The sequence below is a fragment of the Nothobranchius furzeri genome, chromosome 2, assembly GCF_043380555.1.
Source record: "Nothobranchius furzeri strain GRZ-AD chromosome 2, NfurGRZ-RIMD1, whole genome shotgun sequence".
NCBI lineage: Eukaryota > Metazoa > Chordata > Actinopteri > Cyprinodontiformes > Nothobranchiidae > Nothobranchius > Nothobranchius furzeri.
The window spans coordinates 70480913-70553001 of record NC_091742.1 but is presented as its reverse complement, the minus strand read 5'-3'; the positions used below and the strand labels follow the sequence as shown (position 1 = coordinate 70553001).

Genomic DNA, 72089 nt, shown 5'->3' with positions numbered 1-72089 from the left:
ACTTCTGTCTTCCTCGTGTATTAATGAGATGCCTATACGATACCACGCCACTTTGTGATGGCATCTTGGATTTAGGGTTAGGGTTGCCATCTTAGTTGTTCCGCTCCATCACATATTCTCGCCCACCAAACCAGTGGAGCACTGTGTTTGGCACAAAACAAAACTGATCAGGCCAGGTGCTGAGGCTCCAATAGAGCGAGGCTAGACCGACATGCAGAGCAAAATCATTTTGCTTTGGAAACTGTCCGTCTAGATTTCTAGGCTAACCAGATTTGGCTCATGGGCCATAGAAATGTGATACGCCTGTTGAATATCCGAGCACTAGGGCACTCGCTCAATCAGTAATTGACTGTAAACAACCCAAATATTTTTGTCAAAGTACTGACATTGTGCAGTTCAGTACCTGCCTCTTTTATCAAAAATGATGTCACCAAAGATACAACAAACAAAAAAAGGAAAAAATAATGACAACACAGAATGTTGTTTTGGAGAAAAACGGTATGAAATGTGTTGATATCAATTTGGACACAAAAACTGACATTCCTGTGCAAAACAACACTCAAAACATGTTATTTGTGTCTTTTGATCACAGAGATCTGCACCACCTCTAAGCTATGGTGAAAACTGTCAACCTGAGGTTCATGCATCTGTACGCATAACCATGTCCACTCACAGCCTGGCTTGGCACATGCAAAAATTAATGCACAGCAATGTTCCTGCATCCAAAGCATATTACCATCATGGTTGCTTTCACACTTGAGAAGATTTACAAATCTTACTAGCCACATTCTAATTGGTTCTCAGTGTTATTAATTTCCTCTGTGACACCAGACTGATAGAAACAGCACCAAGACAAGGTCACTTCCACTTAACCATGCATCAAAGTAAACAGTGATAATGAAAAGCAGAGGAGGAACATATTTTGTCTTCTTGCAGCCTTGAGCTTCTCGCCATTAGCTTTTATCATTAAGTAACAATCCTTGTGAAGGACAAACAGTAAAAGCATTGAGAGGCTTTGATTTACCCATTCAGAGAGAAAAAAGGCACACAGGAAACCATAATAAACCCCAGCTCTGAGCATATTTCTTTTTCATCAAGGCATTTGTTTCTTTGAAGTTACACAGTGAAGGTAGAAGAAGAAAAAACAACATCTTTGAACTGGTTTCTGGCTTGTAGTAGGTGCTTCAGCAGGTGTTGGACTGAAATGATCACAGACAGTTTTTAACGTCTTCTTTGTACTTACAGATGCCTCAACATACGCGCACTTCCTGTTCAATGCTTTTGACAATGATCACAACGGTTCTGTAAGTTTTGAGGTAAGGCAAGTATGATCCTTGTAATTTATTAGCCACAATGCATCAAATCATTCATGAAATATGGATTTACCCACTGCTAAAGGCCGATGGATGCATAGTACTAAATAATTTGGTGTTTGTTTTTTTTTTGTAAAATTCCACAAACCGGCCAATGTTTTTGCTTGTTCTAAAGCCTGGATTTGAGGCTGAATGCTCTTAGCATGCTGCTCTGGAGAATCAACCTGATCCAGTCATTTTTATCAAGTTTAACCAAGTTGGTTTGCAACGCTGGCAACATTTTATTAATATTTATAACAGACATACATTTGCTTAGTAGGACAGAGAAGCTGTCAGTTCTCCAATATAAAGCCCCCCCCCCCCCCCCCCCCTGGGTTTATGTGTCCATTCTGTTCAAAAACATGTGGATTCCCAGAGGGCCTTCACAGAAAATGAGCTTTCAAATCATTTGAATAATGAGGTATTTTTGATTTAGAGCTCCTGCACTTTTGCTGTTTCATCACTCGCCTTTAAATAGCTGATGTAGTTTGTACACTGGCAGAAATGCAGATGCATGAAGGATGCTTTAGTTGATCTCTACTTTTTTTCTTTGTGTGTGTGTGTGTGTGTGTGTGTGTGTGTGTGTGTGTGTGTGTGTGTGTGTGTGTGTGTGTGTGTTGTTTACTCTGCTGTAGTGTTTTGGGCTTTTTTCCAGTGTACTGCTTTGCACAAGTGTAAATTAATTGTGTTTGCATTACAGGATTTTGTTATGGGGCTTTCGATCCTCCTGAGAGGCACCGTGCAGGAAAAACTCATCTGGGCTTTCAACCTTTACGATATCAATAAAGATGGATACATCACTAAAGAGGTGCGGTATGCCTTATTATTCACTGCAGTAGTGGAATGCCACAATACTCAAATGTCAAAAGCTTTCATAGCTTGAAAACAAAAAAGTTTTCATTCCACTAAATACAGTATTAAGTCTTTTGCTAATATGACGCAGTAACAACAAAGCTGTTGAACCAGAGTGACTCACAGTTTATAAAACAGTCTCTCTTCAAGGACTTTGTAGCATTTATGCCTTGTGTAAACACTTTAAGCCAACATTCTCACTAAAAGAAGACACAATAACAGTGAAAACTCATAACATTTTCAGATCTTATACTTTGAACTTAATGGACTTGTATGCTTCACTTAAAGGACTAATTACTTCAGCAGCTAAGGTCATTAGTTAGGAAAATTCAGTTAAAAAATGAAAGCATTTGGTAAGGGTTGACTTTCATCTGGCCCAGTATTTTAGCCATATTTACCCAATAATTAAATGAAGATGCACATAACTGTACGGATACTGTTTCAATGGTGAATACGTTAGTTTAACCCATTATAGGGCATTCGTTTAAGTATCTTAACTTTTTAAAATTTCAACCCCAGGGTGTTATTGTAGTCCATAACCAACGTATATTTCTGATTTTACAATTTTCAAAAATATTTATTTTCATGCAGAAAATCAGAGAAAACAAAATGATCAAATATGGACGTTGGCCCTGTTCTGGTAAAATAAATCCCAAAACAAAATAACATGAACAAGTTAAATAAACAATATTTTTGAATAATGTTTAAAAACTTATGACACTTTAGAACAATCTAGCTAATTATAGAACATTATATCACTGTTCAAAATACTTAATAAATCACAGTTATTAAAAAATATAATATATTTTTATAAAAACGAGTTTCATCCATCCATTTTCATCCGCTTATCCAGAGTCGGGTCGCGGGGGCAGTAGCCTACTAAGTCGAGAGGCCCAGACTTCCCTGTCCCCAGCCACTTGGGCCAGCTCCTCCGGGGGAATCCCAAGGCGTTCCCTGGCCAGGTGAGAGACATAGTCCCTCCACCGTGCCCTGGGTCTACCTTTAGGTCTCCTCCCGGTTGGACGTGCCCAGAAAACCTCACCAGGGAGGCGTCCAGGAGGCATCCTGACCAGATGCCCGAGCCACCTCAACTGACTCCTCTCGATGTGGAGGAGCAGCGGGTCTACTCCGAGCCCCTCCCGAATGCCTGAGCTTCTCACCCTATCTCTAAGGGAGAGCCCAGCCACTATTCAGAGAAAACTCATTTCGGCCGCTTGTATTAGAACGTAGATCGACCGGTAAATCGAGAGCTTCGCCTTCTGACTCAGCTCTCTCTTCACCACAACAGATCGGTACAACGCCCGCATCACTGCAGATGCAGCACCAATTCGCCTATCGATCTCATGCTCCAGTTTTCCCTCACTCGTGAACAAGACCCCGAGATACCTCGACTCCTCCACTTGGGGCAGGACCTCATCCCTGACCCAGAGAAGGCATTCTACCCTTTTCCGAATCAAGACCATGGTCTCAGATTTAGAGGAGCTGATTCTCATCCCAGCTGCTTCACACTCGGCTGCGAACCGCTCCAGCGAAAGCTGAAGATCACGTTCTGATGAAGCCAACGGAACCGCATCATCTGCAAAAAGCAGATACCTGAACCTCAGGCCACCAAAAAGGATGCCCTCCACACCTTGGCTGCGTCTAGAAATCCTGTCCATAAAGGTTATGAACAGAATCGGTGACAAAGGGCAGCCTTGGTGCAGTCCAACTCTCACTGGGAATGAGCCCGACTTACTGCCGGCAATGCAGACCAAGCTCTGACACCGGTCATACAGGGACCTAACAGCCCGTATCAGAGGGCCTGTTACCTCATACTCCCGGAGTACCCCCCACAGGGCCCCCCGAGGGACGTGGTCAAACGCCTTCTCTTAACCCTAACCCTAACCCAAAACACATGTAGACTCGTTGGGCAAATTCCCACGCACCCTCCAGGATCCCCCTAAGGGTATAGAGCTGGTCCAGTATTCCACGGCAAGGACGAAAACCACATTGCTCCTCCTGAATCTGAGGTTCAACAATCCAACGGACCCTCCTCTCCGGAACCCCTGAAAAGACGTTACCAGGAAGGCTCAGGAGTGTGATCCCCTGTAGTTGGAACACACCCTGCGGTCCCCCTTTTTAAATAAAGGAACCACCACCCCGGTCTGCCAGTCCAGTGGGACTGCCTTCGATGTCCATGCAAGCTCTGCACACAAAAAAACTAGTTATTGTGGAATATTTTTGAAAAGTTATTGAACAATACAACTATTTCTGATCAAATATAGATTATTAGAATATTTTATATTTGAGGATGTGCCTCAATGTCATCTTCTTCCTGTTCATCATCCTCACTGATGGTGAAATTGGCTTGGTGCAATAAAAATTCATCTCCATTTCCCTGAGATATCTTAGTTTAAAACTGCAAAATATATTCAGTATTATAACTTACTATTACTCTTATCATGAATATTAAGATTATGTCTAAAAAAACAACATTCATAATTTCTTTTACCTGTTCGGGGTGTGTGTTCAAATATGGCAGATTTGATTTTCATGCTATGATTTCACCAACTTAACTGAGATTACCATTCACAACACATATATTGTTATTTAGCGCAACTAGTCAACCATGTGATGTGAGAGTTTCATAAACCTAGCATTGTTAGTTTTAGAGATCTGACTGCAAACATGAGAGGAGACCGAGGAGTTTTCTGGCTCTGCAGACAAACCAGTATTTGGCGCCTTATTGCTCCGCACTGATTGATGGATTGGCGCCATGGCGCAAACCATGACTAGCTTTATCTCTGATGATTGTTTTGGTGAATTCCCGTAATTCTAAGAGTTTGTGAAAAGGCACACCGGCATAATTTATGTTGTGAGTGTAAGTGTCTAAATATAGAAGTTGGCCCTGTAAAGGGTTAACAACTAAAATACTATTTTCAATTTGTCTAGTTTAGAAATCTTGATCAAGTTAATTTCATAATGAGCTGCAGTACTGAGAAAAAGCTTCAAACCCCCTGTCATTTCTTTTAGCTTCACCTCCATGGAGCCAGACTTACTTGTAATGACTTGAAGTGGTCATTATTGGTTGTTTTTCAGGCTTTCTGAAGATCTTCAGACTCAAATAGTAAGAAAGTGTTCCAATGGTGGGAAAGAAGTGTCAACCCCTCCAAAAAATAAACTACAGCAGAACAGCTTCTGAAAGTCTTTAGAAATAGAAGAAAATCCACCTGATAAGTGGTCTCTCCTAAATGAATCAGACAGCTGAAAGCTTGCTGAGAATTACCGCTTTGGCACTAAAATAATATTGTATGTTTAAAATTGTTATCTTGGGTATTTTTCACAGTAAGACTCTAAATTAGAAATTAGAGCTGTCTTTTCTGACCTGCTGTTGGAAATAAAGTTTCTAGTCAAGTGATAACTACTGACTTGACACCATTATAAAAGTTTCTTTATTGGTTTAACTAACATAAATGGTGCAGATTGTATTATTGTGACAGTATCAAAGCTGGTGTTCATTCTACTAACTTGTAGGCAGATAAATATTCTAATTTAGTGGTAGTACTTTTTTAATGACTTTCACCTCATTAAATACTAATCTTTTTTAGTACTACTGAATTGTGACAGACATAGAAAAACAGCAGAACAATCTGACAAACTGCGCTACATATCTGACATGACAAACTGTCCAAATTCTCAACCCTGTCCTGGTTGATGTGTGGGGCTTAATATTTGATGGTTTATGGACTCTGTGCAGACAACATCACTACCCTAAAATTTTGGGTCTTCATTACTTGGAGTGTGTATTGGCAATAATCTGGCAATTTGATATGTATCAAAATACAGGAGAGACGGTATCATATATATCACAATACAGGAGAGATGATACGATATATATCACAATACATGAGAGAGGGTAAGTTATGTATCACGGTGCAGGAGAGACGATACGATATGTATGACAATACAGGAGAGACGGTAAGAAATGTGTCACAAAACAGGAAAAATGATACGATATGTATCACAATACAGGAGAGATGATACGATATATATCACAATACATGAGAGAGGGTAAGTTATGTATCACGGTGCAGGAGAGACGATACGATATGTATGACAATACAGGAGAGACGGTAAGAAATGTGTCACAAAACAGGAAAAATGATACGATATGTATCACAATACAGGAGAGATGATACGATATATATCACAATACATGAGAGAGGGTAAGTTATGTATCACGGTGCAGGAGAGACGATACGATATGTATGACAATACAGGAGAGACGGTAAGAAATGTGTCACAAAACAGGAAAAATGATACGATATGTATCACAATACAGGAGAGACACTAAGATATGTATCACAATACAGGAGAGACGGTATCATATATATCACAATACAGGAGAGATGATACGATATATATCACAATACATGAGAGAGGGTAAGTTATGTATCACGGTGCAGGAGAGACGATACGATATGTATGACAATACAGGAGAGACGGTAAGAAATGTGTCACAAAACAGGAAAAATGATACGATATGTATCACAATACAGGAGAGATGATACGATATATATCACAATACATGAGAGAGGGTAAGTTATGTATCACGGTGCAGGAGAGACGATACGATATGTATGACAATACAGGAGAGACGGTAAGAAATGTGTCACAAAACAGGAAAAATTATACGATATGTATCACAATACAGGAGGGACGGTGTGTGTGTGTGTGTGTGTGTGTGTGTGTGTGTGTGTGTGTGTGTGTGTGTGTGTGTGTGTGTGTGTGTGTGTGTGTGTACATGGCGAGGAACTGGACTTAATTTAGGGAAAAAAAGCATTCAATGTCCAAAAAAGACTTGGAACAACTTTCAAGATTTGGAGCCAATCAAGATTTGTTTTAATGATTACAAGAAGTTCATATTAACTGGAATTAAACTATAGAGATAAGCGTATTAATTTAGGTACTTTAGATTACAACCCGATGTCCAGAAAAGTTTGGGCATTCTTTAAAGAGGCTCTTTAATATGTAAAAGAGAGTGTAAAAGAAATTGTGGAATATTTTTAAAACAATGCCCCTCACTGCCAAATTGCAAAGGCTTTGCAAATCCCATCATTTTCATTGCATGAGATCATCAAAATATTCAGAGAAACTGTAGACACACCGACATAATCAAATGGTCCCAGGAATATTTAAACACAGTTCTACATGCCACATGCAAATGCCAACTAAAGCTTTATCGTACCAAATGGAAGCCATTTTTGAGCATGGCTGTTGTGTCCTGTGGGTCAAGACTGATTTGATATGGACTGTTTCATAGAGTTATATTATCAGATGAATCCAAATTTTTTGGTAATCACAGGTAGTGTATCCAACTTTATTGTATGATGGTACACAAACTCATACAGTTTTGGAAAGCTTGTAATGTATTTTTCCCTCCAGATAGTGTCTATATCAGGGCAGGCCTTGTATATTTCTATAGGACCATCACACCTGCATGGCTTTGTAACGTCCAGCAACGGTCAGTTTAGGTACTGTGTGACCATTCAACATCTGGTCAAAAAGGAGACACGAGACTGCACGTGTTCCCTTTAAATCAGCCTGCCTTCCTCACACCAGCCGGAGCTCAGAGCCTGCAGCTCTGACAGAGATAACAAAATCATAACATTTACATCCTGTTCTTTCCAAGGTCCCTCACAGAGCACCCCTTTTATCTAAACTCCTCACTTCATAGAAGAAAGAAGATTTTTAATATTAAATATGAACTTCTGAAATTTACAAGCCAGATAATCATTAAATAAACGTTTGTTTATTGCTACTTATAATAATTATAAAATAATGAAATGTTTCATTAATCTGTGCTCAATGATTGTTTTAGCATGTTTACTTGACAAGGTCATAACATTTGCACTCACACAAGTACAAAGTAAGGTAAAGTTAAATCCATGACACATAATTAACCTTTTACCCAGATCAGAGCCTCTGGATCAAAGAAAGCGTGTGTCTCTGAGATTCTTGGTAACATCCAAACTTATCAACCTCTGGTTGGCTACACAATCAAAACATCATAACATTAAAATCAGATTACGCTGGTGATTCTTGAGTTCCAGAGAAGCTTCAGGCCGGCCACCTGAAGCAAAACCCTCTTCAACCCACTAAAGCTTTTGACACGTTGTCAAAGCTTTTTTTCACACCTGCGAAGCTGATACAACAAAATAGTTCCTGCAGAACAAGCTGAGTTGTTCAAATCCTTAAGAGTTATTTCTGAGATGCAAACTAGTTCCAACTGTCATTACCTGGAGATGACTCTGGACTGACCTGGTCGTACTGCAGGTTAATCTACGGACTTCGGTTCTTGGGGTCTCCGACCCCCCCACCCCCCACCCCCCCACCCCCAAAAAAAGGGGCGTCTCCACTTGGGTACACAGAACACAGTGAGACTGCGTCTGGATGTGGTTTTTGATAATAGTCAACCTCATAGCTTAACGCAAACCAAATTCTTTTACATGCAGAATTCAGCTCTCCGAGATACGGAAGTTCTGACCAACACTGCATTCACACATAGGTTCCAGACATCACCTTTAGTTCCATCCACTCACAGTAAATAATAGTTAACCAGTTTGTCAAGTTTTAATTGTTTGTAAAATAAATTCTTACTTTTATAAACCTGACTGTTTCTTGAATCAAAATGAAGTGTGTACAATCCCCTAATAAATAAAGAATCCTAGTGTCTTCTGAATAAAGCACAATAAAGACCAGGCAATGTGATATTCTATACAGGGAGTGCAGAATTATTAGGCAAATGAGTATATTGTCCACATCATCCTCTTCATGCATGTTGTCTTACTCTAAGCTGTATAGGCTTGAAAGCCTACTACCAATTAAGCATATTAGATGATGTGCATCTCTGTAATGAGAAGGGGTGTGGTCTAATGACATCAACACCCTATATCAGGTGTGCATAATTATTAGGAAACTTCCTTTCCTTTGGCAAAATGGGTCAAAAGAAGGACTTGACAGCCTCAGAAAGGTCAAAAATAGTGAGATATCTTGCAGAGGGATGCAGCAGTCTTAAAATTGCAAAGCTTCTGAAGCGTGATCATCGAACAATCAAGCGTTTCATTCAAAATAGTCAACAGGGTCGCATGAAGTGTGTGGACAAACCAGGCGCAAAATAACTGCCCATGAACTGAGAAAAGTCAAGCGTGCAGCTGCCAAGATGCCACTTGCCACCAGTTTGGACATATTTCAGAGCTGCAACATCACTGGAGTGCCCAAAAGCACAAGGTGTGCAATACTCAGAGACATGGCCAAGGTAAGAAAGGCTGAAAGACGACCACCACTGAACAAGACACACAAGCTGAAACGTCAAGACTGGGCCAAGAAATATCTGAAGACTGATTTTTCTAAGGTTTTATGGACTGATGAAATGAGAGTGAGTCTTGATGGGCCTGTGGCTGGATTGGTAAAGGGCAGAGAGCTCCAGTCCGACTCCGACGCCAGCAAGGTGGAGGTGGAGTACTGGTTTGGGCTGGTATCATCAAAGATGAGCTTGTGGGGCCTTTTCGGGTTGAGGATGGAGTCAAGCTCAACTCCCAGTCCTACTGCCAGTTTCTGGAAGACACCTTCTTCAAGCAGTGGTACAGGAAGAAGTCTGCATCCTTCAAGAAAAACATGATTTTCATGCAGGACAATGCTCCATCACACGCATCCAAGTACTCCACAGCGTGGCTGGCAAGAAAGGGTATAAAAGAAGGAAAACTAATGACATGGCCTCCTTGTTCACCTGATCTGAACCCCATTGAGAACCTGTGGTCCATCATCAAATGTGAGATTTACAAGGAGGGAAAACAGTACACCTCTCTGAACAGTGTCTGGGAGGCTGTGGTTGCTGCTGCACGCAATGTTGATGGTGAACAGATCAAAACACTGACAGAATCCATGGATGGCAGGCTTTTGAGTGTCCTTGCAAAGAAAGGTGGCTATATTGGTCGCTGATTTGTTTTTGTATTGTTTTTGAATGTCAGAAATGTATATTTGGGAATGTGGAGATGTTATATTGGTTTCACTGGTAAAAATAAATAATTGAAATGGGTATATATTTGTTTTTTATTAAGTTGCCTAATAATTATGCACAGTAATAGTCATCTGCACACACAGATATCCCCCTAAAACAAACTAAAAACTACTTCCAAAAACATTCAGCTTTGATACTAATCAGTTTTTGGGTTCATTGAGAACATGGTTGTTGTTCAATAATAAAATTATTCCTCAAAAATACAACTTGCCTAATAATTCTGCACTCCCTGTATTTAGATAGAGTATCACAGCTTATTGGTCACAAGTAGAGTTAATATATATACTGAGCTAAAGTACCCAGTTTACCTTACCCTACAGCTTTGTCGTCGTCTTCCTCTGCTTATCCGGGTCCGGGTCGCGGGGGCAACATCCCAACTAGGGAGCTCCAGACCGTCCTCTCCCCAGCCACCTCCACCAGCTCCTCCGACAGGACCCCAACGCATTCCCGGACCAGATTGGTGATGTAACCTCTCCAACGTGTCCTGGGTCGACCCGGGGGCCTCCTGCCGGCAGGACATGACCGAAACACCTCCACAGGGAGGCGTCCAGGAGGCAACCTAACCAGATGCCCAAACCACCTCAACTGACTCCTTTCGATCTGGAGGAGCAGCGGTTCTACTCCGAGTCCCTCCCGAATGTCCGAGCTCCTAGCCCTATCTCTAACCCCTTCTTTCCACCAGAGCCGTCAGCAGCACGTTACTGCAGCAGCACGTCATAGCTGCTGATAAGAACTGCTGTGGTCAACAGAACCTTTTCCACCGGAGCCGTCAGCAGAGCGAGTCGGCCGAGTCTCAGGAGCAGCATGTCGTGGCCCTTACGCGCCGGTTCTATTTTCTATGCGCGACGCCTCTGAAACGGGTCAAGTTCGACATTGAAAGTCCTGGAGTGGCCTAGCCAGTCTCCAGACCTCAACCCGATAGAAAATCTGTGGAGGGAGTTGAAAGTCCGTGTTGCTCGGCGACAGCCCCAAAACATCACTGCTCTCAAGAAGATCTGCATGGAGGAATGGGCCAAAATACCAGCTACTGTGTGTGCAAACCTGGTAAAGACCTATAGTAATCGTTTGACCTCTGTTATTGCCAACAAAGGTTATGTTACAAAGTATTGAGTTGAATTTTTGTTATTGACCAAATACTTATTTTCCACCCTGATTTACAAAGAAATTCTTTAAAAATCCTGCCATGTGAATTCATGGATTTTTTTCACATTCTGTCTCTCACAGTTAAAGTGTACCTATGATGTAAATTACTGACCTCTGTAACTTGCACAATCGGTGGCTGACTAAATACTTTTTTGCCCCGCTGTAGGTGAGGATTGGGACGTAGATGGACCGGTAAATCAGCTTTGTCAGAAATTAATCCAGGTGCTAAATTAGCCTGCCCGTAGTCCAAACCTTTCACCTATAAAGAACATTTGATGCATGATTTACCATAAAAATATGTCAAAGGCAACCATAAAGTCTTCAGCAGCTGGAAATGTCTAGGCAAGAATGGGACCAAACTCCAACACTAAGACTCACAATCTTGAGGATCAGATGTCGTTAAGCCATTGAGACCAGTAGCAAGCATCACATTTAAAATTGTACAACTTCTGAGTTAGAACAATCATCATATTTTCTATGTTCTGTTGTAAATAAAATATTGGTGCAAAGCATTTGGAAGTCTTCTAATCGTCTTTCACTTCAAATTTAAAAAACATCCTGACTTATGAATGACTCACTTACCAATTCATATTTTTTTCTCCCTATTAAAAAAATAAGTTTGGTCATTTTCCCTGAATTGTTCCTTTGTTCTGTGTGACAGGAAATGCTGGATATCATGAAGGCCATCTATGATATGATGGGTAAATGCACGTACCCCGTCTTGAAAGAGGAGACACCTCGTCAGCACGTAGAAGTGTTCTTCCAGGCAAGTGTCTGCTGGGTCTCTGTTGTCTGGGAGGCTTTACATATCTCTGTCACGGTTTGTTTGTTTGTTTGTTTGGTTTTCCATCTTTCCCTTTCTTTGTCCCCAACAGAAGATGGATAAAAATAAAGATGGGGTGGTAACCATAGACGAGTTCATTGACTGTTGCCAAAATGTAAGCTGGATTCCTCACAATTCTTCCTTGACTACCATTGGTCTGAATTGTGTTATTCATTACATTGTTTCTCTTTATCCTCAGGATGAAAACATCATGCGATCAATGCACCTCTTTGAAAATGTTCTCTAACTTCTGGCTGCCTGTGGAAGCTTTTGGAGGACAACGTTGTCTTTAGCATGGCCCAATTACTGACTTGGACTCATTCTTTGTACAGTGTGCTATGCAGACTTTCGACCATAGATTTAAATACTGTTCATTACTGCAGGCCACAATTAGGAATAGGCTGCATGGTGGGAACACTCTGGAAAGAACAGCTTTTTAATCAGACCAAAACAAAACTACAGCTGAAACAAACACAAATAAAGAAGGAAACCATTATGTTCAAGCCACAGATTGATCCTCACGGTTCGTACTTGAGAAAACTTAATGGGATAAAAAAAAAGTTGTATTTACTGCCAAGTAAAATCACTGTGACTCAAAAATAGTTCATATGAGATCTGATGTAACCTTTTCTTCTTTTTTTTCAGTTCCAGAATGTTCCCATCAACTGAGGGTCTGATTTAGCTTTTTGAAGGAAGGATTTAGAGAGAAAAAAAATGGGGGGGGGGGGGGGGGCATATGTTGTACCATTTTGAATTGTGTATATACAAAACGTAAAACACTAGATGAGAATTCTATTTAACAAACTTTTGAAACTTTATTCATGTTTAGTTGCTAACTAGACAACACAAGGATTGTATTGATGTCAAATCTGGACCATCAAAGCAGCGGTATAATCTGAAAACGGAGCCCGCCAAGGGTCCGGGAGGTGAAGTAAAAATACAGTTGTTAAAATATGTTCCCACAGTTTAGGGAGCAGTAAACATGAATTTGCCGGGAACGTCGTGGTTATGTGTAGAAGGTGTGTAGAGCTTGGGTTTCAGGATGGATTTGGGGGTGGTAGATCTGAAAATTGTCGCAAAAATGTTGCAAATACAGATTTTGAGGGATTTTAACTTTTAAGTTTTTTTATTTTTAAGTTTGTATATTTTCTCTTAGTTTTGTGTCTCAAACTGTTCGCAGACTGTCTTGATACTGACTTAAATACAACCTGAGATAGAAAAATAGATCAGATGTTTATCAGTCAGACATTTTTGTCAGGCTGCATGGTATTATAGGTGGTACTACCAATATGGTAGCACCGTTACCTTGCAGCAAGAAAGTTAAAGTCCCATTAGTTATCACAAACTGGTGAAATTACATCTCTGCATTTGACCCATCCCCATGGGGAGCAGAGAGCTGCAGTAGTGGCTGCACTCGGGATCTATTGGTTTAACCCTCCAATCCAACCAAGCTGCGTGTCAAGCAGTGGGTCCCATTTTTAAAGTCTTTGGTATGACCTGACTGAGATTTGAACCCTGATATACCAGTCTCAGCGTGGACACTCTACCACTAGGCCACTGGTCAAAATCCCAGCCATGGCCTTTTTGCAGAGTTAGCATGTTCTAACCATGCATGATTTTCTCCGGATAATCCAGTTTTCTCTCTCAGACCAAAAATGTTTGGTTAAGTGGCGACACTAAATTGTCCATAGGAGTGAGGATGTGCCTGGTTGCTTATCTTGTTCTGTTTATGCATACCTGTGATCCAAAATGTCCCCCACCTTTCACCCAATGACCGCTGTAGCTAGGCACCTGCTCTCTTCAACCCTATTGACAAATAAGTGACTCAAATAATCAGTGAATGAATAATTGTTTCATTTCAGCAGTTAAACTATGAATTTGCTCATTCGGATAATATTTTATGTTTTTTTCATCTGATAGGGTCAGCATATGCCGCGATATGTAAACATCAGTGTTTGAGGTAAGCGTTATTGAGAACAACCCCAGTGTCTCTAAATTGGATGGTACCTGTCCAAATAGCAGATAAAGTCTGTCCAACAGGAGAAGAGTATCCGCTACAGTCACAGGACTTTTCCAGGAAACCTCAAACACTGCTTGATGTTTGTTGTAGGTTGTCTTTAGTCGTGAGAGGGCTACATCCTGAAGTATGACCAAAAACCAAAAGTTCAAGATCAAAGATTCTTGTCACGATTCTTGTCTACAACATGCACACATCCCATTCTTTGAAGCTGGCTTTTACTTGAATGCTGCCTAAAAACTTTTTTGCTGGTTTGTTTCAAACCTGCTGATTCTAGACAGAAGAATTAGTCTAACTTGAACAACCGTAAACAGAATCATCACCAACCCTAATTCTAACCCTAACCCTACACAGAATCATCCCTGTTGGCTATTCTGTGTGCATAATATCTCAAAGGGAACAGATTTAAACACATCTCTTTTTATTTCCCCTCTGGCTCTTGATGGACTCCATAGTCTTAAGCACACAGGTAGCTCGATTTACCACAAGCATCACATTAGACGACTTTGTAAAACCAGAAGAGAGAAAAGCTGCTTTCAGTGTACTTTTATTTATGTATGTATGTACATTTCCTGTAAAGTAAACCATCTATCATCATGTTATTTTTATTTATTATGACTGTGGAGGAGTTTTTACTAAGAGCAGCGTTTGGGGTTTCAGTAGACTTTCATGCTTGTTGTATAAAGGATTGTCAGTTGTACAGTATTAAATGATGATTTGCTCTTGGATTTATTTATGTAATTCATCTTTATCGAAGCAGTGCTCTTGGGGTTTATTCGTCGATTTTAAAGAATTAAACCACACATTTAAGGTGGCAGACTGAGATGGTTCTTGCTGTTTTTCCTCCTCCACGTCCCGTAGGACAACATCCAGCTGCCTACACCATTTCAGCCTGATTGACCCCTGATTAAACCATTGATTGGCACCAAATGGAGGAGAAAAAAGCCATGCTGCGTAAAAGTATGATGCTTGGAAACGGTTGGATCAGGACATTGTGTAACTTGAGTGGTTTCATCTGACGTTTTCTGTGTTTTTCTTCTCACAGTGACACGGATATCAGAAACAGGGAGGTTGCATTAACCTAATCCAGGAAAGTGAGGTATTCCTGAGAATCGCAGATTCAGGTGCACCATTTAGTAGGATTCCACAGTAAAACGTGTTTATGTCTTATAGGGGAAGGTTTTATTTTAGTAAAGAGAATGAGACATCATTCTGTGTGTACTTGTGTTTTGCATAACTTTATTTAGAAATGTTTTTTTTTTGTTGCCATGTTTAAAGTAGATTTTTGAATTTGATAAAGTGACAGCAGAATTTATTATACTCCCTTTAAAATGTGCATAATATATGAGGAACTGAAAACGCATTAGTAAGATTTTAATTTTGTGAACGGATGCTTGTTGAGACAAAAGATTTGTCAACGTGTGCCCCCTTGTGGTGACAGTAGGATATGACACCAGGATCTAAATTAATCTCTTTAGGACTAAAACATCTAATGACAAATTTAAAAACGTTTTGTAGCATGTGAAGAACAACTAGAATCAAGATCAATTTTGAAGTTTTCATTAATACGTGCAGTTGCTGTTTAACATTTACACCCTGCGTATCATTCATTTAGAACTTTTAATGATTTATTTGAATACTCAGTGAAATTGATGTAGATTTAAACAAGTTGGGTGTTTCTTTTAGAGGCATTTCTAAAAAAAACTATGTAGACAAAAGGGGGAACAAGACCCAAACTGTCAACATCAGATGAAAATAAGTTGGCTTTGATATTCAAAAACAACTGATCCTCAATGCTGGAACCAGCTTCAACTCTCATTATCACCATGCACAGAGTAGACCAAGAAAAAAACAGACTTTTAAGTTCATCTGTCCACCTGACGTAGACAAATTTCGGCAGAAAGATTTGGAATGGTTCAGTTCATTGAACTGACTGTCAAGCAGGGTGGTGGCAGCATCATGCTGTGGAGGAAATAAGTTTGCCTGAATCCATCAGTTGGGTGGTACAACAAAACAATGGTCCCAAACTTATCAGAACTGGTTTCCAATTGGATAAAACAAGCGAACATACGTTTCTGGAACAGCCTCGACCTGAAATCAGTAAAACGATCATGTTTAAAGTAGATAAATTTATATGAAGCAAAACTCAACTTTTGCCTCCTTTTTTGTTGCCACGTGAGTCTGCTGCCTGTATAAACACTCCAAACATGAAACAAATCAGTCAGTGTTTGATTTTAGGAATTATAAGCCCAAAACAAGCAGTTTCAGAAAATCAGTTTGTGATGTCACAAACGGAGAAAGTAAAAAAGAACCACCTCCTATGTGGAAGAAAGAGCTGCTGTTGGAGAAGCAGTGAGTCTACTCTAAGGCTCTCGCGGTTGTCGGAGCTTCTCACCTTATAGCAGCCTGAGTGGGGGATGGGTGGACATGGCCAGAAATAGTCAAGAATCAAAACAGGTTATGCAAGAGGGGTTTTGCCCAAAGAACTTTATTAGCATGTTTTTAATCAATCATAACATCAGTGATAATGTGGGGAAAAAATGTAAATAAAGGCAACTTCCTGTGTTTTTTCCAGCAAGTTGAAGTTGAAAATGGCGCAGAAAAAAAAATCTGAGTGGCCTGACACGAGGTGGAAGAGGACGGAGCAGGTTACAGAGTAACGAGTTGTTTTTACTAAACCTACATAAACTTATTCTATTATTTTCAGCAGCACTGTGGGTCATGAGGAGGTATTTTTACACACCGTTGTCAATCAGACTCTGATAGGGTTGGCATACTCTGCTTTTTTGACACTTGGATTGTTAGTATATGTGAGGAATATTAATGGGAGCCTATGTGTAAATCTGAGCCTTAGCGTATAATTTTAATCATGTAGGAAAGAAACTCTACAGTAAATTCAAACGTGTGCATCGTGTTTTTTTTATCCTTGGGAGTTGTGTGTTAATAAAATAAAAGATAAACAGACAATTGTTTCAAATGGTTTAATTAACAAAGAGTTTTGGATTAGAGTTGGGAATGAAATGTACATAAATGGAATGTTTCGTCACAAAAGTGACGTCCATCATTTTCTGTTTGACTCAAATCACCTGAGATAAAGTTTACATACAAACCAACCAAAAGGCCGACATCTGGAACAATCGCACCAACATAAGGCAGGCTGTCCCTCCTGGACAAGACGCAGAAACACGAGGACACGGTCGTCTTCAGATGAGTAACACCAATTATATCTCTAATAAAAAACAAGTCATGTGATCCAGTAAGACGCTGTACAGAAGTGAAATCTGAATCTTGGTCTGATGAACAGAAGGTTATGCTTCTGTTTAAACTGTTAAACGTATTAATTCATGTGAAGAGGGCTGTAAATGTAAATTTGATACCTTAGCAGGTCCCTTTTTTTCTTACTAAATGTTCCCGTTTTAGCACCGACTCCGAGGACCAGAGAGACAGACTTCTTTTGTTTGGAGCCTGAGCCGTCAAGTGCTAGCACTCAAAAACAAAAAGCTTTGAGAGGACAAGCTCAGCCATACATGGTGAAGGAATTTGACTTTTGGTGTGTGTGTGTGTGTGTGTGTGTGTGTGTGTGTGTGTGTGTGTGTGTGTGTGTGTGTGTGTGTGTGTGTGTGTGTGTGTGTGAGAATTAAACACCATGAATCACTCTGTGTGATTACAGGACAGACATCCACTCACTCCAGCTGGGTGTGTGTTCTTGTTACATATTTGAATTTTCATTCCTATTTCACCCAATCAGATAACAAACGTCATTTATTAAGACTCATATTCACTTCTCAAGAGCATATCTGTGCACACAGCCAGATAGAATCAGCCTCCAATTCTTATCAGACGCTCTAAATCTACTCGCTAGATAACAGGAAATGCTGTAACTAGTTGATTGCACAGTGGGTGTTGTATTGCTCCAGCCGCAAGCACTGAGGTCATTCCAGTCGCTCCATTTTTATAGAATAAATCCTCCAGATTTACTAGAAAGTCACAAATGGTTAAAGCTGTTCCTAAAAGGCCCGGGTTTCCATTCAGATGGCTTTTGTTCAAGAGGCCATCTCACTCTTACTGTAAGTTCTCTGAGAGGACGTCTGGTTAAGTGAGCAGCTGCCTGATCTCTCTGTGAACATAGCACAGGAAGTCCACGTAGGAGGCCCCGCCGTGCAGACCTTTGTCCTCCACCAGGAACTGGCGAAACACCATCTCTGGTTTATCTCTCTGCCTCACAATCTGGAGCTGTGTGGGGCAGAAAAAACATTTATATCATTTGCAGGAGTTTCCTTTGACTGCTCAAAATAGTCTAATAATTGGAAACCGACATGTGTGTTTGACTAAATTAATTATCTTATTTTTATATAGAAAATGTATTGATGTATTAGTCATCACGCCGATTCTGTTTCATCCTGAAGTTGATTTAATGTGTTTGTAGCAGTTTCTGATCCGTGTGCTCACCTGATCTCCACTAGAGGGGAGCAGAGACCAAGAAAAGCTGCTGTTTCCGCCACTCACTTTTTGGTGCTTTTTAAACTTGAAAAATTCAAATAAATGTAATAAACCGAGCGTTTCAGCTCTTTTCTAAGGATCGTACCTTCATGGAGTTTGGTCTCTTCTCCAGAAGCTCACTGATGATGGAGTGGATCTTCTTAGACAACAGGTTGTCCAGCTCTGGCAGCACACACTACAAGACAAAACAGTTCATTTATGTGTAACCTCATAAAAGCACATGAAACCACAGCTGATCTGAGAACAGAAAGCTTTGACGCGATCTTTCAGGAAAATGGCAAAGCTGATGCGGTCTTCTTGATCTCCCACCGTGTTGTCCTGTAGATGAGCCAGAGACGGCACGTTGAAGAGGTTCTGGGTGAGGTCCGGTGGGCTGGCTTGTCCGAGCCACAGAAACATGGAATGCCCGTTTTCCAGCAGGAACATGCCGGAATCCAGCAGACGTTCCTCTGAGCAGCGAACTGGAGCCGGCACCGCCTCGCTGCCGGGGTCTATGTTGTGCTGGGGAGCAGAAAGTTCAAACATCAGCAAGCTGGTCCAGCCCGTGTCTCCTCAAGTCGTGTTTTAAGCTCCTACCAGAGGGAGGAGACGTGGATAGAGAAGCAGCTGCGTCTCCTCCACCCCCATGGTCATGAGGGACTGCCTCTGGTGGGCCCGCTCATCGGTGGGGAGCTCGGTGCTGCCCACTAGAGGGGACGTCTTCATCAGGCTGTTCATGTAGACGGGGAGCACTTTCATGGAATCGGGCAGGATGAGCTGCAAGAGGACAAACGTCACCATTACTATCTGAGAAGTGGGAAGTCTCCTGTTCCAAACCACTTCCTGTGCTCACCTGGCTGACAGCTGACGGGCTGGCACAATTCTTCCTGTAGCAGGCTAGCATGTGGGCGGTCTGGTTCACTAAGATCTCCCTCACGTTTTTCACAGGTTGGGTCAGTATGGCTCGGTAAGCTGAGGAGACAGCAGGAAGATCAGAGGACAACAAAGCTGCCTTAGCTTTAAACAGAAACGTCAACTCACCTGATTTGGCGAAGAAGTTGATGAGCGCGTCGGTCTCGCAGCTCTTATACAGCTCCGACAGCTGCGAGCTGCAGTTCAGACTCAGGTTGTGGACGCGGAGACGTCGCTGCCCACCGATGGTGGTGTACAGCAAGGCACACTGGGAAATACAGCATGAAATATACGCTTTAAAGGTGCATGAAGTAAGAATGCCCTCCGGTGGTCAAATGTGGGTACTGCAGTCCATCTTTCAAAAACAAGTCCACCTTGAGCAACTGCTGCTGTTTGAGTGAAGACGAGTCATCGACAGTAAGCTGATAATTATTCTGATTATTTTACAGCAAAAGACATACCTGTTAAATATAAGGTTCATGCCTTCTTAGATGTTCAACCCCACTCATAGCCCTGAGTCGAGGCATTCCTGTGCCCCAGAGAGCAGGCGGTCCTTTTCTGACCAACATCCCATACCATTAAATGTCTTCTAGTTTAAAAATTCACAAGCAGTAGTGGATTATGGGTAATATCCTTCACCAAAGTTTTTGCCAAAGTCTGCGCCTTTGCAGGTTTCAGTAAAGTGCAAAGTAACGGTAAAAAGGGGCGGGGCCATGTTATTCTCTAGAAAATCAAAACACCCCACGCACAACTGAGGGGCACAAGGGTGGAAGTGTGAGTATTGGGATGGGCCTACGTCTACCTCTACAGCTCAGAATGAAATCTGTTTCAATGGTAAATGGCCTGTATTTGATATAGCGCCTTCTAGAGTCCTGGAACCCCTCAAGGCGCTTTACAACACAATCAGTCATTCACCCATTCACACACACATTCACACACTGGTGGGGATGAGCTACGATGTAGCTACGAGGCTGCCGAGCACTGGCGCCACTGATCCCTCCGACCACCACCAGCAGGCAACGTGTGTCTTGCCCAAGGACACAACGACAGCGACAGACTGAGCGGGGCTCGAACCTGCAACCTTCCGATTATGGGGCGAGTACTTAACTCACGTGCCACCGTCGTGTCAATGTCACGTTCCTTCCAACACGATTGAGACAGACTGTTTTATGTTTATTTCATTGTAGAATTCGTCCATATTGCTCCTTTAATCAAAAACAATGAATTGTTCTTCTACAGGTGTACCCCTACCTGAATAAGGGCGCCCGTGTCTTCTCCAAGCGTGTCGTCGTGCTTAAATTCCACCGTCACAGCTTTGTCGCAATCCACAGCCGCCATCTCGATGTCCGTAGTGTTGTTCATGTGGACGGCTCCGAAGAAATCCGTGGCTCTGAAGCCTGAAGAACACAAATGGGCCCATAAGGCGCTGGTGGACAGCTGTGATGTAACGTAGCATACTGGTGAGGTTCGTACCTGTACTGGTTCGGACTCTCATTATGGCGTCGAAGCCGATGCTCTTCTGTAAGTCTTTCCTCAGATCCCTGAGGAAATGGTCCCCGTCTGTCTGGATCTGTCAGCAGACGGCAGAGCAGTCACGGCTAGCGACGGTGAGGAGGCGATTTACTGAGATCTACACCGTCTCTCAGGCTAATGGAGGTTATTATGGGATGTACAATACTGCTCGATAGCTTGGGATTGCTTGGAAATCTTTTTGTTTCCATGGAAACACAAATGAAACTAGTCAGAGTAGGAAATGAATGTGTCAAATCTTGTGATATTGTGTGTGATGTCACCTTGTGTTAAAGATCTGACCTTCATATTTGAACATGAAGCGACCTGTACCTGGAAGTTATTGTACTTGAAGACAGAGCCCCCGGTGTGTGACGGCACATGGGCCATGGTGGCCAGGTCCAGGTACTGGCTGGGGAACAGGAAGAGATCCACACAGCAGCCCTGGGCCACACAGTCTTTAGACAGCTGCTCGTACACACCTTTGTGAGGCAGAAACAGGGTCTGTGGAGGAGGGGTAGCAAACATGTTGTGTTCTGATTTCCAACGACACCCAAAGGCATCACGAACATTTAAATGAGCACAATCTCTAAGTGTTTCATCATTACTGTAAACAAACGCCACAGAGAAGAGTCTCACCTTCTCCTTGTCGGTGCCGACCAGCTTCTTATCATCTCTGTTCTTTAGTTTTCCCGGCGCCTCGGCCGTGGGCATCGACGAGTGGAAGATGAAGAGTTTTCCGCTGCATTCTGCCGCCTAAATGGAGGAAGCAGAGGCACAGACCGGTCCTGGGTTATTAAACGGAGATCAGAATCGACCTGGGTTTCCCTTCCCTAGTTTAGTATGGTCGACACTACACTTCCCGTCACCTCTCTTCCTGCTAAATCTGATGTTTAAAGTTGAAAACCTTTCATCCTAAATCCTTAAAAACTTCATTTTTAAGGGTTTTCCAACAAAACAAACGCAAAAAAAAAAAACAACAACCTCAAAGTGAAAGTAACATGATGACATAAACCAGCACAGGAGGCCCCAGTGTGTCTCTAGATGTTGACAGATGTCCCCGCATGTCTCTAACCTTAAACGCCTCCACGCCAGCCTGAACCACCGGGGCAAAGACCGTCTCGCTCTCGTTGGTGTCTGCAAACATGTCAGGGATCTGGTCCAGGAGGCTGGAGGAAGAAGTGAAGTGATTAGAACTCTTTTCCACTCTTCTTCTAAGAGGACTCCGATGTCATCCTACTTGCAGATGACGGCCTTCGACTCCTGGTAGTCCACGAGGAACCCGTCGAGCAGCGGGACAAACATCTCGGCCGTGTCCGACACCACCAACATCTGTGGCTGGGCCAACGCGCTCTTCACGTTGTAGAAGTGGAGCACCTTGTTGTAGGTGACAAAGCCCACTTTGACTGCAGAACTCTCAGCACCTTCCTGCCTGGTGAGGAAGAGGAGGACACAGAATGAGATCCGGGCTTCCTCAGGAGGAGACGTGGATCTAACCAGTCAGAATAGTTTAGATGAGTCGCTCAGAGGGAGTGTGTGAGAGATAAGACATCGAAGACTTTGAAAAACTTTCGATTTAGAGCCTCGAACTCCTGCAGAACGGAACACGAAACAAGATTATCTGAGAGCTGACGTCACTTCTAAGCAACACCCAGGTCAAATAATCAAACCCACACATCCTTTGATAATTAGAAAATCACTGGCTTGTTAGACTTTGTCTTCATATGTGTGACTGTAGAAATGGGGAAACGCGGCTACCTCCATCCTTAAATCCAACTAAATCCCGTGATGTTCACCAGAACTCTGGTGAAACGCATTCCTCACCGACACGCCTAGCTGCGGTTTGTCCACCTCTCTTCTTAAATCTGTCAGACAGAAATGTGACTGGGAACAGCTACTGGAATATATCACTCACAAATAACCGCCATCCCATCAGGACCTCTTCCAGAGGGGGGGGGGGGGGGGGGGGCGCAAGAGTCATACTCATCAATATTCACACATCTCACCACTTCTGACTGGCTAACAGCAACGTACTTCTTCCACCGACTCTGTTTGCTTTGCAGTGTGGATGTTTCATCTCCACAAATACCGTGTTTTCCAGAGTATAAGCGCACCAGCCATAAAATGTATAATGAAGAAAAAAACATATATAAGTCGCATTTTTGGGGGAAAATTTATTATTTTTCTTACAAAATCTGAGACCATGCATTTCACAAGTACTGGTAACAATAACAGAATAAACAATCAGGGCGCAGCAGCACGCTACGGTCTCCAGCAGAGGATGGCAGTGTTTCAAACCCTCCCAGTGGGACAGGGGAGCTCATTCCTGGTTCGGAGCCGGCCCGCAGCAGCACGGTTTACATAACTTGGTATACAAGTCGCTTTGGTATATAAGTCACAGGACCAGCCAGACTATGAAAAAAAGTTCGACTTATAGTGCGGAAAATGCGGTACCCCAAGCCTGGAGGAGTTCTGCTGTATGGTGGAGATGCTAATGCTAACGGTTAGCTTCTACTAGCTGAGACGTTCTCTGCTGTTTCCTAGATGCTTAACCAACAACAGCCTTTCCCATTATGAGTCAAGATGGGCGAATCCATGAATGTTGAGTGACAGTGTGACGTAAATCTGTCAGGATTTTCTAGTCCTAGAGTTTCACCGACTATTTTCTCTCAGAAGCTAATGCAGGAGATAGGTGTAGGCGACTATTTTCATGTTCAGCCTCAGAGTGACCGATTATAATCAAAAATAATAAATACAAATGTTTTGTCAGTGTTTCACACCTTTAAGACACGTTTGAGACTCATTCTGAAGGCGTAATCAAAACTAAGACAAAAAAAGACCACAATGTCAAATAGTTGCTAGTTTGTGGTTTATCCATTAAAGTCGTACCCATACCTACTCAGTTATATTTACTTTAAAAATAGAACAAATGCAGTTGGGTTTAGGAGAACTTTCCACTCTTCAATAGTTTGATTATATTCTGGAAATGTTTTGATTTTTCTGTATTTCTGTTATTTAAACTATCAGCTCGTGTTGTTGCTGCTGGCAGCAACAAAGCAGATGAGTTATTTTAGGAGTAACTGTGAACTAATTGTTTACGTAATGATTAGAAATTTGTTTGTCTGTACCTGGGCAGCTTCTCCAACAGGGTCTTGAGCTCATCACAAATCAGTCTGACCAGGCCGCTTTTGATGTTGTTATATGACACGTCGATCATAAAGATGAAGGCAGGAGAATTGGGAGGCTTGTTGTTCTGTGTGGGGAAAAGAAGACGGTAACATAGACAGGACGAAAAACAAAACTTTTAAAAAGGTGAAAATACAAGAACAAAGATTTAAATCTTTCTTTACAGTCAACTAAGGTGTACTGGCTGAACTCTTGTTCAGCTTAAAGGGGTCCTAGAACAACTGTTCAATGACCCTTTGCAGTTTTGTCAGTCCCTGGGTGGAGGTGGGGGGGAGGGTGGCCGTACTCTGTTAGACCAGACCGCAAGCTGTGGATCTCTCTGGCATTCTGGACAATCCCATTAAATCCTGAAATGTGTTCATGCCAACATTCTTCTTTGTTATTTGCTGTTGTACAACAAGGGTGTTAGTAGCTCGGGCTAGTGTTGGAAGTAGCTCAGGTTAGCATTAGAATTAGCTCAGGATACTGTTAGCAGTAGCTCAGGCAAGGGTTAATAGTAGCTCAGGCTAGTGTTAGCAGCACCTCGAGCTAGCATTAAGCTAGCAATAGAATTATCTCAGGCTAAGGTTAGCAGCAGCTCAGGCTAGGATTAGTAGTAGCTCATGCTAGCATTAGGATTAGCACAGGCTAGCGTTAGCAGCACCTCAAGCTAGCAATAGAATTATCTCAGGCTAAGGTTGGCAGCAGCTCAGGCTAGGATTAGTAGTAGCTCATGCTAGCATTAGGATTAGCTCAGACAAGGGGAAAGTAGTATTTCAGACTAAAATGGTAAATGGCCTTTATTTGATATAGCGCCTTCTAGAGTCCTGGAACCCCCCCAAGGCGCTTTACAACACAATCAGTCATTCACCCATTCACACACATTCACACACTGGTGGGAATGAGCTACGATGTAGCCACAGCTGCCCTGGGGCGCACTGACAGAGGCGAGGCTGCCAAGCACTGGCGCCACCGGTCCCTCCGACCACCACCAGCAGGCAACGTGGGTTAAGTGTCTTGCCCAAGGACACAACGACAGCAACAGACTGAGTGGGGCTCGAACCTGCAACCCTCCGATTACGGGGCAATCACTTAACTCCTGTGCCATCGTCGCTCACTAGTGTTAGAAGTAGCTCAAGCTAGCACTGGCAGTTGCTTGAGGTAGCATTAGCAGTACCTATGGCTACTTTTGACAGTAACTCAGTCTACGGTCAGTAGCTCAGTTTAATGTTAGCAGTAGCTCGGGCTAGAATTGTTCAGCAGGTAGCATTATCGCGACCAACGTTTATATACTTCTGACATTGAAGCGGGTTGAGACATGCTAATTTAAGGGGGTGTGTCTGTGTTATACCAGTGTTTCTCAAACAAAAATGTCTCCAAGGCTATAACAACATTACTAACTATAGGAAAGCAGGCCAGAGATGGCACATTTGCTACATTTGACACCCCAAGCTGCTTTCATACAACAATGAGATAAATGTGGCTTTAAATTCAAGGACACCATTAAATTATGCTTAAAATATCAAGATAAACTAATTGCAGAGGTTTTTCTAGGCATGGCCAAGCTGTAAAAGATAACATATCTGGCATATTCTTTCTGTACCTTGCAGTATTCAAGTGTGGCAACAAACTCATAAGATCCCAGGGACAGCTCGGGCCTCTCGTAGAAGTCCACCCTCCGACCCATGTGGTCAAGGTGTTGGAAGTAGAAGACTGGGACTTAAATAGGACAATAAAAATAAACATTTTCTCAAACGGGGCATGAAAACAAGACAAACGGGTTTTTATTATGAAGCATGCATTACCTTCATTGACACAGTTGCAGAAACCACACTGGTAACGCCGACCACCATCTATGAACTGCATGTAGGGACACATGTAGGCCTTGCACCGGTTGCAGCGGATCGGGCCGCTCTCTCCATGATTTACAACATACAGGGGAGTCTGGACAAAACCACAAACAGCAAATACAGCTGCTGAAAGCTCTCCCATCAGCAGCACAGGTCTGTTTCATAAAAGAGACGCTAAACAGAATGTAGCAGCCGCTTTATTACAGCTCAACACAGTTTGGGATGTGATTTACCATGTGTCAAACACACTGAATGTTTATACTCTGAACATTAACTGTTGGATGAGTAGTATCAATATGTTTATTCAACCACGTTGTTTATTTAAGGCTTTTAATAAACTAAAAATGCGCTTTGAAAGACTTCAACAACCATAAATCACACACAGAAGAGACAAAAAGGTCTTTTTGAACAGAATAATCAATTGAAATATGGTCAAACTCAGAGTATCTAAAAAGTGTGGGGGGTTCTCATTCTGATGCTCATAAAGTCTGTCCTTCTTCTGTTGTTCCAGCAGATGTAAGATTAGCAAATTAGTTTTAAGCCTGATGAGAAAAACCTAACATTTCCTAAAAAGGAGACTTTCGTGGCTGGGACAGAGCGAGTGGGAAGGGAAAATATCTTAGTCAAGAATCTGGTACCACATTGAATCCAAGAGGAGCTCATCCAGGAGATAAATGACTCATCTGGGGAAACGAGTGTGTTTTGTTTTAAGGGAGAACTAAACAGAAAGCTGGACTGAAACAATCACATAAAAACAATTATCAAAATGACTCCATCCCATTCCGCTCTGCAGCCTTTTATGCTGCCGGGTTTAATAAGTGATGGATACTTATGTGGTTTCTGGCAGAACAAGGGCAAAACACACTGGTGTTATATGACATGCATAAAAAATATGTCACCATTATGTTCAATTATAACCCCCCACCCTCTGTGGTGAGGTGTTTAGCAATATTTTGGACACAACGACTCTCTGAGTGAACATCCAGGTATCCATTGTAGCTCTTTTCTTCTCAGTTTAATTAGTGCCTACGTGTTTTAAACTGTTTGAATATTACAAAATATTTTCTTGACTTGCATCCTAAAAAGGCCCGGCATTTGGCATTTTTATAGCCTAGAAATCTAGACCAACTGTAGTAGTAGCAAAAGATTTTGCTTCACAGGCTGGTCTAGCCACACTCCTGACAGTTTTGTCTTGACAATCATAGCGCTCTGCAATTGTTGAGTGGGCAAAATAACAGATCTGCGACCATAGATAATTATGTCTAGAAAGATGGCGTTGGCACAGGAACGGCGGTCATTTGAAAAGGCTTTGGTATGAATTTTGAATGATTTAGACTTGGGCTTTTCTTTGAGACACGAGCAGACAGAGGTACTTGTTAAGTCCTTTATTTAGAAAAAGGACAGTTTACGGTGGACTGATGCATTGACTGATTTCTGTCACTGTGAATATGTCATTATGTTCATCCCTTGATTGGTACTAACTCTGTCCAACTGCGTACAGAGACACCATAAAAGACTGAGCTCTGCCTATGGGTCATGGCCAGACAATATATGTACATACATGGGACAGTTTGCCAGGCTAGCATTTTTATGGTAACTCTATAAAAGTCACTTATCTCATAATTTGTGTTTAATAATTCTAATCAATGCTTAATTGTACGCTTATGCTGATGGAAATAGGAGCTTGCAGTTCCCTTAAAATGTGAAATTTGGATATTTTAGGCTTTACATAATTATAGAACTTATTGATACAGCCTACATTTCAATCACCAGATTAAATATATATATATATATATATATATATATATATACATGCACACACACACACAAACCCAACAGGCCAGTTAGCAATGGTTGGAAAATCAAAACATAGTTCCATGCTTTCGTTCTTTTTTAAACACAGAAACAGTTTTGTTTACCTGTTAGTAGCTACAGTTTCGCCGCCGGCTGCCGGCTTCTTCAGGCTGACGCTGATGGTGGCGCTCCGTTTATCTGCGGGCAGCAGATAAACGGAGCGGAAGGAAGTGACGCGCCACCATCAGCGTCAGCCTGAAGAAGCCGGCAGCCGGCGGCGAAACTGTAGCTACTAACAGGTAAACAAAACTGTTTCTGTGTTTAAAAAAGAACGAAAGCATGGATTTAGAAAGACACAGCAAGAACACACCTAAGATGTTCAAAACATAGTTTCCCATTAAAAATATTCAAACAACATCATTTCAGTAGTTTAGTTCACATCTAATGAAGTGATTTAAAAAGAAACCCAGAACTTACTTCATTTTTGGGCAAATTGGCAAACGGTTTGATGATGGAGGCCAGAGGGACTTGGCATTGTTTGGCCAGATCAGCGGTGCAGGGCAGCGAGTAGGTGGTGCAGCGCATAAATCTTGGACTGGCATTCCCTAGAGTTCACAAAAACACCAGTCTCGTTGTAAATGTCTGCTTCATTTCAATAAGTACAACAGTGGCTTTTGCTAGAGATAAGTAAATAACAGGCATTGTTCACTAAACAAATGAGAGAAGGTTATTTTGTTTACCTTGGTCCTGAGCGGTGAAGTCAGTGGTAACGAGAGGTGGGACCTGTCCTCTGGTGTTGGTGTTAAAGAGCTGTCCTCCAAACCTTACTTTGTCATCTTCTATCACTTGGATCTAAAATAGATGTGTCAGGTTAACACTCATGGGCTGAAAACAATCTTGTAACAAATCTAGTCATAAGCTGCTGGTTACAGAAAACATTTAAATAGTGTAAATGAAAAGTTGGAAACAGTGTGTAATTAAACGTGAACTCACTATGCTCGGGATAGAATCAGGGTCCAGTTTCTTCTGAGGAGGTCCAGCCAGTCCTCCTGGTGCTCCAGGGAAGGCTCCTGGCATACCTGGCTGCAGCCCAGACATGGCGCCCCCAAACTGACCTGGACATCAAACACATATACAGACAAAATCCTAAAAGTTACATTAAACAACATGCAAACTTTTCTTAAGTTCTTACCTGCAGGACATGTTCTTTCAAAAAGCCTATGAACACAGCCTGTTTAGGAGTTGTTTCCATCTGGACCATTTAAGATGTGACACACTCTGAGCCTGATCGCTTTAGTTAGCATTCATGATACAAAAGTAGTAATGTTATAGCTGCTTTACCAAATCTGCAAAACCAGATACACGGTCACAGAACTCTCAGGCCCAGTCTCAATAGTCGCACATCCACCCTTACGCCCTTCAAATGTGCGATCCCGACCAGGGATGCGAGTGCGTAGGGTGTCCTGATTCTCAAGTGTGGAAGTTGACCACGCCCCTTTTTCACCCTTGATCCGCGCTTCACCCGAGTCCACAGTGATGCGGACTCAGGTGAAGGGTTTTACCCACAATCCATTGCTGCAGGGGAAATGGCTCAAGTTCCTTTTATGAAACTATGTATTTTCTAATGAAAGTAGCTCATTTTAGGATGGTTAGTTGATGCTCTGAATGGTTTAGACAAAGCAGCAATGAATTTAAATTTATTTCAAATAATTGTTTAGTTGTTTGTTTGAAAGTTGTTAATAAAGGTTTTTGAAAAAAGTACCACAGCGACCAGCATCCCGGCATGCGTTCGATCGATGACGCAATGCTCCCCGTTTCAATTCGGCAATTATTTGCACACGTGTGTACTACACACTCGAAGCCTTACTGCACACTTTCTCCAAGTGCACTTTGCTGAAGACCGCAGGGCGCTGGGTGAGTATTGAGATTGGGCCTCACTCCTCAAGTCACCCATTATCCATAGGCCACGCCCCCTTATATGGGAACCCACATTGCCAGAGGAAACGAGAGCGCCAGTCCTTGTTTTTTTAGGTCCAAATGTCTTTTGTTTTCCGTGACTTCGAATGGTGATTTTCTTTTTGGGACTCTGGTAGTTTGTCCTAAAGTTGAAGTGGTAGCAGCTGGCTGTTTCTCCTTCTCTTATATTATTGAGCCATGAACCTCACACACTGGTGGCGTTCTGTTGCTAAATGCGTGTAATGAGTGGAGGACCCAGGGAAGTGTGGAAGTGTGGTGATTCGTTGACCGACAACCAAATGGTCCAATCGTCGGTTTTAGACTGAGCCGTGTTATTAACTGAGGTTTAAATGTTAAAGAACCACTTCAGTAAAAACATTTTTTATATTCACAAAATATTTTATCTGTATTAGAATGTTGCTAAGAGGCATAAAAAAATTATCTAAGTTAGCTTGTTTTGCAAATGTAGCTTTCCATTTGGATTTACTTGATGATCATCTCTTGCTTTCTTCTGTAACATGATATATTCATGTTAACTGGCACCTGTGAGACATGTTAGCATTCCTAGCCACTGTTAAAATAAGGTGGCTAATTTTATGTCTATCTACTGTTGCCTCATGTTACTATAAACAGCATAGCTGTTAACTGTCACTATAAATATTGCTGCATTGTTTACATGTTCGGATGCTGTTAAGTGTTTCTGTTGATTGAACATTGTTAATACACACAGCTGTACTCTCAGCAACTTCCACTAGTGTTATCATGTTTATGTAGGGCAGATTTGTGACACCATCTAGTGCAAACTGACTAATCTCTGTTCAGTAAAGTTACTGGGCTTAAACGTTCAGCTGCTTTTCTAGGTGCTGATTTCACAGAGAAAATTCTAGAAGTTTTACTTTACAATAACTCACAAGAAAGTAAAAAGACCCTTTGTGACTAATGAACACCTTTTACCTGCTTGCTGTGGGTATGCTGGTGGACCAGTGGGTCCAGGACCAAGCTGCTGGAATCCTCCAGGACCTGGAGGTAGTGGTCCCGGAAAGGGTCTACTCATGCCCGCTATTGGGGGGCTTCCCAATTGCTGTCCCCCCACTGGTGGGCCTCCCATTTGCTGCCCTGCCATTGGTGGGCCTCCCATTGGCTGTCCTCCCATTGCCTGTCCCCCCATTGGTGGGCCTCCCATTTGCTGCCCTGCCATTGGTGGGCCTCCCATTGGCTGTCCTCCCATTGCCTGTCCTCCCATTGGTGGGCCTCCCATTGGCTGTCTTCCCATTGGTGGGTCTCCCATCGACATACTTGCTGCAGGTGATTGTGGTGGAGACATCTGGGGCGGCAATAATGTTGACTGCATTCCTGGAGTCACCTGTTGCGGACTCATTACAGAAGCAGGTGAATGAAAAGGGGTGGCTGCAGGGGCGGAGACCTTCATTGGACCTGGGGCAATGCAAGGAATAAAATGACGTTCTAAAAACTTGTCTCATCAAATAATTTTTCTGTTTCGTAGTATTTTGCAAACAGCAACAATGAAACTAACCATAGTTGCCCAAGTTCATAGAACTCATCTGATTGGTGAGCTGCTGGGCCTCAGGAGGGCTGGGGGAAGCCATATTGTTATGATTTGAGATTGGAGGCTGACTGTATGGAGCAGACACACCTGGTGGAGGGTACCTGGGAAACAAAAAACTGGTTAATTGCATTAGGTTGAATCAGTGTTGTACATCATTGATAAGCATTATTAACAAATGCTTTGCAACAATATTTTAGGATAAGTTTAGCAAAACTCTTCTTGGTTATTCGGTATTTCTAAGACGCATCTCTGTTTAGATAAATCACCTTTGTGTATGAGCTCCGTTCTGCTGGACATTTGCGTTGCACTGACTGGACAAAGGAGGCGGTGCCATCCCGGCAGCAGAGGAACCGGGGGATTTTACCAAACCTGCAACAACCAGCATGTGTGTTGGTGTGACACACATTTACAGCAAAGACTTAAAAAAAGAACAACACATAACTTTTCTTTCCAATAGAAACATTTACACCAACTTAGAGGAACAGCGGGTGGTTGCAGCTTCTGAAGAACTATTATTATTTATTGTTTATGTGACACATGGATACAATTAAGACCAATGAAAGATATAAAAATATAAATAAAAAGCTGTTGTACCTGCAGGCTGAGCATGAACTGCCTGAGGCGGCCCTCCGTAGTGCCCGTAGAACGGTTGGGTGGGAGAAGCTCCAAACCCACCTTGGTAGCCCCCCATCCCTGGTTGGGCCTGGGAGTATGGGGGTGCAGCTGCATAACCCTGTTGGCTCATTCTCGATGGGACGTGTGTCACTGACTACTCATAACAAGCTGGAGATTCCTGACAACCTGCGGAGTAGAAAGGGTCAAATTTAAAGCAGATGTGGAGTTATTGAGAGTGTGGATTTGTCTTTTGTATTTAGCTCTACACACAAACACGCATGAACAGAGCTGCACAAACATTTTAAAAATCCATCATTTAAAACCATTTTTTCCTCCAACCCTTCTTGTAATCATCTACGTCTTGATCAATAGCTTCTCACTTTTGAAGTTTTTCCTTGGGACTTTGGCTACGTTTTCAGTTTCATTGAGTAAATTTTTTTTTTATCTACAACTATAACAGAAAAAAATGTTGGTGTATAACAGGAGGATGGCAAAAACAATAAGATTTCAGCTAATATCTCGTTAGGGATCGCCTTGCTAATAACAGAGCTCCTCACATTTAGGAACGCTAACAAATAAATCAAGATTGTTTTGGTCAATAATGAATTCAAGGCTCATTTTAATAATAACTTTATTATTAACATATTTATAACCGTTTTGAGTGAAAGATTAACTGTAAACCCTGGCTAATAACCTTTATTCATTTGTTTTCATTTTATTTAGATTTCTTGACTTTTAATTATGTTTTAATATTAATGAGAGTGTCTTTTGGGATTTATTTTCCCCCCAATAAGTGCTATATATAAAAAATTAAAACTTTACGTACTATCCTTATGTTGCTGTTTCAGCAAAAAAAAATAAAATTAAAAGAACAGAAACAGGCTGCTGGTAACTAATCACTCAAGCATCTGTTTAGACAAGACATTAGTTCATAACTCAATCCCAGGTGCCTTTTTATGTCTGAATGATTAACAGGTCAGAGTTAAATTGCTTAAACAAACAGGAAGTGAGCTAATTAAAACCCCCAGAATAATTTAAATCCCCAGTAAGCCTAAAACTGTCCATCAAAAACACTTTACAACCTTTAAAAAAAGTCACTGCCAGCAAATTGTAAAAAAAAAAAAAAAAAAAAAAAGGAAATAAACAGACTTTTGCTCTGTACATGTGTCTGCACCAACATCAACTGATGTTTGACCTCATTCAGCTATCAACACAGTGTAACAGACCTTTGACATCTCGCATCAAGAGATAAAAACAGACCATCTCCGGTTAGATACTTTAAAGTTGCTTACATCAGATGTGCTTCAGCTGTTTTAAAACGATATAATAATAATAATAATAATAATAATAATAATAATAATAATAATTTTGCAACATAATTGCATATTACGTAAAATATAAAACTGTGTAACTGTCCTTTTTTTTTTTTTTTTACTAAATTATTTTGGAACAAAGTAAATATGAGTTTAATCATACAGCTGGATGATTAAGCACCAGCTGCATAATACAAATTTTATACAAGTTCTCGTTATTTTAAGGATAATTACGCATTTTAAACGTATGCCACACTCCCACGTAATTTAAAAAAATAACGTTTGAGGTAAACGAGCTCTTTCTGAGAACTGCCACGTCAAAGATCGTTAGGATGGAAAAAATGAGGGGAAAATGACAACAGCTACGTTTCATTCATTTATATCCAGCACCACCACTAGTTTGTCTCCGATTTAAAACCATCTGCTAACGTTATTGATTAAAATTACTTACATGATGAAAACAGCTTGCTAGCTGCGTGCGTGGACAATACTACAAACTTTTCCGCTACAATCCCGATGGCTACAAAGCAGAAACGTTTCCAAGCCATATACCCGAGTAAAAAAGTTAGCTGAGGAAGATATTACTGCCATTTGTTTGTTGGTGTTATTTACCTGAATAGTGGGCAGAGTCCTCTTTACCGTCTGTGACCCTCAGTGGAAACGAGAGTGCCACGTCAAACTCCACCGGAGCACCGGTCTCTGTTGGTGTGGCAACGAAAAATCCTCACCGTTCACCAAACTGTACACGGAAGTAATGTTTCCTTTTAGCCTTTCAAAACAAAACTTCTTAAGCATTTGAAAGGACATACATGACACAAACACAAGTCTATTATCTTCTATCAATGCTCATTAATAACAATGTATATTTCTATAACTTAAAAGAAATATTTTGGTATTTTACACACAAATATTTGATTTGAAACGGGACATTGCATTTTAGGGTGAAACGTTCAATGTTGTACTTCCGTTTTTGGTAAGCCGCTTGACAAGTGGAGCGGACCAATGTGTTACCGGTGCGCATGCGCGATATAGAGGAAATCCATACACGTCAGCATCATAAAGCAGTTTCATCCTTGAATATTACTCTTTATTCACTAAAAAACATAGACATCCTAATCAGGTAATGTCATAATACAGTCTCACATAATGTAAACTACGATTTAACCATAGAGTGTATTTATGCTGTTCATTTAAGCAACAAGAAGCGTAAACCGTAAGAAAATTATTAAATCTTCAAGGTAACGTTATTTAGTGTTCTTTTAACAGATGCGACGTTCTTATTTTGCCTTTCTTGAACATAAAATGATCCTGTGGCTTTTTACTTCAAGGGAATTTATTTTTTATTAGAACAGAATACAGAAACTGAAACACAGTAAGAGGGGAACAATTATCTTTGTCCAGTTCTCTTCCATTGATAAACAACTGAGCGTATGTTTTTCATTAAGCTGCTTTGATTGTTATGCAGCTGCTTATTGGTGTCTTAACAAAACCACCAGCGTATAAAAAACATCGTAAAAAACCCACCGGTTGCGCTTATTGCACCGCCTACGGGCGGTTCCATGCGTAGTGACGCAATGAAACGTGGATTAAACTCACGCTGGGAGCCCAGATGATGTGAGGATCACCCAGTGGTGCTGTGGAGGAGGTGGACGCTGTGCAGGGCTGCTGGACTGGCTCACAGCTCTGTGGATGTTTGGCTGAGGAGCTGCAGGCACCATGGGCACCGGAGACTACATCTGCGTCACCCTGCACGGCGGTGCGCCCTGGGGCTTCACCTTAAAGGAGGGAGAAGGGGACACTTATAGACCTCTCCTTGTTTCCCAGGTACATGTTTATCTTTTCATAACTTTATTGCTGTAGATTGTGTGAGTTTGTTAATTAAATTTAACTTTTTGGGACAGATTTTCCACACCGCAACGCATGGATTGTGTCATTGTGTTGAACTTTGAATTCCATTTGAGTTGAGAAATCCAGCTGAAACCAAGGAACTTTTCGAAGATTGAGCTCTTTGTGTGTCTGGCTGCATGCATGTGTGCCTTGGCTGTGTTTTGGTGAGAGATTCCTCAGCACCCTTATATGGTCAAGGCAACAGACAGAAAGTGAGGGCAGTGCGATCTTTCATCGCTTTCACGACTTCAGCAAGAAAACAAAGCATGATTCAGATCTAACCTGTGGAGGCCGTCTGTGTGCAGATGCAGAGGCGTCGAAGTAAAGTCAAAATTTAAACTCCGATAAGGAAGGAATGCGGGATCTTAAGGAGGATGATTCATAACATTTGTTTTTTTTACTTCCATGCCCAATATACTTTGCTCAGTTTTCTCAGGTCTTGATCTGCAGAAAAAGCTGCCCTTTGCAAGAAAAGGTCATGCTGGTTATTGTAGGAGTTTCTTAAAGGTTCATTTAAGTGTATAGGGGATGCGCCTCAGATCATATCATTATCAATGTGTTGTGTATCACCAAGGTCTTTGTTTAAACCATCCAATATGCAAAGCATTATCCAGTCTAGTCAATGCAGGCCACACAGAGATGTGTCATGCTTGCAGATTGGAGAGCCGTGAGTGAGGGAAACATGACTGTACCACAAATTATTATAATGAAATGAATTTTGATAAATATTTTTAATTGCATTCCCTTATGATCAGATTATGCAATGTGAGCAACTCCCAGTAAATACCAAGACAAGAATTTACTCTTTGATCTGTAAGACTGACTCAGTTGTGGACCTTTTTTGGATTTGCTAGGGCTGATTAACTTCAGTGACCATCTAGTATCGGTTGTAATTATTTTGCTCTGAGAGTTTCAGGAAAATCTCAGCAGTGTGGCATTTTTTTCCAGCTAAGTATAAGTACTTACATTTGAGTACTTGCTCATAATGGAGACCAATATGAGCACTAATAAATGCACTTTTACATTTGAAATACCTTCATAGCTAACATTTGTAGCCACCATTGAGTGTAACCATATCAGGTGATTTTATTTATCAAATTTAAGCTAATCTTATTCATCCAATCAATTATTATTATTAGTGATGCACCTACATGAAAGTTTTGGGCCGATACGATATCCAATATTAATATCACAGTTGTGGCCGATAACTGATATTTGCTGATACTGATATACTGACATAGTGATTTTAAAATCAGCAGATTTTGTATAGAATGAAAATGATTAAAGTTGAATTTACATTATTATATACACACAGCACACACATTTATGCTTCTGAGATGATTACAACCACTGTCACATGACTAAATAACAACCCCCCCCCCCCCCCCCCCCCCGAAACAGATGAAAGAAATGGAAACAAGAAGAAAAAATATAGGTTTTTAATATCGGCCCAGTTTTATTTATGGATCGATACTGATATGTTAAAATATTGACTGACATCGGCCGATACCGATATTGATGTCGATATATCATACATCCCTAATGATCAGTTATTAGCAATGTCCCGTGATCTGTCTCCATCTCTGATTGGCAATTGTCACCCATCGGGGCATTAAAAACAGAAAAAATATGCTCTTTGAAGGAAAACTGAAATAGTAAACCTTGTGTATAACACACTTACACCAGATTTTAGTTTTTCTTCAATAATCTTTATAAGCGTGATGCAGTTGTCCTTTTGTTACTGGACTTGACTGCTGCCTATGATAGGTAATGACATTCTGTTGGATCATTTACATAATCGGGTGGGTACTACAGAGGTGGCTCTCCAATGGCTAAGATCCCATCTTGAAGACAGGAGGTTCTGTGTGTGGATGGTTTAAGCTTCTTCAGCTTGGGAAAGACTCGGACTGGGGGACCCTCAAGGTCCCTTTCTGTTTACACGCTACCTCTTGTCCCTGGGGGTCCTCCTTGAACGTCATGTTGAAAGTTCCATTTCTATGCAGATGACTGCCTGATCTATTTGTCCCTCTCTCAGGGGGGAAGGGGGCTGTGTCTGCATTATTGAACTGTTTAGTTGAAGTTAAGTCATGGACGGCCTCTAATTTCCTCTTCCCAAATGAGTCCAAAACTGAGGTCATAATACTCAGCCCTGCATGGTGAAAGAGCTGGAGCTAGTGGCGAGATTGTCTTACTTCCTTTGCCCAGCACGAGAAGAATGTGGTCACTAATTTAGGGGGTGAAAATTGATGAGGCCCTTAAATTTGATGCACAAATAAACATGGTTGTACAGGCATGCTTTTTAAATTTGAGACATTTATCCAAGATAAAGCCTCCCTTGTCAAAAGCCCATTTGGAAACAGTGGTACTATGCTTTTATCATGTTGACTACATAATACATTGTATGCTGGACTGAGTCAGGCTGCAACTGCACGGCTCCAACTTGTTCAAAACTTTGCTGCCAGATTTCTGACCTAGAAGGAGGGACCACATTGTCCCAGTGCTAGCTTCTCTGCACTGGCTCCCGGTGTATTATCAGCAAGATTTATGATCCTCCTAAGTGCAAGGGCATTGCACAGTGCTCCCCCCATGTGTGGCTGCATAGTTACACAGGTGTGTCCCCTCTTGGGCTCTTCACTCTGCTGGGCAGGAGCTGCCGGAAGTCCCACGCTCTGAACTGAGATCAAGTGGGGACCAGGCCTTCTCGGTAATGGCTCCAACCCGTTGGAACAAGCTCGCTCGGGCAGTAAGCTCCAACTCTACAGGTTTTTAAAGTCTCGTTTGAAAACCCATTTTTACTTGTTAGCTTCCCCTCAACACATTTGACACTGGCTTTTGTATTTTTACCATTTGTTTTGCATTGCATTACTTTTGTTTTGCATTGCATTACTTTAGTTAAAGTCGTAGAGGGTGCTATACAAATAAATTTGATTGCTTAATTTGAAGTTAAAACATTACAAATCTACACACCTTTTACACACAATTTTTAAATACAAGATTTGACATGAAGCATGACTCCATAGCTGAATTAGATTTGATTGTGGTGACCAGCTGTCATTGGATTGTAGCGTATTGGAACTTCCTGTTAAATTGCTTGGTACATTCATTGTTCTAATATGCACTCGTGCTCATACAGTAAATGTAACAACATTTTCATTGGAACGTTTTTGTGTGCTGTGGCATTGTTAATTGGTGTTTTAGCTGGAAACCCTTGACTATCTGGCAACACTACTACTATTGCTCATGAGATGTTTTGCTAGCAGATAACCAAGGTCAACTCCAACAGTAAATGCAAAAAGATTTAAATAAAGATCTCACCCACTTCATTAGCATGAGTTATGGATTAGCTAAGCATTAGCCACTACCGCGCCACATTTCTTTGCTCAATAGCTATATAATGTTAGCCTAGAAATATAGACAGAGAGTAGCTGAAGATAAATTATTTAGCTCTGCATGTCAGTCTAACCATGCTCCATAGGGGCCTCAGCAGGTCTACCATTGTTCTGAGATATTTGGTGTTATGCCAATCACAGTTTGGTGGGCGGGATGTTACTGCGACTGAGTTAAACAAAAAATATGGCGGCAAATCATTTGAAATGGCTTTGGCATCAACTTTGGAATATTTAGAATGAGCTTTCTTTGAGTCATGAGCAGATGGAGGTACTTAAGTCCTTCATATAGAAAAAGGATGTATTTGCGTCTTCTTTAACATTGTATGGCCGACTGCCCCAGTGACTTGCATCTGTAGTAGTGAGTACGCCATGTTGTGCGTTGTCCAATAGCACGCAGAGACGGTTTGAAAGACAACCGTATAACCCGCTCCTCACTGAGTTCTGTCTATGGGTAGTGGCCAGACTAGATATTCACATGTGGCATGCCAGGTTAGTAGACTTGACCAAAAGTCGTTTTTCTGTTGCTGCAGGCATTTAGCTGCTATCGTCTTTGATCCGACTGAACCCAAAACCTAAAACCTTTTTTTTAAAGATTTTCATCATAATTTATCCATTTAGTTAATGAAATATTTAGTTCCAATAAATATCCAATCATTACCAATTCAGGTTGTGTTCAGAGTATGTGTTGTGAGCCCCTCTGAGCTACTGGCACACCAAAGTTTAGCTTAATAGCTGAAAGATTGTGGAATTGAAGCCATTTATTACTCTTTAGGGTCGGTGGTTGTGGCAGCCGTCGGGTTGACTGACATTAATCAGATGTACATCTATCGATTAGTCAAGAGTTTCATTAAAATTGTCCTGTCATTCTTGAGATGTTTTGCTCACAATCCAAAGTGGGCAATTATATTATTTCCCAACTTTTCATAGCATGCTAGCATAGCGTAGCATTTCATAGCAACACGATTTTTTTTCTGATTTTCTTTTCAGTATTTATGTTCCAGAGAATTGCATTATGTGCTTAAAAAGCACAGAAAACTCATTACCACAAAAGTTAGCACACAAGTCTGTTTTGCTGTAAAGTGTGTGTACACTCACAGGAGTAAAGCCAGGTGCCTCTTCTCTGAAGAGCTGTTCACACTCTATATATGGTATTGCAGTGCACAAATTGAAGCTGCACAAATCATTCATCAACTCGTCCAAGTAGCAAAGATGTAAATGTTTTTGTTCAACTGCATTCTTGCAACATCAAAGATCCACCAGAGGATCACTTCAGGGACTCGGTGAGTTTCAGCGACAAAACCAGTAAATAACTCAAGTTGCAGTTGTGACGTTAATTTCAACTTTTTTTAAAATCATTAAACAATTTCTTTTTACTTTTCACAAAGTTCTCTGAAGCTAATATTAAAGTTTGATTGATATAACATAAACAGATAAATGATTTGATTTCCTTTCCCATCAGGATCGAGGTATCTCTCCATAAAATATAAGCGCTAGGAAAAAAAAAGGCAGTTTAGGTTCTGAGCAGCCAAAGTCTTTATTAATTTTCATTTACAAATATACAAAAACCAGCACTCCACCCTGCAAACAGCCTTGCAAAGGTTTGTGCCAAGAACAACAGCTACAGCAAGGATGTTTAGGCCCTGAGTGGGGGAGTGCTCCCCATTTCGAGAGCCTGATCAACTTTTATTCGTCATGTGAAACATCACAGTGTATTTTTAGACTTAAATGTGTAGTTTATTCCAGTTTAACTTATTCCAGCCTCCAAAGTGTTCTGGTGTGCTTGTAAATGCACCGTTCTCAAGAGAGGGCTCATGAGGTAGATGATAAATGAGGAGTTTTCTTGTCATCTGGAATGAATTTTGAACTTTTAATCTTGTTTTATGGTACGCACACAAAGCCAAGTCTGGTAATAAGGAATAAAACGAAGAAACATGAACATCATAAAAATGAAAATGTGGTTTTCTCATGTCCGATTGTGCTTTTGAAGCTTCTTTAAAGTTGTTGAACAGTGTTTAGTTTCCTGAGCAGAGACTGCGTGTGTTGGGGTTTCCACTCCTAAAACCTTCTCTCCAAATAAAGGAGATTGTATTTTTCTTCTTTTTTGGAGTCCTGATAGAAAGTTTATGAGGTCACTTAAAGCTACAGAAACAACACAACACAAAGTTTATCCTCTTAGCTTCTGTTTAGTAACAAATCAGCAAACCTGGAAAGAGTTTCTGCTGTAATTCAAATAGAGATGTCAAACCAGAAATGTTTAAAACCCAATAACAGAACAGTTTAGCCTATAATCGCTGAAGTATTCCAACTCTTGGAATGCTAACATGCATCAGTTCAGATAAAACCTTTTTAACCTAAACCTGTAAACGTTCCAGGTACGCAAACCTATCTAAAGTCTATTTGATTTAATTACACCCGCAGCTTGAACAGCTACTCCTATTTGCAGGATTACTGTACCGTTTATAGTCTCTTGTTGCTAATGTTCCAGCACTAATAATGCACCAAAGGAGCCTCATTAAGCTGTTAGGAAATCAGTAAAACACGGTTGCTTTTTCCTGCTGTGCTGCACAACAGCCAAAACATAAGTAGTCAGACTCATAACTTTTTCATTTCCTTTGCACATTTGTTGCTGTTAAGTTTGTTTGAAGGAGAACCGAGAGCCACCACCATTCCTGCATCGGTGCTTCTCATCAACAATCAGTGGCCATTTTGCCGATGCATTCTGGGAGACGTAGTTCTCAGTGGTGGTGTAGCACTAGACCTCTAATTGTTCAGTTTTAACCCAGCACCTCCCACTTGAGCTCGCGGTTTCTCAAACCTAATGAGTTAACACCAGTTCTTCGTTTTTTTTTGTTCTTCAATGGGAATTAGAATGACAAGGCGTCTGACATCTTTGTATACTGCCTATCTGCTGAGAGTTGTCTGGAAAAGTTACAGAGTTGAGCTGTGAAAAAGAGGTCATCACGTGCACCCTCAAGTTCTTTGCTGGTCGACCCAGCCTGCCTGGGTGTTGTTGCCTCCCATTTAGGCAGTTTTGGGTAATATGATAGACCTCCAATTGTTCAGTTTTAGCCCAACAGTTGCTATCAACTTTTTTGTTTCATAACATCCAAACAAATCGACGTCAAGTAGCTATGTTTGACTATTAGAAGAAGAAGAAGAAGAAAATATCGTTTCTATAGCGCCTCTCAAGATAAAAATCACGAGGCGCTTCACAAAAACAAAAACTGTAAAAATATAAAAAAGCAGTTAGAAAATGTTTAAAATATATTTAAAATGAGCAAAAATAGACAATTGTGATTAAAAAATAAATGTTAAAAAAGAGAGAGAGTAAACAGGAAAGAGGGAAATCAGTGGATCCTGAGGAAGGTAGAATAGGTGGGGAGAGCAGAACAAGGAGAGAGTGGTGAAGAAGGTCATACAAAAGCCAGCTTGAACAAGTGATTTTTCAGCTGCTTTTTGAAGGAGTCCACTGAGTCCACTGATCTCAGGCTCAGGGGGAGAGAGGTCCAGAGTGTGGGGGCCACAGCAGCAAATGATCTGTCACCTTTGGTCTTTAGCCTGGTGCGCTGCACAACCAGTAGGCTTTGATCACTGGACCTCAGGGACCTGCTGGGGGTGTAGGGACTAAGAAGATCACCAATGTAAGATGGTGCTTGTCCATGTAAGGCCCTATAGACCAGAACCAGGATCTTGAAATGAACCCTGAAGTTGACTGGCAGCCAGTGAAGCTGGAGGAGAAGCGGGGTGATGTGGGTGTGTTTGGAGGACTTGGTCAGAAGCCGAGCACAGGCATTCTGAACCACCTGTAGACGGTTCTGGGAGGTTCTGCTCAGACACGTGAAAAGAGAGTTGCAGTAGTCTAAGCGTGAGGAGATGAAGGAGTGGAGAACTGTCTCAAGTTCAGAGCGGGACAGAATGGGTTTAAGCTTAGCAATGTTCCTGAGATGGAAGAAGGAAGAGCGAACAAGAGAACTGACATGAGAATCCAGGGTGAGAGCTGGGTCAAAGGTCACATCAAGATTCCTGACAGAAGGTTTGGTGTGAGAAGCAAGCTGACCAAGAGAGTCTCTGACTTTGGGAACCAGCTAGTCTGGTGCACATATGAGGATTTCAGTCTTATCTTCATTCAGCTGTAGAAAGCTCCCAGCCATCCAGGTTTTGATAGAGTCTAAGCAGGTGTGTAACATCTGCAGCTTAGACATCTCATGGGGCTTAAAGGAGATGTACAGCTGGATTTCATCTGCATAAAGATGGTAGGAGATTCCTTTGAAGGAGCTCAGGATGTGCTGAAGAGGCAGCAGTTAGAGGAGGAAGAGCAGATATCATCACAATAGTAGTGGAACGATTGCATGGAAAGTGTATTCATTTACAAACTCAATCAAAACGTTAAACCGTGTCTCCAAATCTGATAAAGTCTATCCATTATGTCTTAAACCTGAAGTCATGGTCATGCAAAAATACTGACGAAGATCAAAAAGTCAAGTGGAGATGTTCAAGTGTCTCAGGCTCATGTCCAATTGTGAGGGAATGAGGGAGCGGGACGTGTGTGTGTGTCTGCTCTGTCTTCTCGATCCCTTGTGAGTCGTGGTGGATGGCTGCTTATACTGAGCCAGGATCCTCTGGAGGTTTCTTCCTGGAGTTTTCCTCTCCACTGTCGCTAAATGCTTGCTTAGTATGCAGATGGCTATAAAGACTCTGACACTAGTCAGTGACTCAATGCAACATGCTGGGTTCCTTAAATAGGGAACTTTTACTGATTGGCTTAATGAACTGACCTGTATTGGAATGTTTACTTTGTGAAGAACCTTGAGACGAGTCTGGTCGTGATTTGGCGCTATATAAATAAACTGAATTGAACTGAACAGAGTCTGGTTCATGCTCCAATAAGAATGTACCAGAATGTACCCCCCCAGCACACACACTCATAGTGTTATTCTGTAGTTGACCCAGTAGTGACATGAACTGGTCTGGTACCTGTTAGTTTCAGGTTCGGGTGGATGATGGAGTCTATACTATTCCATCTACTAGTACTGGGAAGGATGTTTAATGCAATATAAGTACAGGTTATTGCTGCTGAACACAAATATTTCTGTTGTAGGGCAACGGCACAAGGCGCACGTGAAGCTTTTCTTTTGCTGATTCACACTCTTACATCCATAGACGCTCAACCTGACTCACTTTTAGTGTTTAGCATTAATCGGGTGGTGGTGGTGTGGGAGGGTTTCAAATTCCCGGCCTGAATTATTATCCCAGTCCACCCCTGCTTCAGATGTTTCCTTTCACCAACTTTGTTGGGATTTTGAGGCCCTTCTACGGGGCATCTAGTAGCTGATGAAAAATCACATAAACCTCATAAAAGTTGATCAGTAGTGGTCAAAAACGTCTTGAGGCACCTGAGTTTAATTGAAACTAAATACTAGTTCATCATTAAAATGCAGTTTCTGGTCAGCCAAGGGAAAACATTGTAGCTCTGAAACTTTTCATTGGTGCTACCGGTGCAGGCATCTGGAACCTATTTGCCAAAAAATGTAAAACAACGTGACCTATGGAAGGCTGGATCTACGCAGAGCTATGTCAACACATCAGTGAGACGTTTCCTGTGGTTTTACCTAAGTCCTTTACATCTGCAGCTCCTAATCTTCTTTTCTTTTCAGGATGATTGCATTCAGATAATCTGGGTTTGGTTTTACAAGCAGCAAGTTTCATACAGAGCATGGCGTGTCTTTAAAGCACATCAACGCCCTACATTTTTCCTCCTTTCCTAGAGTGCGGGTCGGTTTTCGGTAACATTCCAGATAAATCCATCCTCCCTGTAAGGAGGTGTGATTCCCGATGGACAGGCACTAGCTGGAATTTCTCTTAAAACTAGAGTGAGGGCTGGGTTGAATGGCTTTATACGGAAGTTCCTGGATTCATAATGAAAATCATGAAATGTTGTCGTGTTTATAGCAAAGTAGACCCCTTTTATTGTTCAGGTGGCTCTGATTTTAGTATTATTTGACTATCTAAATCATTTAGATTTTTTTAAATGTAGGTTTTGCAACAAACATGCCAAATATAGAGTATCACCAGTTCCTGTGTGTTTTAAATAGAAAGTGTTCAATAGTGTGCTGTGAGTTGGAGTACAAACCAAATTGGAGATTTGTGTGTTTTTGCGTGTTCACCACTTCACATTCAAATGATGCTTTCCTCCTTCAATGGTAAAAGTTTTGTCATACAAGCTGTGACTGCCATCTAGTGGCCAAACCTCAACACATTGTTTCAGTTTCTCAGAAATGATTACAATAGAATAGACTTTATTGGTCCCACAGTGGGGGAATTCTCTCGTTAAGGTATCACATACACTTCCAGATTAGGAAAATAGATTACAGGTAAATTCACAAAGGTAGTGAACTATTATTGTAATCTTCAGCAATTAAAAAAAATGAATAAAAATAGAAATCTGAGTTTCCAAGATGGAACAGCATAAAGGACACAGGCATCAGGTTCTGTATGACAATCACCAGCAGTGGTTTACACAGCTTTTAATGCTTTTACTTTACTTTTCTATTTGTTATTATGAAGTGTCTCTTGTCATAATGTGCTGTTATAGAGAATTTCACCTAATGTGGAAAGCTACTCTCAATATTTGAACAATACACCTCAGATGTTTAAAAATAACGATACTTTTCTGTTGAACTTGGAGCACAATCACCATGAGTGTCATAAAGTTACATTTAAAAAATAGGGAGTGAGATAAAACATAACTTACTGGTTCTTTAGGATCATTCAGCTGTAAAGGTTTTGACAGAAAACCTGCTAAAGTCCCCAAAATTGACTTTAATATAAATGTTAGGTTTAGGTCAGTATAGATCAAAGGAGCCATTTATGGTCATATAAGGAGCTCCATAAGGCTCCAGGGCCTCAAGCTGCAGACCCCTGGCCCTGAGCTGGGGACGTAGAAATACCTTACCAAAAAAGGCTCAGGAAATGTAAATTTAGTTTATTTTGTCCTCCTGTCTTTTAAAATCAATGAGTCAATCGATAAACAAACATCAGACAGGTAACTCACAACTCCACCAGCGATGAAGAGTTTGAAACAGTTTCAGTCTCAAATATTTGGTTCGTGCAAAAGCAATTTTAACCCCTTTAATTTGCAGTAAAGTTGCCAATTCATATTTCAGCAGAATTATTGTGAAATTCCACAAACCGATTTCTTTACGTTTAACAAATTTCTGTTGCAAATAAGTGTAATTTGCTGCGAATAACAGAAATCTTTGTAAATAATACAATGTGATGCTTTGGATGGCTGAATGTTCATAAGGCCATTTGGATAAACGGATATGTTTTACATTTCATTCGTTACCTAACCCAACTGTCACAAGTGTTTTTAAATTTGTGGGGAAGGGATGGGAATATGGATTATATTGGGTCATTCTAATCTTTTAATCACTTTGAGCCGCATTTTCTTTTGTATGAAAAGTGCTGTACAAATACAGTAAAGTTTGATTGATTGATTACATTAAAGTTGTTTTAAGACTACAGAAACATTTTGAAACACGTGTGTGCAAAAATTCTCAAATGTCTTGTCAATTTTTCCTAAATGAAACAGCGGGAAGCAAAGGTTTGTTGATCTTCATGATTTTCTTGTAGAAATCGTTGGTTGTTACGATAATCATTAAACCAGATGGTCACAAAGGAGACACATGCAGTGTTGTTTGAGAAGTGAAACAACGTTTATTTACAGAAATTGTGCAATAATTGTTTAAGCAAAATTAGGCAGGTGTATGAATTTGGGCACCACAAAAAAGAAATGAACTCAATATTTAGTAGATCCTCCTTTGGCAGAAATAACTTCTAAACTCTTCCTATAGTTTCCAGTGAGAGTCTGGATTCTGGCTGAAGCTGTTCTGGACTGTTCTTTACAAAACACCTCTTGCTCATTCAGGTCTGATGGCTTCTGAGCATGGACAGCTCTCTTTAACGCACACCACAGATTCTCAGTAATACTCAGGTCTGGGGGCTGAGAATGCCATTCCAGAATGTTCTACTTTTTCTCTGCATGAATACCTTAGTTGAGCAATGTTTAAGGTCATTGTCTTGTTGAGAGATCCAGCCCCAGTGCAGCTTCAGTTGTGTCACTGTTTCACTTCTCAAATATCACAGTGTGTCTCCAATATGATAGATTAACCTGAATTATTTTATAGCAGCAACCAACGATTTATACATGAAAATCAGGAAGATTAACAAACTCTCTGTAAGTTTTAGGGATGCACAGATACCGATACTGGTATCGATATCGGGCCGATACCAGTATCGGTAAAAGTTAACCGATACCAGTGCAGTTGCCTGAAAGTGGCTTCATTGTAACTTGTCATTTCTGTTCACCTATATTTTAGTGTTGTGATATTTTCTATTAATATATTTTATTTTTTATCTACCTCACAGTCTTTTCCTGTTGAAAGCAGAGAAGAAAATAAAACATGTATTCTAATTCAATGCATTTTTTTTGTGCGGTAGAAGTATTGGTAATTTGGTATCGGTAATCGGTATTGGCGAGTACTCAGATCCAAGTGTCGGTATCGTATCAAGTCCCTAGTAATTTCACATGTTGCTGATGGAACAAAATTGTGACCTCTACATAAAAAAACTAAAACTTGCTAAATGTTTGTGTGAAAAGCAAAAGTCCAGTCTTCAACAACAAAGGTACACTCATTGATTCTGTGACAGAATTTCTGTCACACCCTGTCCTGTCTTCTCCTAGGTTGTAGTCTGTGTCTCCGTTAATTGCTCCCACCTGCCTCTTGTTTCCCAATCACCATAGCTCCCGTTCCTCATGTATTTAAACCCCTGCTGTTCTGTGTTCCTTGTGGTGTCATTGTTTCATTGTCCAGCGTGCTTAATAAAGCCTTGTTAATCGTTCCTACCTGCCTGCCTGTTTCCTCCCCGGTCTGGATCCACGCCTTTCCTCCGCTCCACTCTGCAGCACGTCGTGACAGATTCCTGACTCACTGATCAACTCCATAGTGATTCTATGTGTCTGTAGGCATCAGATTATCTAAACCAGTGGTTCCTAACCTGGGGGTCCCGACCCCCACAAGGGGGTGCCAAAGCCTCTCAGTGGGTCGCCAGGACCTCTCCACTTTAAGGGGTTAAAACTTCATTTATTAATAGTTTATACCCTACATTGTGCTCACATTTGTTTTTCATGAGTGAAACGTTTACTGATATTAAGACAGGAAATAATTAGTACAGAAAAAGTAACACACTTTGAAGAACATTTTGCTCAGCTCACAGTTTTATTTTCAAGTGTCAAAAGTTCATTAAAGATAGGACCGGTTGATTAATCACAGCGTTTAAATAATCTAGTCTAAACAGTAATATACACATTTAAGTACATTTTGCTCAGTGTATTTTTTGTGTCAAACGTTTATTGAAAGGAATGATTGATTTATCAGTGTTTACAAGAAACAATGCGTTCAGAAAAGTAATACAAACTGTTAAGCACATTATGCTCTGTTTGGTTTTGTTAATGACTTTGTTCTGTACTGGAGCCTACTATTACTCTATTAAATCGAAGCATATTAAAATGTGCTTGAACAATTTTATCATTTCTTAATACTGTTTGTACTGGAAGAGAGAATGGGAGGGGTCATCAAAAATTTTACTGGTAAAAAAGGGGTCCCTTGGGAAAAAGGTCGGGAGCCACTGCTCTACACCTTCTTTACATTCATGGCTTCAAAATTTGTCTCAACTGGCATTTTATACTTTATTCTGTAGAAATATTTCTTCGTTCATGAATTATCAAACAAAAACTTTTGGAATTATTTACTACAATCCATATTTTACACTTTTTCAAGTAAACAAAGAAGCACTGGAGATTCTATCTTCATATCTGTAATATTTACAAAGCATCTCAGCACATTTCTCAAGGCCAGTCCTCAGATTGTTTGATGCTAAACTCATCATGTGTACCCACAGCTTCTGAAGTGGCCTTTAGCGCATAATTTATGCTTATTTATGAGTTCTCATATTAATGAGCCGTTAGGCTGCAAGAACCAATTAAAAGGAAATGAATACATCGGTCACTGGTTTTAATAAGTCCCTCTTTAAATGCATCTGCTCCATGCTGGCCTATAGACAACACAGCTGAGATTAAAGGAGCCGCACCATGCTAGTTTAAACCTTCGAGAGCAAAGGCAGGCACAATTTATGATAAAATCTGTTGGCGCTATTGAGATGCCATTTATCTGAAATATGAATTTTCATCAGCCTGAATTTATACTGTAAATTAAATTATTTGTGAATTTAGTGCAAAAAAATGGATTGCCTACATTGTATCACAGTACAGGGTAAGAAGACCACTTTTATAGATCTCTAAAAAAATCATACATAATTTCTGAAAGGGGGACAGGATTGCTGCTTTAAAGTTATTGTTATGATGTCTCGAGCTGAGGTGAGTTGTGCTCTGAGAGAGTTGGGTATTTATTGGGCAGTGGCATTGCACAGTTCATCTTAGTTGTTTACACACAATTACATTTACGCCAGACACAATGTCTTCAACATGTGAAGCTGTAAAGTAAATTGGCAGATTTTTTTGCTCAAATATTGTTTGTAAAATATTCACCCTATTTTAAATAAACCATTTTTTCTAGAGAAGTATTTATTTTATTTTTAGACTAAAAATAAGATAAAATGAGACGTTTTAAGTTTTTCAGAAATCCGTTTTTGCAGTGTAGAGTGCCAGAATTTTGAGAATTATGAGGAAAAAAGTAAGAATTCTGAAATTAAAGTTAGAGAAGCCACTCCACTGTCTGTCCAGTGTGTGGTGAACAGGGGTCCCGGTGTTCCATGTTGGATGCTTTTTAGTGCCCTCTCCTCCACCTGTTGTCTCTTTTCGGGGATCAGTGTGTTGAGCTGCCCATTTCTCATGTGATCTGACGTTGTCATTTCATCTCACCCAGGTGGAAGAGGGGGGTCGTGCCTCCTTGGTTGGAATCCAGGAGAGTGATGAGTTGGTGTCCATCAACGGCGAGCCCTGTGCTGATCTCACTCTCTTACGAGCGTTCGCTCTCATCGACACATCGACCGACAGTCTGCAGTTACTGCTAAAAAGGTAACTGTGATATGCTGTGCTTTATTTACATGAAATCTGAGCAGCAGATTGCTTTTTGTTTTAGCCAATAGTCTGCCAAACGTTATGATCTGAATCTACTCATTGACAAAGAGATGATCTTAAAGGAAAATGTGTTTCCTAACCCTAAGGAGTCAATGTAACAGGAAGTCTTTTTTTAAACAATTTCTTGATTGCATTAATTGAAATTCCATCCTTGGCTTAGTGCTTTTCTCCTCTTTTTCCTCTTAAAGACACATCTACATCTCATCTGAAGATGGTGAAACAGATGGGACAATCTGTAGTGAGAGGACCTCTTCAGGCAAGGCTTTAGAAAGTACCACCCTCCACATCATCTCATCAAAATACAGGTCCAGTGTCCCCAAAGAGCTTTACACCTCTGAGTCCCAAGGTGAGACCCTCTATGAAGACTTGGACATCAACAGAGAGGCTCCCTGGAGAACAAAGCAACATTCGTCTGATGATTTGGAAAGACACAAGTTGGTTTTTAAGAAAGAAGATGAGGAAGTACGGCGGTGCTTTTCTCCTGGTGATTTGGTGGAGCTTCAGGTGGCCCTGTCTGAGCAAACCTTGGAGGACAAGGGCTGCACTTCTCTAGGGAGTGCTCGTGGGATTCAGGGAGAGTTTTTGAACAAGGAGGATGGCGAACCAATACATACTCCCACAGGCTCTACCAAAGAGTCACTAAGGCAGCATGGGGTGGTGGTTGGCTCCCCCTCGATGCGGCGCAAGGTGGAGGTCGTTCTGCAGCAGACAGAAGCATCAGCAGCAGGGAGGGGCGTCCTGAGCGTGGGAGGCCCTAGGGTCAGTGAAAGTGTTGAATCCCAAAGCGAAGGAAGGCAGTTCGAGGGAGTTCCCGAGTCTTTTACCATCTCGTATGAGATTCCATCAGAGGAGGCGGACAATCAGAACTCAGATTCTGACGGGGGTCAGGAAAAACCCAGCAAGCATCGGGCGAAGCACGCTAGTGAGTACAATTGGAGAATTTCTGTTGGTCCCAATGAGTCTTGCACCATTGAACTGCATTTGTTAACATATGTGCATTCCAGGGTGTGTGTGTGTGTGTGTGTGTGTGTGTGTGTGTGTGTGTGTAAGCCTTAAAATAGGATGTGTTTTTTTACTGCAGTTGGAGGAGGGAGTCCATTCCTTTGAACGAAAGCAGATACAGCCTAGCGGAACTGGAATTACCGCATGAGTGGATCAAACTGTAGAGGAAGTACCATACAAAACTTTAAATAAATCAATCAAACTTATTGATAAATAAAAAAGGCTAAATTAATCCCAGATACCTCTTAAACATCAAGTATCTATCTGAAGCCATCTTGATGACAAATGTGGATACGGATGTTCTCCTTTGAGTTGTGTAGAAGACACAAAAATAACACCGGCGTGCTGATGATGCCCGCAGAAGTAGCTCTTTGACAGACACCAGCATGTGCTCCTCTAGTCTGTTACCTGATCCTTTCTAACTGGGTGCTTTAACTGAGCTGAAAAAGGGAGCGTGTTGCTCACTCCCGTTGTCTCCTGCACCTTCAGGTTAGTCCAGCAGAAATGTGACAAAGTAAGCCTGTTTGATTGATTTGAACGATTGCACAAAATTGTCTGAGTGGATTTGTCAAGTTTGGTATTTTTGTGTATTTAGACTAACTGTAATTTGGGAAGAAGTATAAATTATGACTGTCTGAGACTTAGAAATGTATTGCATCAGGCTTTTTTGTTCAGTTCGTATTTCGAGCTTGTTTACTGGATTGAATAGCTGGATTACGGTTGAGACTTCTTGATGAACAAATGTGAATAATATTTGGGTCAGTGAATTTTATTGCTTCTCTATAGATGAATATTTTATGTGCAGCCGAATAAGTACATGAGGATGAAGATTTATTGTTTGGGTTGATTTAACCCGAGAGCATGTGGTCATTTTGGTTTATCGGCTGTATTTTTTATTCTTTATATTATTATCAGTGTTATAAACTGGAATTAGCTTCTCATGTTGTCCCATGCCCTTGTTGCAGTTTTATAGGTCATATGTTTTACCTTGTTCAAGTCTTTTCACAAAAAGTAAATTGCTTGAATTGTGGGTGAACTTCTAACAAACAGTAGCCTGGCCAGCCATGCCCATGCTTCCTTATAGGAAGCAAAGGGCTTGGTAACGCTCCCATTTAAATAACCCCACCCCCTGAGAATTAGCTAATCAGCGCAGAGTAGCATACGTCACACACCGCAACACTCAGTTTCTCATAAACAACGAAGACGGTATCAGAAGCGGAGTTCGCTGCGGCTCTTTCCTCTGTTCTAAATGACTTGAACATGTCTTTAAACCCACAACCGCTAAAAGCCTTTCCTCTAAAGAAAGATGTTTGCAACGTCGCTAGACGCCATCTTTGACTATAGCAAAAAAAAAAAACTACAGCGCCACGCCATACATTCGTCATTTCCGCCATTTTTCTGAATGGTTATTTTTGAGCTGGCTAGTCCCGCCCTTCATGGTGCTCTCTGCCTCTTAGTGTCCAGACGTGTCCTCAGTGTAGATTAGGCAGATGATGAGTCTGGCAGGTCAGGCTAGACAAAAATTGCTTCTTTACAACTTTAAACAATATTTTGCTCATTTTGAAGCAGGGTTCCATGGAAATATCAGGATCAGTAAAAATCTTGCATGTTTGAAAATCGTTAAACAACCTCAGTTTGAAGAAAATATGAGTTAAAGTAACACAGAGCAGTTTCCTGCTGCTCCGTTCTACTGGCTAAAAGTGGAATTACAACTGTGGTAAACAACTCTGCTGTAGCCTGCTGTAGTTAGTGCTAACAACGAGCTAACATGAGCCAACTAACACTAAAATAAACCACAAAAGATCCACATGGTTGGACAAAAATATTATTACGTACAAGTCCAGTAGCAACAAAGCCAGCTCACCATCAGTCCGTGATTTTGCAGTCTCCTTTAGCTCCTTCAAGCTAGTGTAGGCCACACCGATGTTCTCTCTGGTTTTAACTCTTTGCTTCACCTTCAAAGACATTACTCTCTTATTTTTACTTCCAGGCCCCACCAATATACCAACAGGAAAAGCAAACTTCTTCTTCTTCTTTTTCTTATGCTTTTTATTGATCATCGCCAAATGGCAAAAAAAGCTTACTGCTAGCATAACAGCCAACAGCCCTACAGCAGGTAAAGAGCGTCCCCTATGTAACACCTACCCTGTCCACAAAACTGTGAATTGTAGTATCTGGCCAGTAGAGGGCTTCAGAGTGATGTCAAATATGAAACTGGTCATGTTTCTAACCAACAAACACTAAGATTAACACTCGTAAGTTAGTTAAAAACTATTTAGTTCACTTTAACAGAGATCGTCCCAGTGGAACCAACGGGACAAATCGAGTGTCCTTATAGCCGTATTGTAGTTAATATATGGCTTTGAAATTTCATTTTTAATCATTTAATCATTTTAAAATGACCTATTCAAAATTTTCAAACTATTAACTGTTTAAATATTTTTTTATATTTAAGAGATCCCAATAATCTAATTTAGGTGAAATTAAAAATGTACATCAGACAAAATATTAAAGCAATTTCACTCTCAAAAATGTCATAACAGTTCATGCAAATCGATTTTTATAACCTTCACATTGTCATTAATGTCATTCAGTGGTTATTTTAGCAGAGTGATTAGCATATTCCAGCAGGATAAAACGGAGTGAAATTTTCCATAACCATTTTCGTAACCCATTTTTTAAAATTCAAAGTATGATTCATGAACGGCTGTAAGTCTTTTGAGTTTAGAAATGAAATATCTTCTAATCCTCTCTACCCAGACTAACTTGTAGCTATCCAGCCAGAGCTAATCTCAGAAGATCTGGAATGTTCCTTTAAATTGGTGATCAAATAGATTCATAATACAGAAAACCCACCTTTACCAATTCTTTTGTGCAGATTTATTTTGTTTGTTTCACCAACACAAACGAAAGAACCAAACCAAAAGCCCTCCGGAGGACTACCTTCCACCTAAAATACTGCATGAGGTCCTTCCACCGGTGGCCCTTGCCATTTTAGACATTGTAAATTCCAGCTTCTCCTCTGGTGTGTTTCCCGTAACATTTAAAAATGCAGTTGTTCAGCTGCTGTTAAAGAAACCTGACCTGGACCAGTCCATCTGTGCCTATTATTGCCTGATTTCTAGGCTTACATTCATCTCTAAAGCCACCGAGAAACTGGTTCTTACCCAGCTTACTTCTCATTTGAACATGGGCTTCTTGACCCATTTCAGTCAGGTTTAAGACCAAATTACAGCACCGAATCAGCCCACATTTGGGTTCTCAATGTAACCTGATTTCAACAGACTCTGGCTCCTATGTTTACTGTTACTCAACCTGACCGTGGCATTTGAGACTGTTAGACCACACCATCCTTCATAGGCTTGAGTGGGTGTCACAGGTACTGCTCTTTCCTGGTTCAAATCATACCTCAGTGGTTGATGTTTTGATGTCCATATTGAGGATTGCTCCTCTCCCAATGTCCCACTTTCATGGGGAGTGCCTCAGGGTTTGATCCTGGGTCCGCTCCTTTTTTGCTTTTTTCCTCCCTCTTGGAAAGATTTTATCCAATCACGGAGTCAACTACCATTTCTACGCAGACAGTTGCCCAATTTACCTGAAACTCAGTCAGCAGCACTAATCTACAGTTTTGGCAGAATGCCTCTCTGAGGTCAAAACCTGGCTGTCCTCTAACTGCCTAAAGTTAAATGATGGCAAGACAGAAGCCACTCTTTTTAACCCCATTAACACAAATGGTGCTACAAATGTTCCCGCTCTTCCCTCACTCAGTCCTAAATCATGTGTCACCAGCCTGGGTGTGAAACTCGACTCAATGACTCCACAAGTCAATGCCGCTGTCATGTTTCGCTTTTTTCAACTTTGCCGCATCACTTGGCTTAGATCCATCCTCAAACACCCGCATCTTGAATCTGTCATTCACATATTCATTACCTCCTGTCTGGATTATGCCAACTCTGTGCTGATTTGGATTAATGCACCCACCTTAAACAGTCTACAGAAAGTTAAAAATGCTGCAGCTAGGTTCTTAACCAAGTCCAACAGATGCATGCACATCACAACCATTCTTGCTAATTTACATTGACTCCAGGTAAAATTTAGGATTCATTCCAAAGTGTTGCTTTTTGTTTACAAGGCTTTGAATAGTACGTCAACAGCTTATCTGACTGAGCTGCTGACTCCATATACACCCACACGTTCCCTTTGATCGACCGATCACCAGCTACTGGTTGTTCGGAAGGTCCGCTATACATCACGTGGTGAGCGTGCTTTTTCTCACGCTGCCCCCAAACTCTGGAACTCTTTTCCCATCCAAGTACGTTTGGCTCCGTCCCTCAACAAGTTCAAGTCTGCGCTTAAGACAAATTTTTTTTTAGCATTGTCTAGCTTACATAATCTACCTCACTAAAAACTGCACGACTCTAGTAGACCGTGCCTTGCCTCACTGCACCTCTTAGGGCTGTTTTACTTTTCTAGTTTAATTTAACTATGATTCATTAACTCTTTTAGGTACACCTTGGGATATTTTTTAGTTTTTTTGGTTTTTTTATGCTGTTTTTAGCGGGTTTCATTCAATTTTTCACTTGCCTTCCATAGTGATTTTACTTTTTTGTCTGTTGTTGTGTTTGAGCCTTTGGGGTTTTATGTACAGCACTTTAGTTAACTGACATTATATTTTTAAACTGTGCTTTATAAATGATTTGGTAGAGTATACTAAAGTAAAACTTTCATTTGATGTGAAATCATCAGAGTGAAGCACTATTAAATTCACTTTTTTTATGTTGTGCTGTTTTTAAAACCATTCTCTTTTTTTCCCCCCATTCTTCTCTAATTAGGGCTAAGGCGCAACGAGAGTCTGTCTGAGAAACAGGTGAAGGAGGCCAAATCCAAATGTAAACGTATTGCTCTTCTCCTTTCGGCGGCACCACCAAACCCTAACAACAAGGGGGTGTTGATGTTCAAGAGACATCGCCAGAGGGCCAAAAAGTTTACTCTTGTGAGCTACGGTACAGGAGACGACGAACCAGAGTTTAGTGACGAAGAGCAAGAGGATTCTGAAGAGGAGAGGCTGGAACCTGCTGCTGGAAATTACAAATTTGAAGCTTCTGTTGATTCTAAGTCAGACAAGCATTTTCTTGCTAATATCCCAAGTGGCAAAAGTGTTCTAATTTTAGATTTGGACCAGAGTCTTTTTGGAGTCAAAACGGACTTGAACAGCAAAACAAAGATGGAATGTTTGCCTGAAACCAAAGGTAAAGGCGCTTTAATGTTTGTTCAGCGGCGTCAAAGAATGGATGAGATCACTGCAGAACATGAGGAACTCAGACGCCAAGGGATACCTGTGGAAGGAGTTCAGGAGGCTGAGAAGAAAGCAGATGAGTACTCTTATATGCAGTCCACAACAGATGGCCATGCTTACATGGATGTAAATATGCACCAACAAAGCCAGCAGCATTACCAGCAATACCAAGAGCAACAGTACTATGAGCAGCAGCAGAGCTACCAACAGCAGCAGCATCAACAATATCAACAATACCAGCAGCAGCAGATACAACAACAGCAATATGAACAACAACAACAACAGCAGCAGCAAATATATCAGCAACAGCAAAGTTATCAAGAGCAACAGCAAATTCAGCACTATTCTGCAAACATCAATGGCATGGTTCAACATCAAACCAATGAAATTCAGAGTTCTTTCAGTAATCGCACAGCAAAGCCTTTTACAGCAGATAATATGGTAGCAACCCCTTATTCTCAAGTGGCAAGTGGGACTAACCAAGATTCTGTGGGTCAAGGAGAGCAGATAGCATCTCGTGATGAGCGGATTTCTACTCCTGCAATAAGAACTGGGCTTTTGTCAGACACAAAGAGAAAAAGCACTAGCAAGCCAATGTTCACCTTTAAAGAAGCACCAAAAGTATCACCTAACCCAGCATTATTGAGTCTCCTCAACAGGGGTGATAGGAAAGGGTTTGAGTCTGGACCTGAGGAAGACTACCTTAGCCTTGGGGCTGAAGCTTGCAATTTCCTCCAGTCTCAAAGAGTTAAACACAAGATTCCACCACCAGTTGCCCCGAAGCCCGCGATCAAGCCCAATTCTCCTCCTTGGTCCCTTCAAATAGAAGCAGCCAACCAGGACATGCCTCAGTGTGCTGAAAATAGTCTATCCTCACCTGCTGCAGCCCCCACCAAAGAGGCCGCCCCTGCTCTAGAACCAGAGCCAAACCCTGCACCTGCCCCAGAGTCTTCCATCCTTCCTTCCCCACAAGACACTCCTGCAAACAACACCACTGCAGACCAGCATGCATGGTCTCTCCCAGAACCAGAGTCTCAACAACAGTCTCCACAAGTAATGGTTCAGGAGGCTAATAGTCTGGTGAATTCTGCTCTGCAGTCTGAAACATCACAAATGGCCACATGGGGAGCAGTACAAACACAGCAACAGTCTACTTCCTGTTCTTGGCAATCAGGACAAATGCAGCCCCAGAACCCACCTCCAACCCAGTCCCCATCACAGCTACCTTGGGTAACCCATCAGCCTACTCAGAATCAAGCACCTATTCAGCATCCAACAAACACTTGGCCCCCTCAAAGTCCGCAATCATGGGCTCAGCCTGAAGAACAAGCACAAGACCGTCCAAATGCTCAGCCACCTTGGGCTCAACCTCAAGAACAACCACAGCCTCAGCCACAGATTCAGCCACCTTGGTCACACATTAAGGAGAAGCCTCAATTGCAGCAAATGCCACAAACTTGGGGTCAGGCCCAAGAACCACAGCCACCCCCTCAGAACCCTTGGACACCGCCAGCACAAATGGAGTCTCAACAGCAGCCACCATGGGTGCATCAACCTCAGTCCAAAATCCAATCTCAACCTCCCTGGGTTCAACAAGCTCAGCCAGAAACACAGCCACAATCACCTTGGGTTCAGCAACAACAACATCCAGATTTGCCACAATCGTGGTCAAAGGCTCAAGCGCCAGGTCAACCTCAACCACCATGGGTCTCAGCTCAGCCTCAACAGCAGCCATCTTTTAATACATGGGCCCCATCACCACCTCAAGGACAATCTCAAACACCCTGGATCAATGTACAACCTCAAGCTCAGGCTCCAGTTAATCCAATTAATCTAAATCCATGGGCACCAGTTCCTGCCCAACCTCAGTCCGAAGCTTCTTGGAATCCGCAACCTTCAGAGCATGGTGGTCAGCAACACATGAATGCTTGGGCTCCGGAACAAAATCAAGCCCAGCATCAGCCACCTTGGATTCAACCAGTTCCATCCCAGCCTGTACAACAGCCAAACTGGCAGCAGCCTGCTCCAAACACTCCACAACAAATGCAAATGAATATGTGGTCCTCAGGCCAGGTGCAGCCTCAAGTACCTGCTAATGACTGGAGACCACAGTCACAGCAGGCACCTTTAAATGCTCCCGCATCTACAGTGAACATCCACCCTTCCCCTAAACCCTGGCATCCACTGCAATCTACACCACAAAACCAGATGCCTCCACCTCCACCCCAGAGAATGCACTCCTTTACTGTTGTTCAAAAATCTTCGTCACCTGTCAACCCAATGGCTACCGTCTTGAATCCTAAACCATCCCTTGGTTCAGCCTATGAGATGCCAGTTGTCAAAGGGAAAGGAGCTGATATGTTTGCGAAGAGGCAATCCCGTATGGAGAAGTTTGTCGTGGACTCTGAGACCGTGGAGGCAAACAAAGCAAGCCGGTCAACATCACCAGCTGCTTCCTTGCCAAACGAATGGAGATACACCCCCAATGTACGTGCTCCACCTCCTCGGGCGTATAATCCAATTCAGTCACCTTTTTATCCCCCAGCAGCAACAAAGCAGCCCCCTGCAAATAGTCCAGCAATCAAACCAAAGAAAAAAGATCAGGAGAAGTCAGCACCTGCCCCTAAACCTCTTAATGTAATAGATGTCATGAAGCATCAACCCTATAAATTAGATTCGTCACTCTTTATCTTTGGGCCAGCAGCAGAGGCTGCCAAGCCCCCTACACCAAAGCCTAGCTGTTCACCTTCTAATCCACCCCCCGACAGCCAACAAATTAGGTATGAGCAAATGATCCCGGTCCAGCAAGCTGGATCATTTGGCGTCCCATATCCTCAGCAGGCCTATGGGATACCCATGCAGCCTCTAATGCATGATGGTCAGTATCAGCAGACCCAATCTCATGTGTATCCCTATCAGCAGCCTCCAAGTGGTCCATACCAGCAAGATTATAACCAACAGTACCAACAATCTGTTCAACCACCATATCATCTTCAAATGGCACAGCCTTTAAACCTCCCCTACCAACAAGCTATTCAGGCTGCTTACCAGCCTGCCAGTAGCCCTCCCTATCTGGCAACTCCTTCTGTACCATATAAACCACAGTCTACCAGTAGCTACATCGCTCCTAACTTCCCTGTCGCCACTAGACCTGAATCTGCTTCAGGTGGTAGCACCGCAGCTGCACCCAAACCAAAGTTTACAGCTAACAAGAGCTCAGCTCAGGTCTGGAAACCCACAGCAGCTGAAAAAGAGTGATTATTCTAGACTTATGGTGGGCTTGTAGTTGTATCGGGGGGGGGGGGGGGGGGGGGGGGGGGTTGTGCTCTTAGTACACTGACAAGAGGAAGATTTTGAGCACAAACTGTAAACGTCCTTTTGCAATTACTATTTAACCTACCTTATTTTGGTAGAACAAAGCATTGTAGTTTACGACAGGTAGGTCTAACCTAGGGTCTATTTGCGACCCTCAGACTGCTTTGTGCAGTCCCCAATTGTATTTTTAGAATTTTCTCAGATTTTCTCTCCAGCAGGCTGTTGATGTAGATTGAAAGCTTTTTACATTTTTATTATCAGATCCGTACTAACATGAGGCCTATTTTGAGCATTTTTTTAAAATCACTATATAATGAGAATTCTTTTTTTTTTTTTAATCACCATTTTTGTGGCCTATGGGGACATTTTGCTTGACGAAATTGGCCCTAGCCTTGAAAGGTGTATATGCGCTCCTGGTTTACAAGTTTTCAGAGTTCATTTGGAAGCCATTATTACAATAAAAAGATTAAGTCATGCTCTACTTTCACATAAAATTTAAACTCAAAACAAAAATGAGCAGTTTTAAAAAGAGATGGTTAAGTGAGTCAAATAACTGTGTAAGAATGTAGGGGAGCAAAACGCTCAGATGTGGAATATGTAAGAATTTGGAAGAAAGAAGTTTATTCTTGAAAGCAAGAGAACTTTATGTGATGAACTGATCCAAGTATTTCAACAGAAGGGAGAGACATTACATAAATAACGATAAGAAACAAACTGGCTGTAAAAAGTCTATGTGCAACATGTAAAGAGGTGCAGGAGAAGGGTGTGGGCTGTAATGATACGAGTACATTTGCTACGGTAGGGATGTCGATACAGACATGGAACATCTTTGGACTTTCGGCCATTTTTAGAAAAATGAACTGTGATTTGAAATGATAAATTTGGTTGCTTTGACATTTTGATTTGCTTTTTTGTTTGTATATTTTCTTCTGTCTTTACCTTAGCACCTCCTTGAGTGGGTTAACTTTATTTAAAGCAGTTAACCAGCTGTTGCATCATGTTAGACTCTATTTTTAACCTTCCTTGTGTCAAGTCCAGTCCTGCGGTGCACATAGAAGGTTCAAATTTCTACTTAAGCTATCAAAAGCTACTATCTAGCAGACCCTAGTTTTTCCTTCAGTAGCAGTTTCCTGTCCTCGTGTCTTCATGTAAGTATTGTCAGATAGAGATCCATGATTGATGCACAAAGATTTATTGACATAGTATTTGTATCTTCAAAAACATATTTTTGTTGTATTTTCTTTTTCCTTTTTTGTGTTTCTCTTCATTGTGCACTTTATGTATGATTCACCGCAGTGCCATTAAACTGTCTTTCATCCTGTTTGCTTTCTTTGCTTTTCTCCTTTGAGCATTCTTTAATGTTATTCTGCTTTCCTCTGATTTCTGTTCAGTTTCATCACTTTTTCACATTTCCCACTGCTATCAAGCACTGACCTATATGACACAAACAAACCAAAAAAATCAGTTTTAATCAACTTTTTTAAAGGAGTTGGGTGGCTCAGCGTGATTTAGTGGATCCTGGTGATACAATGCATGGCTTTCTGATAATATATATAGATGTTGTGTCATCCACGAGTTTTTGTATCAAATGACACCATTAGTTTCAGTAACTCTGTTAGAATGTTACTCACCCACTTCCTCATTGGCTCTTTACTCATGCATATTCATATGCTTTTTACAAGAAGGAGCCCCGACTTGTTTCAACATCAGTTTTATGATTTTTATTTTTAAGAACATTGTGTACAAACACTTAAAAGGTGTGGAACACTTGTTTAATTAATTCATTTCCAGTGGTATGTAAGAGGAATGAATGCCCTGTAAGTCATACTCGAGGCAGAAAAAAGCTCACATGCGTCTATTTCAGGAACTAGCAGAATACCACATCTCACCTGTGATTGGTTGACAGCAATGCGACTCTACAACTGACTCGGTTTTCTCTCTAACTATGATGCTTTATGTCCACAAATAACACAAGCCTTGAGGAGTTCTGCTGTGTGGTGGAGTTACTAATGCTAATGTTTAGCTTCTACTAGACAAGACATTCTCTGCTGTTTCCTGGATGCTAGAGCAATAACAGCCTTCCCCATCGTGAGTCAAGATGGATGAATTCATGAAAGTTAAGTGACAGTGTGACGTAGACCTGTCAGGATTTTCTAATCCTAGAGTTTCACCGTCTATTTTCTATCAGAAGCTAATTCAGGAGATAGGTTTAAGAGACTATTTTCATGTTCAGCCTGCATGAAAAACTCTGAGTAACTGATAATCAAAAATAATAATTAAAAAAGGGGTTTTCAGTGTTCCACACCTTTAGACATGCATAAATGCATAAATTCCAAGGAGTCTGACTTTTAGTTTCTTTTTCACTCATTTTCTGCCAGGTTTTTTGCACATGACTATGACAGAATATTGTTTGCGTGTAAAAGTTAGAAAAGCAGGCAAGCAGAGGAAAACTGACAGTGTCTTCAAGTATGTCCAAAAATTGAACTCTAATTCTAAATCAGAGGAGTCACTGCCTATAATGGCTTTAGCTAATGGCTCATTTGGGAATCAAGCTAAATATTTTTTTCAGTCTGTCAAACTGATATTTTGGTATTTATATACAGGTCCTTCTAAAAAAAATAGCATATTGTGATAAAGTTCATTATTTTCTGTAAAGTACTGATAAACATTAGATTTTCATAAATATTAGATTCATAACACACAACTGAAGTAGTTCAAGCCTTTTATTGTTTCTAATATTGATGATTGTGGCATACAGCTCATGAAAACCCTCAATTCCTATCTAAAAAAATTAGCATATTTCATCCGACCAATAAAAGAAAAGTGTTTTTAATACAAAAAAAGTCAACCTTCAAATAATTATGTTCAGTTATGCACTCAATACTTGGTCGGGAATCCTTCTGCAGAAATGACTGCTTCAATGCGGCGTGGCATGGAGGCAATCAGCCTGTGGCACTGCTGAGGTGTTATGGAGGTCCAGGATGCTTCGATAGCGGCCTTAAGCTCATCCAGAGTGTTGGGTCTTGCATCTCTCAACTTTCTCTTCACAATATCCCACAGATTCTCTATGGGGTTCAGGTCAGGAGAGTTGGCAGGCCAACTGAGCACAGTAATACCATGGTCAGTAAACCATTTACCAGTGGTTTTGGCACTGAGCAGGTGCCAGGTCATGCTGAAAAATGAAATCTTCATCTCCATAAAGCTTTTCAGCAGATGGAAGCATGAAGTGCTCCAAAATCTCCTGACAGCTAGCTGCATTGACCCTGCCCTTGATAAAACACAGTGGACCAACACCAGCAGCTGACATGGCACCCCAGACCATCACTGACTGTGGGTACTTGACACTGGACTTCAGGCATTTTGGCATTTCCCTCTGCCCAGTCTTCCTCCAGACTCTGGCACCTTGATTTCCGAATGACACGCAAAATTTGCTTTCATCCGAAAAAAGTACTTTGGACCACTGAGCAACAAACAGTCCAGTGCTGCTTCTCTGTAGCCCAGGTCAGGCGCTACTGCCACTGTTTCTGGTTCAAAAGTGGCTTGACCTGGGGAATGCGGCACCTGTAGCCCATTTCCTGCACACGCCTGTACACGGTGGCTCTGGATGTTTCTACTCCAGATTCAGTCCACTGCTTCCGCAGGTCCCTCAAGGTCTGGAATCGGTCCTTCTCCACAATCTTCCTCAGGGTTCGGTCAGCGTTTTCTGCCACACTTTTTCCTTCCCACAGACTTCCCACTGAGGTACCTTGATACAGCACTCTGGGAACAGCCTATTCGTTCAGAAATTTCTTTCTGTGTCTTACACTCTTGCTTGAGAGTGTCAATGATGGCCTTCTGGACAGCAGTCAGGTCGGCAGTCTTACCCATGATTGCGGTATTGAGTAATGAACCAGGCTGGGAGTTTTTAAAAGCCTCAGGAATCTTTTGCAGGTGTTTAGAGTTAATTAGTTGATTCAGATGATTAGGTTAATAGCTCGTTTAGAGAACCTTTTCATGATATGCTAATTTTTTCAGATAGGAATTTTGGGTTTTCATGAGCTGTATGCCAAAATCATCAATATTAGAAAAAATAAAAGGCTTGAACTACTTCAGTTGTGTGTAATGAATCTAATATATATGAAAGTCTAATGTTTATCAGTACTTTACAGAAAATAAGGGACCTTATCACAATATGCTAAATTTTTGAGAAGGACATGTATGTTAAATTGAAAAGAGAGAAAATCACATCTTTATAGTTTAAGTTCAGGTTTTGGAGGTGTAGTTAGGTTATGTGTGTGTCTGTTGTATGGGCCAACTTATTGCTTGAGTTAGTAAATGTTAAATGGCCTCTATTTAGTTCTAAGGGTTCTACAACCCCCCAAGGTGCTTCACAAAACAATTAGTCATCCACCCATTCACACACACATTCACATGCTGTTGATGATTAGCTACGATGTAGCCACAGCTGCCCTGGAGCACACTGACTGAAGCGAAACTGACAAACACTGGTGCCACTGGTCCATCTGACTACCACCAGTTTGTGAGCTTTTCATACCTGAATGTTTCATAGCTCAGAGTTACATGGCACAAACAACATCAATTTGAAGAATCAATGGAAAATGAGAGAAAAAGCAGCCAAAATCCCCAAAGAAAATTTGACAGAACTTCAGAAAGACTATTTTGATATTTTACGCATCATTTAAAACAAAGATGGCCTTTTGCACTATATTAGACATCAACTCTTTAAATATAATCTGCCCCTTTTCTAAAATATATGGCAAATACACTAAGTCAGGCATATTGACATAATTATAATTTTTGGCTTTTTTTAGAGCTAAAATATGATCAGATATCTTCTAAAATTAGAGCTAAAATATGATCAGATATCTTCTAAAATTAGAGCTAAAATATGATCAGATATCTTCTAAAATTAGAGCTAAAATATGATCAGATATCTTCTAAAATTCTGAGTGTTTTCTGTGCTAACTCACTGTTTTGGACAATGCATGAGTTCATTTAATTCTATTATTTCCCTTCACAAATGAACTTTTTCCTTTCTGTTCTGTCATTTTTCAAGATTACTGCTAGTGCACACCTGCAGCCAGAAGGTGGCAGCACCTTTCTAAGGGTTCTCTTGCAGCAGTCACCAGAATTAGTGGTGACATAAGAAATCATGCATGGCATCCTTTTACCTCACATAGCCCTTAACTGTCTGGGTACCAAAGAGCAGACACAAGAATGAAACATTTAGCATGTTCTGCTAATTAGCTGTCTATGAAAGCTGACTACTGCAAAACAAGCTGAGGCTTTGTCCCTTCACCTCTATGACCCAGCTGTTTTGAGAAACAGGGCAATCAAGGCTGGAAGAAATACAATTAAATCTAAAGTCTACAATAAATCTTGCAATAACCAGGGGTAATGCCTTGTGAAGATGTTAGGATTTTATAGCTATTTTACATCCTAGTAAAGATATACATTTAAACTTAACTAACAACTAAAAAAATCTCTTAAAAAGAGCTATAGTCATCAGTTTCTAATGCTTTCTAAGCTGATTTGCACATAAGCCAGACAATAATGAGCACTTACTAAAATAAGCATGTCTGGATCTTTCTCTACAGGCAATTGGCAGAAGCTATTCCCTTTCTCCACCAGTCAGGGTGCCATTTACGGGCCAGAAATCAGCTTCTGCTTCCTCCTCTCCCAAGCCTCAAAGCCGATCTTCCACAACTCCCCCAGCAAGACAGACTTCCTGGCTGGAAAAAGGCTTCAAACCCCTAACCCCCTGGGAGGCTGCCTCCCGCCACCCCTTGGGCCTTGTAGACGAAGCCTTTGCTGTCCAGAACCTCCAACAGTCTATTGCTTCAAATGTCCGCCTGGCAGCCCAGCGTAAAATGCTGCCTGAGCCGCCAGCAGATTGGAAGGCCAGGGTTACTTACCCAGCCCCGCAGAAAGCAAGCAGCCAGACTTGGAGCCAAAGCCAAAGCCACGGTCAGAGTCGAGCTCCAATTCCTTCATTTGTGTCCCCAACAAGAAGCCCTGTCTCCACTCCAGTAAGCCACATTGGTTACAGGTCTCTGCCCAGACAGTGGCAGTCTCAAAAGTACGTGGCCGAAGTAAACCAAAAGCCTTCAATATGTTTTTCTGGAGGTAAAAGACCACCGGAAACGCACTCTTACAAGTCTGTATACACCAGCAATACGTGGAGTTGGAGGCGGTAGGATAGACATTGGTCTTTACACACCAAGCTCCTAATAGAGCTCTTTGTGTTATCTTATTTTAGTGGCAGTAAAGGATCAAATCAGACAGAAAAGTCAGTATACATTTGAACTGTTGGGAAGTTTGCATCAAATTCTGCTGTTTTACACCATTTATCAAACACCGTTTTTTAGTTTTGCTTTCATATCGTTAGCCTGTGTGGTTTTAGATGATGGTTGTAACAGTTACATGAGGAAAGAGAAGATCAGGTGGATTATTTAATGTCGGCTTACAAAAGGTTTTCTGTGTGGATTGTTTACATGAAATACATAGAAGTCATCCTGTACCGCTTTTTTGTATGTAAAAATGGAGTATAAATGGCCATCCATCACATCATTGGAAATTTGTAGGGATGGATAAAAAGTGGGAAACGATGTGAATGATCATGCATCATCAGTATCTCCAGGGATAACTGAAGCTTTCACAGAACAGAGGTGATATAGGGCTGTTGTGTAAGAAAAATATGCTTGAAAGTTTATTTTGAAACTTTGCTTCTTGGAATTCTGCCATTTACTTACAAAGATTGTAATCTTTTCTGGCCACCGTGGTTGTCTCTATGGGTTTATTCACCAAGAAAAACACATTAACGTTGTTTCTCATGGATAAAAAAATGCACTTTTCCATGTATTGGGTGCACTTTCTTCAATACAACACATACGGAATGGTTATAGGGTCAACACTGTGACCCAAGTAGCACAAGTTTTACCACGTTATTGCTGTACCTAAGATTTACCAAATCTACTCAATATTTTGTTAGGAACCTTTTACAATTGTAAATGTGAACTATTCATTCTTAAATTAAGGCTTTGACTTTGATACAGTAAAATGATCAGGTTTAGGCTGATAGAAGACAAAGAAATTGAAGGCCACATTACACACACTGGTCAATCTTAATTCTAATCTTCTATGGTAATGTGATTTGGAAGTGATCAAACAGGATCACAAACAAGCAGATGAAATGCATTTCCTCTGTAGGGTGGCTGGTCTAAGGCTTAACAATCATTTGAGGAGCTCAAAAGTCCAGCAGAGACTCGAGTAGAGCCACTGCTCTTCCAAGCCAAGAAGTGCTAGCTAAAGTGGTCTGGGCATTTGGTCAGAATGCCTCCTGGACACCTCCTAGGAGGATGTTTGGGCATGTCCTGTTGGTAGGTTGACCCGGGACACATTGGATGCATTATATTGCCAGGCTGGCTAAGGAAAGCCTTGGAGTCCCACCAGAAGAAGAAGAAGAAGAAAATATCATTTCTATAGCGCCTCTCAAGATAAAAATCATGAGGCGCCTCACAAAAACAAAAAATTTAAAAAATGTAAAAATATAAAAAAGCATTTAGAAAATGTTTTAAAATATATTTATAATGAGCAAAAATAAGCAATTGCGATTTAAAAGAAAAAAATGTTAAGAAAGAGAGAGAGTGAATAGGAAAGAGGGAAATCAGTGGATCCTGAGGAAGGTGGAATAGGTGGGGAGAGCAGAATAAAGAGAGAGTGGTGAAGAAGGTCATACAAAAAAAAGTAGAGTAAGCAGAGGTTGCTGGGGAGAGGGCAGTTGTGGCCTCTCTTCTGGGACTGCCACCCCATGACCTGGACTCAGAAAACTGGACTAACAGACAAATGAACATTTCATGCCAAAGTGTTAAATGAAGCTCATCTTGAACAACGCTGAAGTATGTGTCTTGAATATCACTTAGCTGTTACCAGTCTGTAAACCTGACAGGGTGGAAGCCATTTTCTGTTTGCTATGATAGATTAGCTGTGACAGCCATCTTCTGCTCAAATTCATGAGATATTTTTACTAACAAAAAGACAAACACACTTAAAGGAAAACATTGTTATCCACATTTTGCGCAATTAGAAATAAAAAATGAGTAAAATTGGGAATTTTCACTTGTCAGAGATACACAACGTATAGTGATATATACATTGTGTTTCACAATCCAGCTTGATACATTAAATCTTCATTGCGATATTAGTTCAATGATTATTACTCATCCTTATATGTTGCCCATATAATTTATAAAGTTGGCACCATTCCTTTGAATGTTAATGCTTTAAAATGACTTTCTGGGGTCATAGGCGTGTTTCAACCATCGGAACCTCCAGGGGATTTTAGCTGACCTTCCCGGCATGCAAGTGTCTCCATTTCACCGGGTCGGCCCGAAAGAACCATTTAGTGGGCAATTTCAGGAACCAACGAAGTACCTGTACTTGGAAAGACCCAGTAGAGTCGCTGAGGGAGAGTTGTAGCTAGCTCATGTTGATTGGCTCTTACTCAGTTGGAAAGAACATCAGCAGATGTTGCCAAATAACCAGCATTTGTAAAATTGGAAGAGTTGCTGGTGAAGCAGATTAGAAGGAAAAGAAAATAAGCACTGTTCAGGCTGCTTTAAAATCACCCTTTCTCAGCTCCCTACACTGAAAAATACTGGAAATCCCTCCACAACACCGTAATGCATGTTGCTTTGTGGTTTCACTGAATGCTGTGAAAAACTGTTTCTTCCGGTTATTGAACGCTGCTTTTTACATCACACAGCCGCTCTTCTGCTTATCCGAATGGATTAAATCACAGTGTGCTGTGATAGAATAAAACATTTAATACTAGCTCAGTGGTAGAGTGTCCCCCCTGGGACTGGAAGATCGGGGTTCGATTTCCCGGCTGGGTCATACAAAGAATTTAACCCTCCCACTGTCTTTATGGGTGACCCCGCAAGGAAAGTTGACCATTGAGCAGGATTGATGGTTTATCCCTTGAGGTCCACGTGGCAGGGGTGAGGTGGTGCTCACTCCTCACCCCTGCCACATGGACCCAAGGGATAAACAATCAACCCTGCTCAATGGTCAACTTTCCTCACGGGGTCACACCCACTAGGACAGTGGGAGGGTTAAAGATGGGACCCAATGACTCCCTGCTTAACACTCAGCTTTAAGGGGTTGGATTTGGGGGTTAAACCACCAAATAGATCCCGAGCACAGCCGTCGCTGCAGCTCATCGCTCCCCTCCATGGGGATGGGTCACATGCAGAGATTAATTTCACCAGTGTGTGATGATGAATTTGGGACTTTAATGTTATTATTTTCCATGGAGACCTGGCGCTGATCAGAGATATCACTCACTGCCAAAGCAGTTGCTGTATGCTAACCTGTCAGCAAAGTCCTGAAAGGGATGATTTTGTATGGAGGCACAATGCTGGTGAAGGTTCTCAGTCATCCAGGTCATGGTAATCCAAAAGGGTTCCAATGAAAGCAACTGGAATTCTTTGGTTTCTTGAAGATGTTTCGCTTCACCTATGAGGAGCTTTGTCAGTTCTGACTGGAATATGGGAGGATCCAGTATATAAACTATAGCTGTCTGTTGTTGGTTAAAGAGCTGAAACTACATATGAATACCCCTACCCCCGGTGAGTCATTGTGTTGATTACATGCAGAAGGGTGTGACCCTTCCATATTCCAGTCAGAACTGACAAAACGAAACGTCTTCAAGAAACCAAAAAAGTCTAGTTGCCTTTATTTAAACACTTTTAGATGCAGACCCAATGGCTAAGAGGACCGATCCATCATATCCCCTGGTCACTCTTCCCCCTCCCCGAAATCTAATAATGGAAACATGGCTCTTGATTCAAACCCAAATGAGTGCTGAGATTGAAAATTTAACAAATATAAGCATGAGGCGTGAAACTTGTGATACTGATTCATCAGAAAATCATAAAGTTTACCACTTTGTCAATGACAGACTAAGCATAGCAGATTTAAGGGTTTTTCTCACATATCTTTTAGGAACTACCCTGGTTTGTGTCATGAAAGATATAATGATGCTAAGATTGGGACAAGAAACATTAACACAATCCTTATATTTTAAATTGTGATTTTTGTAAGCTTCTGTTTTTGCAGTTCGCCCTGTTTATGTGTAGTTTTTGCTGTGTGTTTTCTACATTTTGCATGTTTACAGTGATTGTTTTACTTGTTTTGTGTTCAATCCACAGAGCTCAAGGACAGGATTAGGCTGATGCTTTCACCACAGGATATCAGATTGTCAGAATGTAATTAGTGGTGCCTCTTTGGAAACCAGGCTTAAAACTTGGGAAAAGGTTAGAGCTACAACTCAGCATGTTGCAGGCGAACATGTTACATAAGCTGTAATAAGTCAGATTGAATTTGCTTATTTACCAGAAGCATTTTAATTGGTGTAGCCACTCATTGGGGTTATAATGTTTTATCAAAGCCAGGCAAGGGAGAATATTTCACATTATGTCTCAAACATAATCACAATGTATTAAAATATTTGTTTGTGGAGTATAAAAACTTTACTGTGGTTTAAAAAAATCTAATTTTGGTGTTTGTGTTTCCTAGATTATCTTAAAGGTGTGGTTTACCTATTTATGCAATACATTTGCAGTGTTCTCTAGTGTAAATTAATGCCTTATGAGTCATTACAAAAAGCTCTGATGCTCCTGTTCTGAGATGCAGACATTTGCTGAGGCAGAAGTGGGCTGAAAACAGCAAGATTGCTTATTATTATTAATGAAATGCACACACCTCGCTAATTTCTCCTCCAGCTGACGTATACATCCTAGAACAGGCACATCTGAGCTTTTTCCCCCCACAGTACAACTTACAAGGCATTTATCTCTGCTAGAGACCACTGCGAATGCAACGATATGAGTAAAGTTGGCCTTTAAAGCACTTACGGTATGTGTGTCACCTGATGTCCTATAGCCTATCCGCAATGATTTCACTCCATAGTTTCCTGTGAAACATTAAGTATTATGACCATAATCCAATACCACCAGTTTCTGTTCCTTCCATTTTTAAATAAACAAACATTTTTGCACCATTTCTGAAACTGAATAGTCTTTTTTTCTTCTTCAAGCTTTGAGGGAAACTCTGCTTAGGGCCTTTTTTATGTGCTACTATCCTATGAAGTTTGTCTTAATGCCATGTGAAGTTCATGTTAAGCACAGGGAGTTGGAAGGGGGAACGCGCTGCCATGGTGACCAGCGGTTGCAACAACATTGGCTACCAACTGTGGCTGCATCATTAGAGGATGACAGATAAGAAAACAGGAGGGGAGACTATCAACAGAAAATGTTTTCCTAATAGTTTTAAATTTAGAAAGCAATTTTCAAGTGGATTCTGTGCAAAAATAAATTAAGCGCTGGGCAGCACAAATGATTTAAAAACTTTCTGTCTTACTTGCAAAGCAAACACTCCTCTGTTTGTTTTCTAGGTTAAACATACTGTATGGGTAAATAAAATTTAGTAAAGTTAATTATGGCAGACTGTGATTTAAGGTGAGTTAACCTTGTTAGAATAAAGCCACATGATGGCATTTAAAACTAATAGTATCTGACTGGTGTGTGGGCCTTAAGGAATCCATATGTCCAGTTAATTTATTTATCTCTGGCTCTCTGGTTTGTATGTGCTCATGAGGGTAAAACCGGGTAAGTCTTTATACTTTTTGACAAAGTTTTGCCATTTGCCAAAATTCTGTTTTTCAGTGTATCTACAGTATGTTACACTAAAAAAAACACCCATGGGATGTGTTGGTTCACTTAACTAGACCAGCATTGGATTTAACTATTAATTTTTGCTAGTTTTAAGTAAACCTAACAGAAAAAAGTTACTTGTTAAATAGAGATTTCAAAATTATATACACTTCATTATATTTTAGAGTGAGTTAAAGTATTTAGTAGTTTGCTGGGTCAAACAAAGTATCCTAAATCCCTTTCATAATGTCTAAACAAGCACGTTGTCTTGTCAGACTTGTGGAATACGTGTAAACGTGAAGACAATGGTTAAATCTTGAAAACAACAAATAAAGTATATAATTCAAACAAATACATTTAGTTCAGTCAACCAGATCTAATATGTAACCTAGAAATAAGCTGTTGTTAATCCCATTAGATTAAAGATATAACATTTATTTAAAGGAATACATAACAAAAACCATGACTTTTGAAACAGATCCATAGTTTATTATCCATCCATCCTCTTTGTTTATCCGGAGTCGGGTCACGGAGGCAGCAGCCGGGCGTACACTGTGTGACTTTTTCACTTGTTGAGCCGATTTTCCACTCGTGCGAGAATCCACAAGATCGGGGTGAGTTTTGCGCCGAGCGGTCGTGTAGTGTACAGGGGGTTACGAGAGGCGATTAACACCACGTGACCAGCTGCTGATCAGCAATTGTGAGCTCACACGGACTTCTGGCGTGTTTAATATTTTGCTCGTCCCTCATGAGGGTATCGCACTGTTGAAGCGGCGCTGCGAGCAGCTGCGACCCAAAATGTATCAGAACCGCTCACGGCGCATGCGCAATCCTGCATCAACACCGCTCGCCCGCTATTTCCCTAATAACACACGTTGTTCGTTTTTGTTTCTACACGTTTTTTTACTCACAAAGATTTTCA

At 41.2% G+C, this 72089-nt stretch overlaps 3 protein-coding genes across 10 annotated transcripts in view; 2 read left to right on the top strand and 1 right to left on the bottom strand.

Annotated features, from left to right (window-relative positions):
- The window catches only part of kcnip4a (potassium voltage-gated channel interacting protein 4a), a 339081-nt gene extending 326428 nt beyond the window's left edge, over positions 1-12653 (top strand). For all 7 annotated transcript variants that reach the window (XM_070547817.1, XM_015947022.3, XM_054748871.2 and 4 more), the window contains 5 exons: positions 1246-1316; positions 2053-2160; positions 12068-12172; positions 12282-12344; positions 12429-12653. In XM_070547817.1, coding sequence (XP_070403918.1) covers positions 1246-1316; positions 2053-2160; positions 12068-12172; positions 12282-12344; positions 12429-12476 — 395 coding nt within the window. In that variant the 3' untranslated portion in view covers positions 12477-12653. The remainder of the gene's footprint in view (positions 1-1245; positions 1317-2052; positions 2161-12067; positions 12173-12281; positions 12345-12428) is intronic.
- A 5455-nt stretch (positions 12654-18108) lies between these two features.
- On the bottom strand, positions 18109-34135 carry sec24d (SEC24 homolog D, COPII coat complex component). The gene is made up of 23 exons (XM_015947013.3): positions 34019-34135; positions 32073-32279; positions 31745-31847; positions 31446-31579; positions 30866-31345; positions 28949-29070; positions 28696-28807; positions 28433-28560; positions 26117-26255; positions 25915-26030; positions 24275-24399; positions 22387-22578; positions 22222-22315; positions 21786-21902; positions 21480-21650; positions 21111-21207; positions 20889-21034; positions 19767-19905; positions 19579-19697; positions 19323-19502; positions 19056-19247; positions 18832-18921; positions 18109-18479 (listed from the first exon to the last, which is right to left on the bottom strand). Exons 2-23 carry the CDS (start codon positions 32221-32223, stop codon positions 18339-18341), a joined length of 3288 nt encoding a protein of 1095 aa, XP_015802499.3. The 5' UTR covers positions 32224-32279; positions 34019-34135; the 3' UTR covers positions 18109-18338.
- An 847-nt stretch (positions 34136-34982) lies between these two features.
- On the top strand, positions 34983-65833 carry LOC107377449 (synaptopodin-2). 2 transcript variants are annotated; one of them, XM_015947024.3, is made up of 5 exons: positions 34983-35230; positions 49626-49777; positions 50029-50762; positions 55675-58625; positions 65051-65833. In XM_015947024.3, the coding sequence occupies exons 1-5, from the start codon at positions 35123-35125 to the stop codon at positions 65648-65650; spliced, it is 4545 nt and encodes a 1514-aa protein (XP_015802510.3). In that variant the 5' UTR covers positions 34983-35122; the 3' UTR covers positions 65651-65833. The 2 variants fall into 2 exon arrangements, with proteins under 2 accessions (XP_015802510.3, XP_015802509.3); XM_015947023.3 differs by lacking the exon at positions 65051-65833 and having other exon boundaries at positions 55675-59441.
- Positions 65834-72089: the final 6256 nt, after the last annotated feature.

Bases quoted from the DNA above. Each gene is read 5' to 3' on its own strand.
- sec24d (XM_015947013.3), bottom strand. From the start codon at position 32,223: ATGAGCCAACAGGGTTATGCAGCTGCACCCCCATACTCCCAGGCCCAA. The intron at 24,400-25,914 runs GTACAGAAAGAA...TTCCCCACACAG, and splicing joins CCACACTTGAATACTGCAAG to AACAACAAGCCTCCCAATTC. The intron at 21,208-21,479 runs GTACAGGTCGCT...GTCTGCTGACAG, and splicing joins TCAAGTACAATAACTTCCAG to ATCCAGACAGACGGGGACCA.
- LOC107377449 (XM_015947023.3), top strand. From the start codon at position 35,123: ATGGGCACCGGAGACTACATCTGCGTCACCCTGCACGGCGGTGCGCCC. The intron at 35,231-49,625 runs GTACATGTTTAT...CATCTCACCCAG, and splicing joins GACCTCTCCTTGTTTCCCAG to GTGGAAGAGGGGGGTCGTGC. The intron at 49,778-50,028 runs GTAACTGTGATA...TTCCTCTTAAAG, and splicing joins CTGCAGTTACTGCTAAAAAG to ACACATCTACATCTCATCTG.